This window comes from Pinus tabuliformis, chromosome 6, assembly GCF_031772625.1.
Source record: "Pinus tabuliformis cultivar Carrire ecotype Pingquan chromosome 6, CPIR1, whole genome shotgun sequence".
Lineage (NCBI taxonomy): Eukaryota > Viridiplantae > Streptophyta > Pinopsida > Pinales > Pinaceae > Pinus > Pinus tabuliformis.
Window position 1 is genome coordinate 664,362,702 of NC_142292.1, and position 72,089 is coordinate 664,434,790.

A 72,089-nucleotide genomic window follows, 5' to 3' on the forward strand; every position below is an offset into this window, starting at 1 on the left:
TTCTTTCAGACTGAAGTTCATTATGTGGGACATGTTGTTTCCAAGGAAGGTATAACAGTGGACTCAAAAAATATCACAGCTATGATGGAGTGGGAAACTCCTAGGAATATGGATGATGTTAGATCATTCATGGGACTAGCAAGTTATTACAAGAGGTTCAATAGGAACTTCTCACATATTTCCTAACATGTTAAATCTTTACAGAGGAAAGGAAAGAAGCTTGAATGGATTGAGGAGTGTACAACTAGTTTTGATCAGTTGAAGCATATGATTACAAATGCTCGAATCTTGAAGATTGTAGATCCTGATAAAGAGTTCGTGGTATGTACAGATGCTTTCAAGATAATACTTGGTGGAGTCTTAATGTAGGAAGGACAAGTGGTATGCTATGAGTCAAGGAAGTTGAATGGGCATGAGAAAAACTATGTGACTCGTGATCTTGAGTTAGCGTCTATCATTCGTGCTTTGAATATGTGGAGGCATTATTTTCGTGGCAAGAGGTTTATTCTTATGAGTGATCATAGTGGAATGAGGTACTTGTTTGACCACTCTAATATAAATGCCATGAAAGCTAGATGGTTGGCTACTCTCAATGAGTTTGACTTCAAGATTAGGTACATTAAGGGAAAGGAGAATGGGGTTGCAGATGCTCTTAGTAGAAGAGTGCAGGTGAATCACATTGCAATAGTGAGTTCTTATGGGACATATTTGCAGGAGCGGATCTTGCAGGCATGACACCATGATGATAGGTATCTGTAGTTGAGGCACAGGTTACAAGTAGGGTGAAGGTGATAGGAGTAAGGAGTATCATCTCATAGCGAATGTATTGGTTAGATTCAGGAACAAGATTTATGTACCAGATGATAGTGAGCTCAAGAAGATCATCTTAAGGGATTTTCATGTCAAGTTGTATTAAGGTCACCCATGATATCAAAAGACATTGATAGATGTTAAAAAGTTTTATCATTGGATAAACTTGAAGAAAGAGGTGGTTGAGGTTTTTGTTAGATCATTAGGGGAATTTTGAGGTCTAAAACGGGCCTCCTAAGGAAACTATAAAATGATAGTGGAAATAATAAAATAATATTAGATTACATCATCAAATTTTAGAGGGAAAAAAGAAAAAACTATTTTTTCAACTCGTATTTTCAGCTTATTTCCCAATGGGTTTACTCAAATTTTGAGCAACACTTGTTGGATGAAAAATTTGATTCCTTATCCAAGGACCACCCATGTTGCATACTTTCGATGAACCCTGCTACATGAAAAGTGAGAAACACATGAAAAATGTGATTGCAATCACGTTTTTTTCATGTATTTCTCATTTTTCGTGTAGTAATGTCCATTGAATGTATGCAACATGGGTACTCCTTGGATGAGGAATCAAATTTTGTATCCAACGAGTGCTCCCACTTGAAATTTGATTAAAACCTTAGAGAGAAATTTGGAAATACGAGGTGAAACAATTGTTTTATTGTTTTATTATTTTTTAAACTTTTTACTTTTTTTTACTCCAAAAATAGTGTAAGCATTTAGGTGGTTTATTACAACTCATTCTGATTCTAGAGTGGAAATGGGAGGTCATTTCCATGGACTTCCATTATAGGTTTGTCAAGGACATCAATGCAGCATGATTCCTTCATGGTTGTGGTTGATAGGTTGAGTAAGGTAGCTCACTTCATTGAAGTTAATTCTACTTATTCAGCAAGTGAGGTAGCTCTTATTTTCATCAAGGAGATAGTAAGGTTGCATGGTGTTCCTAAGAAGATCATCTCAGATAGAGATGCCAAGTTCACTTCTAGGTTTTGGAAATAGTTGTTTGCAGTTTTGGGGACATAGCTGGCTTTCAGTACAACTTATCATCCCAAACATTTGGACAGACAAAAAGGGTCAACAAGATTCTTGAGGACATGTTGAGGATGTATGTCATGCATCAATAGAGGAAGTGGAAGAGTATCTTCTACTGGTGGATTTTGCATATAATAATGGGTATCAAGAGTCCTTGAAGATGAGTCCATTCAAGGTTCTTTATGGGAAGAGTTGTAATACTCCCATAAGTTGGAGTGATCCAATGAACAAGGTATTGATTGTAATGGATATGTTGGCAGAGATGGAACATGAAATGAAGGTTATTAAGAGGAATTTGAAGGAATCATAGGACATGAAGAAGAGTTATGCAGATCAACACAAGGTATTTAAGGATTTTTAGGTTGGGGAGCATGTGTACTCATGCATCAAGCACAAGAGGAGATCCTTAAGGACTGGGTCATGTGCTAAGTTAACAACTCTATATTGCGGGCCTTTTGAAATACTTGAGAGGATTGGACCAGTGGCCTACCAACTTGCAATTCCTCTGATAGTGAACGTCCATGATGTTTTCCATGTTTCATTACTTAATAGATATGTGTAGGATGCTAATCATGTAATTGACTAATATGTATTGCTTGTGCAACCAAAGGGAAAATTCTAGACATAACCACAATGCATATTGTAGCAGAAACAACTCATGCTCTAGAACCGAGAAATATAACAAGTTATAGTGCTGTGAAAGCACTTTAGGCCTGATGAAGCTACATGGGAGATGGTTGATCAAATGTGGGCTTTATATCGTTCATTATTTGATGGTTCGAGCAAGTGAGTTTTTGGTATATGTATATGGATGTTGTTGTAAATAGCGAAATGAGTTGTGTTATAAGGCTCCAATAAGCAGTATGATTGTCATGTTTGTCATGTTGGTCATGTTTTGTAGCAATTGTTCATTGTAAATACTACATCGAGCTATGTTATAAAGATCCATAGGTAGTATGTTTTATTTTCAACGATTTGATGGTCATAGGTGTCACAGAACACCGAGGATGGTGTTCCCCTATGGGGGAGGGGTTTGTAACAACCTCACATTAAAGTTAATGTAATAAAGGTTAATAAATGCAAAATAAGACCAAGGCCATGGGATACATATTCCAAGTTGAATTTTTGGCAAAGCACTATAGTAGGCATCACTTTAAGTTTATTAATGGCTAAGTAAATTGGTAAAGGAAAAGAGGCATTAGTTGGCATTTATTTATGAGAAATAAAGGAAAATAGGAGAAAAGGAAGGTGAAGAGACACATATTTTCATGCTAACAAAAATAGAAGGAAAATTAAGGAAAATGATAAAAAATAGAGACATCAATAATAAAAAGGCTTCAGAGAACTAGTTCACAACTTTGGTTAGTTTTAGCCTGGGTCAAGTGAGAAAAGGAGAGAGAACCAAGAAGAGAAAGCAAGCAAGCAAGAAAAGGAAGGAAAAAGGATGAGCAAGGACAAGCAAGGAAAACAAAGGAAAGAAAGGATAAGGTTGGATCAACAACTTCAGTAGGAAGATTTTGCAGGTAACATGTTGCATGTGTGATTTCCTAGCTGAGGTGTGAATGCATGGTTCATTCATTTGTGTATTTGGCTCATTTTTTGTCATTAGCATGGGCTTTTTCTGTTTGACAGTGGTTTCAACCTTGCCTTTCCATTTCTTGGATAGCCATGGTGTGATGAAATTGATTTCTTAGTTAAGTTTTGGATTTTCGGAAGGTTTTGGAACCGGGTGAGGTGATATTGGGTAAATTCCCAAGGGTTGGAGGTGGAGATGGTTTTCTCTAGGAAGCCCTCAATAAGTGGGTGGAGACAAGAAAATTCCTCAAGGTGTAACATCCTTGGTGAAAATTTCATGTAATAAAAGTTAAAAACAATAACCATGGATGAATGGGATACTTATTCCAAGCTGAATTTTGGGCAAGCCATCCTAGGGGGTGTTCATTTGGTTGTTTATGGTTAAAGAAATTGGAAAAGGTAATGGTTAAGGCATTAAACGACATTTTTGGCACATTTATTTATGAAAATAATGGAAATTAGGAGAAAACTAAGGTGAAAGGTCACAAGCTTAATATGAGGAGGAAAATGAAGGAAAATATGGAAAATGAAGAAAATAGAGGCCTCATTCATAAAAAGGCTTCTAAGGATCAGTTGGTAACCTTTTGTCAGTTCAAAATTGGAGCTCTCTCATTATTATCTCTCTCTCTCTCTCATCCTCTTGGACACTTAGAGTTTTCTTGGAGCACTTTCGCATTAGAGAAAGAAAGGCAAAGAAGGCGAGAGGAAGCAAAGATCAAGTAGGGAAAGGTAGGATCAAGCAGGAAAAGGAAGGATCAAGCAACTACATTAGACTTCATTGCAGGTATCGAATTTCATGTCTATTTTCCTTGCTATATTTTGCATGCATGTGTTTATTTTCTACCATGGCATGGGTTTTTCCAGGTGTGACAATATTTTCAGCCTAGCCTTGCCATTTCTTGATAGCTTTGATTATATGAGTTCTCTCATGTACTTTATGTGGGATGGACAGAATGGATTCAAAGATGAGTGGGGTGGATCTCCGAATTAACAAACACATGGTGGCAGTGGTCCCTGAACTAGACTAAGGATGCATGAAGCCATTAGCCTAGTAACCCTTGAACCAGACTATGGGTCGCGGTAAAGACAGATTGTATGCCTCGGTGGGCCTAGGAATCCTTGCTGGTGAATGGTAGGATATACAATAAAACCAAGAGGTGGATTTTCTCTCTGTTCGGCCTAGCGATTCCAGGATGGAATGGATAGTAAATCCTGGAGAGTATGTCTCGGTGTAAGGCCTAGGGATCCCTATATCGGACTTTGGATGCACGGTAAAGTTCGAGAGGATAGGAGGCACTCAAATTCATCACGATGTAGGCAGAGAACTCCAGTGACATCCACATTGATTGGTGTTTTTTATGTGTTCTATGAGTCCCACATTCATGCATAGAATATGGAACGGGGGTGATTGGATGAAGAGAGACTTGGCCCAGCCAATCTATGGTTGGGTGGAATGTGGTAGTCCCATCATCGGTTGGTTCATTGCATTGATTAGTAAAAAATCATTCCATTGATGTTAATGTGTAAATGTACAGGTGTATATATGGATTTTGATGGTTGATATGTTTATTCTAATTATGTTCCTATTATGTTTGTTAAATGTTCATTTTATGGCAACAACAATGTTTGTCCCTCAACATGTTTTTAATTGTATTTGAATGGATATTGTATATATGACCTAATAAGTGATAAGGCAGAAAATGACATGAGGAAACGATGGTTCATGGAGATTCTCAGATAAGTAAGAGATCCCTACACTTAACTTCATGGTTTGCACATGTAGGTTACTTGTCGATGATATGTTTGATGAAATGCCTATCATGGCTAGTAGGGGTCTGGTTAAGGCCTTGATTAACTATTTACTTTTGCATCATTATTTCCATGTAATTTACTTAATTCCGAGCTTTCATTCCATTATGGGCAGTGGCTTGAGCTCTAGGCTTGAAAAAGTGGCTCAAATCCTGGAGTCGTTGGCATAAAACTAGCAATTTTAGACCACAATCGCTGGCAGGCATGCCTATGAGAGTGACTTTAGGTCTTTGGTCACTTCCTTGCCCATAGAATGAGAACGACTAAGCCTTAAATTTTCTAGAACAATAGTGGGACCCAAGGACAAGCTGTCTGAGTGGCTGACTTGTCTCCTAAGGGTTTTGTTGATGGTGTTGGATGGATGTATGTGATGTTCCGTCGATTCCACTTGCTTCAGGTCATCTAGGAGGTAAAATATGATCATAGTAGCCTCTCGTCTCATGTTTACCCTAGTTGGCATGGTAACTTGGGTGGATGTGGGAGGAGGGTGTTATAGGGAAACCCTCAACAAGTGAGTGGAGACAAGAAAATTACTCAACATATGGTGAAGAAATTCTGAGGCATCCAAGCTTGGTTTGGTTTTGTGATCTCAGGACTAGTTTAGGTGAGATCACAGTAGTATGAGGGTGGACGTGGTTTAGCATTTGGATTCCCTTAGTTTTTTATGTCTTGGCTTATCCCATGAGATCCCACACTCATGCTTGGAGTATGGAAGATGGATAATTTATTGAAATAAATATTTGGTTCAACCTAATCTATGGTCAGGTTGTATGTAGAAGTACCTAACTTGGTTGGCTTCTGCATATGTTAATAAGAGTTATTTTCCCATTGTAATCTATGAGCACTTGTACTTGTTACTATGATGATTTGACAGTTATTCTTCCATGGTTAATGTTATGGCTATATGCTAGTTATAAGCATGGTTCTATAATATGTTCTAGTTGTCGATCTTGTTCATGAATTGATATGCTAATGAATTGTTGATGAATGCATGAGCTATTGGGTGTTATTTTAGCTATTATGGGAGGGAAATATATCTTCTCAATGATTTTATTTTTAGCTAAAGTACAAAGATTTACATTTAGATATGCATTCATGACTTGTATCTTACGTGTTTACCATATGTTTGACAAAATGTCTAGAATGTTCTAGTGAGTCTAGGTCAAATTCTGGATTCAATTTTGAATGATTAGCACTGACGTTATGAGAAATATTATTATGGAAAGTTACAAGAAGTTTAAAGCAGTGTTCTGGAGGATAGCCTAAAAAATTGGCTCAGATATCAGTCCCGCAAGCACATAACTAAGGATCTTAGGTCATAATCGCATGGGAGAAGGCTTGTGAGTGCAATTGGAGGCTCACAACTGCACGCATGCAGTTTCAAGGGTGTGGTTATAGGTCTAGGTTAGAGAAAAGGGTTCCAGCTCAAGGATTTTTCACCTGGGGTGGTTGTCATGTGGTTGTTCAACCTATGAGTGATATGTGGTTCCTAAGGAAGGTGAGTAAGTGTCAGTTTTAGGCCCCACTTCCTTAACTCAAACTATGAGGTTGGGTCATGTCATAATAGTTGTAACACCCTCCTCCCACATTTACCCAAGTTAACCGGTCCATTGCGGTAAACATGTGATGATAGGCTACTACAATCTGATTCAACCTTCTAGGTCACCTTAAGGAAGTGGAACTGACAAAACACAAACAATCTGACCTTCTGCACATACAACAGAACCTACGGGAGCCAACCAACCCTTCCATGTGATCAACCCCTGCAACAAATTGACACTTCACTGCCCTAGAGCCTCATCTACTCCCATGTCATGGGAATGCATGTGACTGGGCCCCTCCAATCTCTCTCGCAACATGGACATGCAAGGGACTGGGGTATTTTTCAATTATTTCTAAGCCTACGACCCCAAATTTTGTGCCAATTTTTCAGACCTAGAAATCAGGTCAATTCCCAGAACTCCATGAACTTTCAGGAATAAAAAGTAACATCGAAACAATGATACAAATGAAAATAATTGAACAAAGACTTGAATGTCCCCTGCTAGCCATGGCAAGCATTTTTTCAAACATGTCACAAAGATGCATTCTATAAGTCATAACAACATATTTGAGCATACTGGTCTCATACTTATATGATAATCGCTAAAAAGCATTTATGTATTATCAAATTAGCTACATTATCATCTATTAGGTCATATATTCCTTGTACATTCATTTACAAATCAAAACATGATGAGAGCCATACATCATTTCTGTCATAAATCACGCTCATAACCAACATATAACCAACATAAATAACAAGGATACATCAGCCATAAATGCCTCATTTGAACCAGTACATTTGCTCATAAAATACCAAGGAGAAATAATTCTCATTAATGAATGCAAAATCCAATCCAGTATGGGACTACCATGTTCCAACCGACCGTAGATTGGTTGAGCCAAGTCTTTCTTCAACCAATCACCCCCATGCCATATTCCAAGCATGAATGTGGGACTTATAACCAAAATCAATCAGGGGTTCATGAGGCTACACCACCTCACCCTCAATAATAGAACCAAGCTTTACTACAATCCCAACTAGATCACTAGGCCATCAACAATAAACATACAATACTAATCTTTACCATAATCCTCACTGGATCACTGGGCAAAAGCAAGCATGGATTCCACTAGATATCTCCACCTGCACCATAAGGAATTTTTCTATCCCAACCTCTTAGCTTTACCGTGTATCCCAACATTACTGATCAAGGGATTCCTAGGCCTACAAGGTCTCCACCCACCGGGCTTTACTACGTATCCCATCCCGGGATTCCTAGGCCCAATCCAAGGTACTCACCACTGAGATTTATCGTGTATTCTGCCATTACTGGTAAAGGGATTCCTAGGCTCAATCAAGGTTTTCACATTCAAGCTTTACTGTGTATCCCATTATGAGATTCCTAGGCCTTGTGAATAATCATGGGACCACCCCACTCAACTTCGAGTCCATCCAACAATCCATTTCAACCACATACAAAATAACCCACCACACCATGGCTATCTGGAAATGACAAGGCACGGATGAAGAACAATGTCACATTTGGAAAAATCCATGTCCATGATAACAAGAGAACCAAGAATGCACATGCATAACCATGCATGCCAAAACTAGCAAGGAAATCATACATGCAAATCGATACCTACATATAATTCCCATTGTAGCTGCTTGATCCTTCTCTTCCTTGCTTTATCCTTGCTTTCATCTTGACTTATTTTATTTTCTTGATCCAATTATGAAGTGATCCAATCAAACTCTAAGTGTCCAAGAGTGCGAGAGAGAGAATAAAGAGAGAGCTCCAAAACTGAACTAACCAAAAGCCATGAACTGATCCTATGAATCTTTTTTATTAATGTGGCCTTTATTTTCTTCAATTTTCCATTATTTTCCTTCATTTTCCTCCTGACAAGCAACCTGTGACATTTCACCTTCTTTTTCTCCTAATTTCCTTTATTTTCATAAATAAGTGCCAATAAATGCCACTTTACCTTTCCAAAGCCTTTTCCATTTCCTTTGTCAATTTGCTTAGCCATAATAATGAAAATTAACACCCACAATAGGATGTTTTTCCCAACATTCAGCTTCGAATATGCGTCCCATAGTCGTGGGTATTATTTTGCCTATATTAACTTTTATTACATAGAATTTTCACCAAGGATGTTACAGAAACTCCCCCTTGGGGGAACAATGTCCTCGGTGTTTAATGACACCTACAACCAACAAGACTGCTAAAATCAAAACATACTTCCCATGGAAATTTTATAAATTAGCTCAACGCAGTATTTATAATGATCAACCTGCTAAGAAGAAAACCAACATGACAACATAACTACATGATAGCCATAATGACATGACACCCATACTACTTATTGGAGTTTTATAACACATCTCATGGTAGTATTTAGATCCATATATATATACATACACATACTAAAAACATCATACCAAACATATACAAAAAATATTCTCTCAAGCAATGAATAGGGAAGGATACATAGCCTGCATCTGATCCGCCATCTCCCATGTAGCTTCATCAGGCCCAATGTGCTTCCACTGCACTTTAACCTACTCGATTGTTCGGTTTTGGAGCATGAGCATATTTCTCTACAATATACACTGTGGTTCTAGCTGGAATTCTCCTTCTGGATCCACTTGCAATACAAACCAGCCAATCACATGATCAACATATTTAACATACTTCTTAAGCAATGACATATGGAAAACATCGTGGACTTTCACTGTCATAGGCAGACACATGATCTAATATACAAAGATCTTTTCTTTGGCTTGGGCACAAGTACACATGTTCCCCAACCTGAAACTCCTTAAACAACCTGTTCTGATATGCATAGATTTTCTATCTGTCCTGTGTTTCCTTTAGATTCTTCTTGATTAACTGCATTTCCTGTTCCATTTCTGCTGACATGGCCCGTCCAATCATTACCTTGTTCACTGGGTCACTCCAATTGATGGGAGTATTACAACTCTGCCCATAAAGTGCCTCAAATAGACTCATCCTCAAAGACTCTTGGTAACCATTATTATAAGTAAACTTGACCAATGGAATATACTCCTCCCATCTCTTCTACCGATGCATCACATACATCCTCAACATGTCCTCCAATATCTCGTTGACCCTCTCTGCATGTCCATATGTCTGTGGATGATAATTTGTGCTGAAGGCCAAATCTGTACCTAAACCTGCAAACAACTCTTTCCAAAATATAGAAGTGAACTTTGCATCCCTGTCTGACACAATCTTCTTCGAAACACCATGAAATTTGACCACATCTCTGATGAAAACATATGCCACATCACTGGCTAAATAGGTAGATTTCATTGGAATGAAATGTGCTACCTTTGTCAACCTATCCACCACAACCATGATAGAATCATGTTGTCTAGATGTCCTCGGAAAACCTGTGAAATGGCCTCCCATTTCCACTATAGAATCATAATCATCTATAGTAATCCACCTAGGCTCTTACACTCTACCTTCACCTACTGAAAGACCAAGCACCTAGCCATAGAAATGGCCTCCCATTTCCACTATAGAATCATAATCATCTATAGTAATCCACCTAGGCTCTTACACTATACCTTCACCTACTAAAAGCCCAAGCAACTAGTCACAAACTCTACCACATCCTTCTTCATATTTGGCCAATAATATAACTTCTTCACTTCGGTCAATGTCTTCTAATATCCTAGATGTCCTGAATACAGTTTTGCATGAAACTCCGTCAAGATAATCTTCTTGAGCTCACTACTTTCTGGCACACATATAATATCCCTTAATCTGATCAAGTCATCTGCTGAGAGATGATAGTCCACATCATATTCACCTGCACTTGTACTTGTATTATGTTGTAACCTGTGCATAAGCTATCTATACCTGTCATCCTACTGACCTACCTGTAAAATCCTATCCTGTAAGTCTGTCCCATAAGAGATCATAGTTGCTATATGATTCACCTGTACTCTACTGCTAAGAGAATTTGCAACCTTGTTCTTTTTACCCTTGATGTTCCTAATATCGAAGTCAAACTCGTTAATCATGGCCAATCATCTAACTTGTGTGGCATTTAGATTCGGTTGGTCAAACAAATATCTCAACCTGTGTTGATCACTCATCAATACAAAGCTCCTGCCCAGAAGATAGTGCCTCCAGATATTCAATGCATGAATGATAACTGCTAACTCAAGATCATGTGTCGGATAGTTCTGCTTGTGCTCATTTAGTTTCCACAACTCATAGTGTACTACCTGTCCTTCTGGCATAAGGACTCCACCAAGTCCTCCCTTGCAAGCATCTGTACACACTACAAACTCTTTGTCCAAGTCTGCAATATTTAACACTAGAGTGTTTGTCAATAACTTCTTTAACTGCTCAAAACTTGTTACACATTCCTATTTCCACTCAAATTTCTTACCTTGCCATTGCAATGACATAATAAGATATGCAATTCAGAAGAATTTCCTGATGAACCTCCTATAGTAACTTGTTAACCCCATAAATGATCTTACCTCTTCCACATTTCTAGGTGATGCCCACTCCATGATAACTCTTATCTTCTGTCTCAAAGAAACTGCATTTGATGAGATTAGCATACAACTGATGCTCTCTCAAAAATCTCAATACTGTTGCTAAATTCTCAGCATGTTCTTCCTCATTCTTAGAATATATCAAGATTTCATCAATGAATACAATAACAAACTTGTCCAGATAAGCATGCAACACACTATTCATCAAGCACATAAAGGTACCTGGAGCATTAGTCAAACCAAATGGAACTACAACAAACTCATAATGCTCATACCTGGTTTAGAAAGATGTCCTGTAGGTGTACTCTTCTTTAATGCATACCTAATGATATCTGAATCTTAGATCAATCTTTGAGAACATTGATGCTTCCTTTAACTAATCGAACAAGTCATCAATCCTCGAAAACATCTACCTGTTCTCGATGGTCACCTTATTCAACTTCCTGTAATCAATGCATAACATGAGAGTACCATCCTTCTTGTTCAGAAATAATACCGGTGCGCTCGAAGGAGATACACTTGGCCTAATGTATCCCTTTTCAAGATTTTCCTTCAACTGCAACTTCAGCTCTACTAACTTTGGAGTGCTCATCCTGTAAGGTGCCTTTGATGCTAGTGTTTCCCCTGGTACCAAATCAATAGAAAATTCCACTTCTCTGTGAGGCGAAAACTCTAAAATCTCTGTTGGAAACACATCCTGAAATTGATGTAGAACCGAGTACCTAGTCAATAACTCCACATCCTCATCCTCCTTACCTTTGTCACTAGAGATATGTACTGAAAATAATACACACCCTTTTCTGCGACTACACTTTTCTTGCATAGTTGTCACCATCCTAGCTAATGTTTCCTTCTTATTACCCTATAAGATTCTTTGCTCTCCATTGTCATCCAAGCACTCAATGGATTTGTCATAAAAATCCACCTTAGTCCTATGCAGATACAATTAGTGCATACCCAACAACATATTGTATGATCCCAATGGAAATACATTCAAATGTGTTGATGTAGTCATACCATTCAGTTCAAATGCACAAGATTTTACCCAATGATGAACTCTCTTCTTTCTACCTGTAGCCAACAGTACTAACCAAGATTTTTCATGCACTTATTTCTTCAAACCACACTTATCCACCAAGTCAGGGTTAACATAACTATAATTAGATCCAGGGTCAGTCAAAATAGAAACAAAGTGATCACAAAGCTTACCTTCCATCTCAATGATATATGTATGGTGATATGCCCGCATGTTATCTAGTGTTGCATAGATACGAGGAATGCTTTGCCCAACATCCCCAATAGTTTACGCCTCCTGTGCACTGGAAATCTGAGGCTTACCACCCTGACACTGCAGAAAATATTTCTTGAGATGCTCTTTACCACATATCCAACACTCCAACCATTTGGTAGCTTCATCTCTATTCTTCTGTTGTGACCCATGTCCCTGTCTAGCTACATTGAACTTCTTGTATGGTGCAACATTCTCTTTCTCTTATGCATTCTAAGGTCTTGTTCTTTTCGGCTGACATTTACCTTTATATTTGTCTTTTCCTTTCCAACCTTGTTGAGATTTTGTCTTACATTTTGACTATTCATACCAATGCTTTAGTTTCCCAGTAACTTCCTCCAATGACTGAGGCTCATCATACTCAATCTGATCTCTAAATGTTAATGGAAATACATTGACAAATATTTTAACTTTAGCCTTTTCATCTTTAAAATACGATACATACCTAAAAAACTCCAAGAACTTGGTTGTGTACACCTCATCTATCATTGATCCCATTTTTAGCTCATAGAATTCCTTTTTTTTGCTATCATAGTACCTCTACAACAAGTACTTCTTCCTGAAAAATCTTTTGAATTCATGCCAACTCAACTCTTTTATCCTGATGTCTTTGACCCGCTTCACATCTTCCCACCATATGTATGGTTTACCTTTCAGGTTGAAAATAGCTACTCTGGCCTTCATATTATCTATGTGATTATGAAACTCAATGAAATTCTTCATCCAAAGTAACCAAGCCTCTGCATCCTCCAACTTATTCAAATCTCCATCAAAGGTCAGAGACTTAGCTTTCTTAAACTCATCTGGAAAATATCCCCTGTCACTCCTCCTATAAGGGTGATAACAACGATGATCATAGTTCCCATCAGAATTAGAATTATAATAGTACCTGTGTCCATCACCTCTCTGATCCGGAGTATCCAAGAACCTTCCATCACTAAGCGTGTCATCCATAAATGACATGTTCCCACAATGAGATCTACTGCCATATGCCCCATTAGTCCTATTCTCCTATCCATGGTTGATTTGAAGTGGCCCCTATCTCTGCAAGTCTGACAAACTCTGAAGGATTACTGCATTGACTTTTGCTTGTTTCTCCTGTGCCTGCATGATTATTTCATTATCTACCTTGAAACTCCTTATTTCTTCCTTCAAGCTTCTCAATGTGTCTGCTAATTCAAAAGAGTACCCTACACCATGCTGCTAATTTGATCCATAGGGAGAGTCTCATGAACTAAAGTCTACCATCTAGTTAGTCATCTTGATCTCTTTCCTGCCAAACATACCATGTCAGCTAACCCAAAATATAAACATAATCAACATATCTCAGTGTAGCTCGGGGAGGATATCTTGTTTGCAAGATCCACTAGATTAGAAAAATACATGTATAAACATAATCATAACAACATATAGATATAATCCTAACCATATTTGAGTCATCAATGCATGACCATATCAACCACACATCATGACCTCATGCATGACAACTACAACCATGTCAATGTATGCATAATCAACATATGGATGACATGCATTCATACACGATACATACAAACACTAACATGCATAACCAAGGCATACTGACCTATACTAATGGCAAACACATCCAACAACACACCATCGACTCTTGCACGATGACATCACTACAACCATGACCAACACCATGCATATGCAACAAGTGCATAGACCAAAAGTATAAGTAACATATATGTGACTAACATGAATGCATGATGAACGCACACTACCCATTCAGTACAAGGCATGAACGATGCTCTAATACCACTCTGTAACACCCTCCTCCCACATTTACCCAAGTTAACTGGTCCGTTGGGGTAAACATGTGACGATAGGCTACTACAATATGATTCAAACTCCTAGGTCATGATAAGGAATTGGAACTAACAAAACACAACCAATATAACCTTCTGCACATACCACATAACCTACAAGAGCCAACCAACCCTTCCAAGTGATCAACCCCTGCAAAAACTTAACACTTCACTGCCCTAGTGCCTCATTCTTTCCCATGACATGGGTATGCATATGACTAGGGCCCTCCAATCACTCTCACAATAATGGGCATGCAAGCAATTGGGTTCTTTTTCAACTAGTTCTAAGCCTGCGACCCCAAATTTTGTGCCACTTTTTTAGGGATAGGACTCAGGCCACTGCCCAGAACTCCACGAAACTTTCAAGAATGAAATGTAACATCGAATAAATGATACAAATGCAAATACTTGAACAAATACTTGACTGGACCCCTACTAGCCATGACAGGCATTTTGTTAAACATGTCACAAAGATGCATTCTACATGTCATAATAGCAGATCTGAGCATAGGGGTCTCATACTTATTTGAGAATCACTAAGAAGAATTGATGCCTTCTCACATTAGCTACATTATCATATATTAGGTCATATATTCCTTGTACATTCATTTACAAATCAAAACATGATGAGAGCCATACATCATCATTGTCATAAATCAAGCTCATAACGAACGTATAAGCAACATAAATAACAAGAATACATCAGCCATAAATGCCTCATTTGAACCATTACCATCTCATAGAATATCAAGGAGAAATAGTTCTCATTAATGAATGCAAAATCCAATCCGGTATGGGACTACTATGTTCCACCCGACCGTAGATTAGTTGAGCCAAGTCCCTCTTCAACCAATCACCCCCATGTCATATTCCAAGCATGAATGTAGGACTTATAGCCAAAATCAACTAGGGATTCCCAAAGCTACACCACCTCACCCTCAACAATAGAACCAGGATTTACTGCAATCCTCACTCGATCACTAAGGCATAAACAATAAACATAATATATCAGGATTTACCATAATCCTCACTAGATCACTAGGCCAAAACAAACATGGATTCCATCGGATCTCTCCACATATATCATGAGGAATTTGTCTGTCCCAACCTCTCAAATTTACCGTGTATCCCACCATTACTGGTCAAGGGATTCCTAGGCCTATGAGCTCTCCACCCTCTGGGATTTACCGTGTATCCCATCTCAGGATTCCTAGGCCCAATCAAGTGTACTCACCACTAAGATTTACCGTGTATCCCTCCATTACCGGTCAAGGGATTCCTAAGCTCAATTGAGGTGTTCACATTCAGGCTTTACCATGTATCCCATCCGGGATCCCTAAGCCTTGTGAAAAATCCTAGGATCACTCCACTTAACTTCCAGTCCATCTGGAAATCCAACTCCACCACATACAAAATAACCCACCACACTATGGTTATCTAGAAATGGAAAGGCAAGGTTGAAGAACACTGTCACACCTAGAAAAACCCATGCCCATGACATTAAGAGAACCAAGAACACACATGCATAACCATGCATGCCAAAACGAGAAAGGAAATTATACATGCAAATTGATACCTACAAATAATCTCATTGTAGTTGTTTAATCCTTCTCTTCCTTGCTTGATCCTTGCTTTCCTCTTGCCTTCTTTTCTTTTCTTGATCCAATGCCGAAGTGCTCCAAGAAAACTCTAAGAGTCCATGAGTGAGAGAGAGAATAGAGAGAGAGCTCCAAAATTAAACTGACCAAAAGCCATGAATTGATCCTCAAAAGCCTTTTTATTAATGTGGCCTCTATGTTCTTCAATTTTCCATTATTTTCCTTCATTTTCCTCCTCACATGCAACCTGTGACATTTCACCTTATTTTCTCCTAATTTCCTTTATTTTCATAAATAAATGTCAATAAATGTCAGTTTGCCTTTCCAAAGCCTTTTCCAATTTCCTTAACCATAATAAACCAAATGAACACCCACACTAGGATGTTTTGCCCAACATTCAACTTGGAATACGTGTCCCTTAATTGTGGGTATTATTTTACCTTTATTAACTTTTATTACATGGAATTTTCACTAGGGATGTTACATAGCACCTAGGACAATAGCACTCAAGCGTTACAACAAATCAAAATTTTCTAGGTTTATAAGGTTTACTAGGTTTACTAGATTGATATATCACATTAATGAACATGTAACATTTACTAGGTTTATTGTGTTGACCATGTTTTACTAGATTTATTACATTTACTTACTTGACCTAGGTTTACTATATTGATATATCATGTTTACTAATGTTGATATGTCAGGTTTATTAGGCTTATTAAGGTTGAGATTAATGAACATGTAATGTTTACTAGGTTTAGTAGTTCTGCTTACTATGGTTTACTAGGTTGACCATGGTTGAACAAAAATCAAGATTACATTCTCACAAACAAAATCAACATCACACTTACTAAGTTTACCATGGTTTATTGGGCATACTAAGGTTGATATAGCAGGTTTACTTGGTTTGCTAAGGTTGGTATATCAAGTTGGTGAATGTTAGGCCCCTATACTACTAGTGTAACCCCTTATTGTTATTAGTAAAACCCACTTATTATATTGATGTACCCATGTAGTGCCCATATTGTTACTAATGTACCCCATAGAAGCCCACTATTGTTATTATTGTGCCCTTACATTATTATTGTTATGTCGGCTCTGATTATGTTATGACCCCTTAGACTCCTATATATAGAAAGGAGGTCTTTTCATTTGTATCATCCAAGAATTGTTCATTTATGTAATGTAAAGGAGGTTGCCCCCTCGAAGAGGCTGAATTCTAAGGCGTGGATCTCTCTTTTCTATCTTTTTGTGAGCTGGTTTCATAACATTTGGTATCAGAGCTTTGGATTCTAGGGTTTCGCTGCTCCAAGCAGGTCATCGTGGCATTTTCGCTATAACTTTTTTTCTGTGACATTTCAGAAGTCGCAAAAAAAACCCATTTGAGAAGAAATCGCGCTGAACCTTGGGTCCGAATTTCAGAGCTTTTCGCACGATATTTTCAGAGATATGATCTCAGGAAGTTGGTCTTTTTGCAGACTCCTGAATTACACTCAAAATAGGTGACCTGGGGAAAATCGTCATAACTTTCTTTCTGAGCATCAGATTGAAATTTCGTAAGAAGGTACAGAAAGAGGACAGACTGTAGTTTTCTTTTATATATTTTTCAGAGTCAAAGGTTGAAACAGTGACACGTGGCACTTCATACGAGTTCGCTCTACTGAACTAGTCTATAATCAGGTCACTGCGGGAGATTGGGCATAACTATTTCTTGGAGAATCCAATTTGGTTCAAACTAGTGGCATTGGAAAGAGGACATAGAGAGCTACTACAGGTAGTAATTTCAAAACTTAAATATCTGAAAGGATAGAGTTACAGTCATTTCAAGATCGAGGTCCTAAAATCAAGAAAAAGCAAGATGAGGAAGTTTGATGGCAAAGATCCGGTAAATTGGATACTTCAGATGGAGCAATATTTTGATCTACATGGTGTACCACTATTACAAAAGGTATCTATTGCATCTTCATATTTAGAACCAGATCAATTTTTATGGTATAAAGGGCTTTGTTCTCGTAAAAAACTTGTTACGTGGTCAATTCTCACGGAGGAAATGATAGCACATTATGAGGATACAAAGAGCAACACCTTCTTTAGAGCAACACCACAACAATTGGAAAGAGTAAAAGGGCTTTGTGACATATTGGAAAGTAAAATTATGGCAACAAGGAAGTCTACCCCTCACAACTATAAAGAGGGAAGTGTTGTTTCTCCTAGTCTTCCACAACCTACAAGGGTTACACCACAACAATTGGAAGAAAAAAGAGAAAAAGGGCTTTGTTACTATTGTGATAGCAAATGCACTAAAGGTCATAAGTGTGCTAAGAAGAAATTATTTTATATAGAGTATGAAGAAGAGGAAGAAAAGGATCAAGAAACATCAAAAGAAGAGGATATATGCCAGGACCCAACCCCAGAGAAAGAAGAAATGAATCAGACCATATCTTGTAAACTATTGGCAAGAATGACCACTCCACAAACTCTCAAGATAGAAGGACATATCAAGAAAAAAAAGGTGAAAGAAGTGAAAGATCACATCAAGAAAGAAGAAATGAATCCAACCATATCTTGTAATTCATTGGTCGGAATTACCACTCCTCAAACTATCAATATAGAAGGACATATCAAGAAGAAAAATGTTCAAGAAGTGAAAGATCACATCAAGCATCAAGAAATGAATCCGACCATATCTTGTAAAGGATTGGAAAAAATTACCACTCCTCAAACTCTAGAGATAGAAGGACATATCAAGAAGAAAAAGGTTCAAGAAGTGAAAAATCACATCAAGCATCAACAACAAGTTCTCCAACTTTTAAAGGATAAGGCCACTTCCGTGCAAAATCAAATGAAACAACAGGTAGATAAACATCGTAGTGAAAAATGTTTTGATGTAGGTGATTTGGTATTTTTACTGCTACATCTCAAGCAAGCTATTTATGAGAAAGAAATATTGGAAATACTACATGCACTTAAAAAATGGCGACCTTACCGAATGGGAAGACTCTTCAAGGATAAGGATGTGGAAGCATTGTTTTGTGCTATTTCTATTATCCAACCAGATTGGATAAACGAAGCAAGGGATCAATGGAAGGACAAAGAAGTATGGCCACTTATTTAAAAGTTGCAAAAGATCCCAATTCAAACAATATTTCCAGATATTGAAAAGGAAGGAAAAATCATATTGGAACCTGGAGCAGTCACAGAAACAAGAACCCGACAGCTACGAAATCAATCAATTTCAGAGTATCTCATCAAGTGGAAGAATCTACCCGCTGAAGATTCCACATGGGAGGACAAGAATTTTATACAGAAGCATCAAGAACTACTCAAGCGTTGAGGACAACGCTTTTTGAAGGAGAGGGGCATGTTAGGCCCCTATACTACTAGTGTAACCCCTTATTGTTATTAGTAAAACCCACTTATTATATTGATGTACCCATGTAGTGCCCATATTGTTACTAATGTACCCCATAGAAGCCCACTATTGTTATTATTGTGCCCTTACATTATTATTGTTATGTCGACTTTGATTATGTTATGACCCCTTAGACTCCTATATATAGAAAGGAGGTCTTTTCATTTGTATCATCCAAGAATTGTTCATTTATGTAATGTAAAGGAGGTTGCCCCCTCGAAGAGGCTGAATTCTAAGGCGTGGATCTCTCTTTTCTATCTTTTTGTGAGCTGGTTTCATAACAATGAACATGTAATGTTTACTATGTTAGCCATGGTTTACTAGGTTTGCAAGGTTGACCTAGGTTTTGTAGGTTTACTAGGTTGGCCGAAGCTTACAAGGTTAACTAGGTTTGCTAGGTTGACCTAAGCTGACAAAGTTGACTAGGTTAATTAGGTTTACAAGGATTACAAGGTATACTATGTTGATATTTCATGTTTATTAGGTTTACCAAGGTTGGTATATCAAGTTGATGAGCATATAACATTTACTATGTCTTCTAGGTTGACCATGATTTAATATGTTGAGCTATGTTTACTACATTTAGGTTTATCTAGGTTTACTAGGTTGATCTTAGTTTAACTAGGTTTACCTAAGTTTACATGGTTGAATATGGTTAACTATTTTTTACCACAGTTGACCATGGACAACATAGTCAACCATGATCAAACATGAACAACTATGGTGAACCATAGTCATCCATAACCTATCATAGTCAACTATAGGTAGATGTGGACAAACATGGTCATCCATAGTCTACTACCATAATAATCCCTCCTCAACCCTAACTTTAAATTATTTAGCCATATTTAGCTAAAAGTAACCATTGTCGACTAATCCTCCCCACACAACGGGATTGTATGTCAACCACCATATACACCACTTCATGTATATTGACCACAATTATTAATTTGACTAGGATTATTTGAAAGGTTTCTTAATAATTACTAACTTAATTATATTATTTAAAGCTTCATAACTTTATAATAATACATTAAGATATATATTAACACATAAATAATACATTAATTTACACATGATAAAGCATTAATAGTCTTTTAATTTACACATTAACATATTAATCTATATACGTTATAAAAGGTAGAAAATAACATATTAATGTGGTTGTGTTAATCTTTAAATAATTTGTATCCTAAGCTCCCATTTACAAATATAACAGGTATACTAATTGCTTTGAAAGATGTGCATCATATTTTTGGTATAATAATATGCACATTATATATATGCTAGCATATGAGATTCTATACAATGATGTTTAAGTATTTTATGTTTTCATTTTTTAAGTTAGAATAAGATGATATAATTTTTTATAAGATTGTGATTTTTAGTTATGTAGACTTATTTTTTAAATGTATAAATAGATTTAATACTCTAAAAGATCTATAAAACACTCTTATTATGCAAATTAGATAGCTTAAATTTATGACTAACAAATTCTATCATATTTTAAACAAAATTGAGTAAAAAATACAGTTTGAGTGGGCCTAATGGTTAAGAGCATGTGTTTCCTCCTAAGTGGTCACAGGTTCAAAACCAGAGGGGGGTAGAGTATGTATGCCTTCGTAGATTTAGCAGTCAAATTGCGTGGAGGTGGGTCCCTTGTCCCACAAACAAGGGGGTCTCATACACCAATTTGGTGTCCGGCTTGGCTGTGACCTTAAAAATAGATATTATTATTATTATTATTATAACAAAGAAAAACCAAAAAACACATAATATTTTTTTAATAAATATATTATTATAAAAAATTATTGGTTATAAATATAATTTTTTAACTATATTTAAAAAAATTCATTATAAAAAAATAAGAATACCATTCACTTTTTATCCTTAATATGATAGGACATAGTATGATAAGCCAAATACTTACACTAAAATTTGTTATAATTAAATAATAATAATTACTAATTTTTGTATAAAACTAATTTTTTTTTTGAGAAAAATACATACTTTTAACCATTAAACCCATTTAAACTATATAATATTATTCATCTTACATTTTTGAAATTATCAAAGTAAAACTCCTGGTTTTTTAATAAACCCTTATTATACAACCGGGATGCAAGATGACCTAAAGAGTGAATCAAGAAATCAAGCTCTTTTGCGAATAAGAACGGCAACAGCGACGTCGAGTTTTTCGAGAACGAACTCTTCATATTTAGCAGCGGCCCTCTTTGCAATCCTCATGAAAATTTCATCCACAAGATGCTCATCCGACCCCAAGTGAGTTCCCACAATATTCTCCCAAACCTCTCCTCTTCCCCTGCTCTAACCTCCAACAATGGATGCAAAGGAAAACCAGTGAGAAGCCTCATGTTATCTATTTCGAATGACTGCTCCGATTCCACGATGCTCTGCAGCTCTTCCACGCTTGGACAGTAGAAAGGAATGTTGAAGGAGTCTAGTTTCGGTTTATCAATCAAACTCTGCCAGTTAAAATGAAACGTCATTAAGTTTAGTTTGTGTTTGTGTGATTGTGCAAAATAGTTGTTATTCTCCCACCATTTTAAATTAACATATTAATACTTACTCTCTTAAGTAAATCTATACTAAGTAACTTCTATAAAAACATTTTTGCCATTAGCCAAAAAGAGCAGACCCAATGCCCAAATAAATTTTATGTTTAAATATCCAAATGTAATTCTGAGATATTATATCGATTTATCTATTCTACCTCTTTCACTAGCTCCTCAAATGCTGCTTCCAAGTGACGAGCGCAAGCTCCTAACCCGCTTTGTTGCTTTATGTCGTCAGAATTACGAGCCGGGAGCGCTATGAACATGCATCCTCCGGGAACAATTTCCTGTGCTCGGGCTTCTAAAAATGATGCCAAGTCTTGCCTGAATTGGTTGAGATACGAATCGGCCACTGTATCACTGGATATATAGACATGACCCTCGTTCCAAGCAATAGAATTTCTGTCCTCAACGTCAGCAGGAACCTGAATAAATTTGTTCACACTTAGTGGATTTTTTTTAAGGCATAATTTTATTATCCGAAAACGAAAATGAAACCACGTTATGCAGATACCGGCATCTCATAGATGACCAGGTCTACTGTTTCATCTATTAAAAAAAAAGTAGAATCACTTATAAAAGTGCTACTTTAAAAGTTAAATATATAGCAAACCAATCTAAATATCTAGTCCAATATTCCAAAATCATCTGATTGTAAAATATTCCAAAATCTGAGATTCAACAATTTTAACCCTTATCAATAAAATACTCATAAAATTGAATGTGTCCCTCACTCACTCGAGAGAGCCAGTGCAGGCTAGCGGAGGAGTGGCAGAAATGGAGGGTTTGCCTTGGGAAAAGGCGTCCGTAATGCGATCCCGACACCGCTGATGGGAAGTAACATCTAGTCGCTGGAGGCTTATCTTCATTGTGCTCTGCTGCTGTTATTCCATCTGCGCCGCCTTTCAGTGGAGGCAACGTTCGAAATAATGTATTGAAATCATTTGACGGGAGATCGGCGAAGTGCACCTGGAATTCCGGCACGTCCGTGGAATGCCGAATGAAAGTTAATTTCACAGCATTCACGATGGTGTCTACTGCGAGCAGAGTATTGATCCCCGTTGCGCACCCCAAATCTGCAATACGAAATACGTTATCTACCTCCCTCATTCCCATGACAGATGTCACGTTCTCGTAGATCGAATGCTCCAGAACGGGCTTCATGGCCATAGCCATATTTAACCGCACGACCATCATTGCAATGAGTGGATTAGTGGATTCTTTTGGGTGGATTAATGTTTTACTGGATAGAACATAAATGCTTTCCCAGACAGAATGAATTAGTCCATTAGAAATATTAATATTTCTAATTATAAGATTGCGAGCTCAGATTAATGGGATTACCTGGAGAGATGAATTGTTGACATAGCTCGAATCCCCGTTTCCACCCTTCATGCACAGCACATTCTGCAGGTTTTTCATGGTCTCCATTGGATAGACGACCCAAAAGGCTCGGCGATTATTTCGCGACACTGAAAGCTGAATGCAATACGTGAAACCAAGCAACTTCAACTACGAATACTTATAGCACCTCAGGACTATTGAGTTGGTAATATCAGCATTTGTGATCTTAGCCACAGGATTCGAACACGAAACGTCGTTAAAAAAAAGCGTGCAGTGCATAGGAGATGGATTAGTCCATTTCATTGACACTGGAAGCACAAGAAACATTCTTATTTTATTCATGTTGAATTTAAAGATGGATTAGTCCCTTTCATTGACAATTGAGCACGAGAAACATGTTGAATGTAATAAGATGGATTAGTCCATTTCATTGACAATTGAAGCACAACAAACATTCTTATTTTATTCAGGTTGAATTTAAAGATGGATTAGTCCCTTTCATTGACAATTAAGCACGAGAAACATGTTAAATTTAATTTGATGGTTGATAACGGAAAAATTAGAAATTAGAAATTGAATAGGTATATAAATGTTACGTTGTCTTATTTGTTTTCTTCTATCTCATTTCAAAATATTCTTCTTTGTCTTATTCTGTCCTATTTCAAAATATTCTCGTTTGTTTATTCTGTACTCTTTCAAAATATTCTTAAACTTAACCAATTAAAAATAAAATATTCTTATTTGTTTTATTCGGTCCTATTTCAAAATATTCTCGTTTGTTTTATTCTATAATATTTCAAAATATTTGTAAAATAAAAATAACTTTAAAAATGCTATTTATTTATAAATCATTTCAATTTATAAATAATTATTTAATAAAATTTATATAAGATGTTTAGATGTTGTTTAATACACACATAAATTTGTGTTGTGTTAAAGGCCGAATATGGCAGTAGGGAATGACAGTTGGGAATGGAAAAAGTTATGCGGTATCATGGTTTTGGTAAGGGAGAAAAAAGGTTGTCTCATTCAGTGAGGAAAAAAGGACTCAAATAAGCAATTTATTTGGTTTAAAATATCAGAAAATGGAAACCACATTAGAATTGCAGCATGCTATTTTGCGCCGCAAGTTTCAAAAATCTACAAAGGTAGAGGGCTTGACCACAAAGATCCATTTAAGGCCTTAAAATCGGATATTGCAACATATTCGCAACTAAGTGAAGTCCTTATAGTTGGTGATTTCAATGCTAGGACTGCAAGTGAGCAAGCTAACATTTTTTGCTGTAAAGATGATTGTGACCCTATTTGGCTGAGTAATTATCAGTGGGAAAGAATTTCAGAGGACAAGGGCTGCAATCTCTTTGGTGAAAAATTGCTTACTCTATGTGGGGCCTTTGATTTAGTCATTTGTAATGGCTTGACTAGATGGGCAAAGTCCGGTACTTTCACTTGCGATACTTACAATGGAGCAAGTGTAGTAGATTATGTAATTTGCTCGCATAGTTTGTGTGAGAAAATGGAGGAAGTTTTGATTGGAGATCAGTTGTGAGACTTAAAATCAGATCACAAGCCAATTTATTTGAGTTTCTCTTGAACAAAAAAAAAACAATTAGAGTAAAAAATTCAGCATGTCCAACAAAATCTCCCACAAGGAAAAATTATTTTGACCCCAAAAAATTGTAATACCTTTAAAATGACACTAGAGAGGCTCTTCGAGAAGGAAAAAATCACAATTCACAGCTTTCATAGTCATGAATTAACACATTTAATTCAATGTGTACTTGCAAAGTGCAAAAGAGCAAAAATTAAGAAGTCTAAAACAAATTGCTTTCCGGTTAATGCTTGGTTTGACGAGGAATGCAAAAAGGCAAGGATAATGTGGAAAGAGTCAAACAAGGATAACATAAAACTCAAAGCTTACAAGCAGTTATTAAGCAAGAAAAAGACCAATTTCATGGTTTCAAGGAGGGAAGAACTAATCTTCCTTGGGAAAAATAATCCCAAATTATTTTGGAAGGAGCTCCAACTGAAAAAGATACAAACTGGAAATAGTATTACAACTTCTAAATGGTTTGACTATGCAAGACAACTCTATGAGCAGGATCCCAAGGTTGACCCTCCCCCCTTGGTCAACACTAATACTGAACTCTTCAAGGTGTAAGAGGTAGAGATGGGTATCAAGAAGTTGGGTGTTGGAAAATAAAAGACTTAGTTGAACTCCAAGAAGAATATCGAAAGTGGGGCTCAAAGATTCTTGCACCTCACATCACAAAAAATTTCAACAACACCATACAATAGGGGCTCCCCATAGATTGGACAACTAGTCTGGCAATACCTTTTTTCAAGAGCGATGACGTCAATAATGCCTTCAATTATAGGACCATCATGATAAATCCTTTGTTTGCAAAGCTATTTGGAAGCATGCTAGAAAATAAAATTAGCAAGTGGGCAGAAGAAAGACATAAGCATGCTAAAGGGCAAGAAAGTTTTAGACCTAAACATTCCACAGTTGGTCATTGTATAACTTTAAGGCACATCATTGAAAAAGTTTGGGAGAAAAAGGAAGAAATCTTTTGTTGCTTTGTTGATTTCAGAAAAGCATTTGACTCGGTTCCTAGGGATAAGATTTGGCACAAAATGGAAGAACTTGGGGTTCCTATACATTTGAGAGCAGTTGTGCATAAGCTGTATGAAGAGGTGAAAGTCAAAATTAGAACTTCAGCAGACATTTCTGAAAGTTTTAGAAGAGATATCGCGGTCAAGTAAGGTTTCCCACTGTCTCCTACCCTTTTTGGTTTATATATCGACAAGCTTGAGGAGTGGTTAAATTCACAAGGGGGTGATGGTATCTATTTGGGCAAGTTTGTTATAAGGCTTCTTTTGTATGCAGATGACCTTATTCTGATTGCTAAATCGACTCTTGGTTTGCAAGAGCACTTACTATCCCTTGAGCATTTTTCTAGAAGTGTGGGGATGCAAGTCAATATCGGCAAAACAAAAGTAGTGGTTTTCTCTAAGAAAAGAAAACAGAACCAACATAAGTTCTACTTTGAAGGCAACATTATGCAAGAAGTTGTGGATTATAAACACCTCGGAATTGACTTCAACAAAAATCTAAGTTGTAATGGTTGTAGAAAGAAAATAACTTTGGGGAGTTGGAAAGCATTTTATGCTTTTCAAAATAGGTGTAGAGAGGCAGAGTTATGGGACTGGAAAACCACTCAAACTCTTTTTGGGCTTCTAGTGATTCCAATGATTCTCTATGGTTGTGAACTATGGGCCAGCAGTACATCCGACATGTAGTGGAGACAAATTGAGAAAATTCAGAAGCGTTTGATTACAAACAAATTTAAGATTAAAATTGCAGTTCCTTATGCTATCTTGTTAAGTAAAACAAGGACTACTCCTATTGAAGCAATTGCTATGGTGCAGGTCATAAGGTATTTAAAAAAATTTGAGTAAATCGAAGAGGGTAGATGGCCTAAGGTTGTCTTTAATGACAAATTGTGTAAGAGAAAAAAACTTGGATGCAACAAAATAACAAATGGTGTAGCAAATGGGGTATTTACTTGAACGCGTGCCCCATAAAAAACAACGAGATAAAAGCTTTTGTTATGAAAAAGTTCCACAAGTGTACTTGGGATAAGGAGCTAGGAAGAAAGAAAAAGTACTATATTGAAGTGTTTAATCCCACTTATAGTCATCAACCAAAAGCATACATAGAGGCCAATATCTCTTGGAGAGACAAAATTCTTATTGCTCAGTTAAGGACTAATTCTCATATACTCCGTTGTGAAACAGGGCACTGGAAAAGTGCAAAAGAAGTGTGGGAGGAAAGAGTATGCATTTTTTGTTCTTCCGGAAAAGTGGAAACAGAAAAACATTTCATTTTAGAATGTGAGGCCTTTAAAGACAACAGGGAAAGTTATGCAGATATGCTGGCAGCTATTTCTTGGGATAATCTATTTAGCAAGGAGTTTGCCGAGAAGCTGGGAACACTTATTTTGAAACTTCACAGGAAAGGCTGAATACATCAAGCAGATGAAGAAACAATCTATCCCATAGGCTATATTTAGCCTCGTGGATGTTAAAATAATTTCTTTCTTTCTTTCTTTCTATGTCCAGTGTAGTGAAATCTATGTGGGCAAGCTTTATTAAAAGTAGTCACAACCATGCAATATCCAGAAAATAAAATGCCCATCCCAATTGTTAAGTGTTTAAAAAAATTGGATTTTTTGTTTTTCCTAAAATTGATAACATAATTTTAAATATAAACTGTAAATATGATTTCTTGTTATTTAAAAAATATATAAATTTAATATTTAAAAAAATAAAATCTATAAATAAAATTTACTTAAATTTAAAAATAAAATAAAATCCAAAAGAACCTCTATTATCATAATTATAAGACGCTTCAGAAAATACATCTATACATAGTCTATAATAACCCGATCATATTCCTATAAAAAAAACATCAACATCATATATAAGAATTTTCCCATATAGACGTGGGATCGAATAATTAAAAGAAAACATAAACTTAGCAAGGTTCTCATCAAATCAAATTAAAACTATCAACAAAATATCGAGAAGTGCTCATGAATAAGAAATCTTGCTAAAGCTAAGTAAACTGCTACGACAGAGAGCATAGTTTGTCTCGCCCATATGATATGATAAACCTTTCTTCGGTTTGGGCATACACAATAGTGTTATGATCCTCGTATATGAGAAAAAGTGATCTCTTTGAAAACACCTAGAAGAGGATCTTCAAATGAAGACTTATAATTGAAATAATTAATAGCTATTTTGGAATCCTAGAACACAAACATAGTTTTAGAAAGCCAATGAACACAAAATAGAAATCTCCAAAGAGTCTTCATCTCTGCCTTGGAACTTGTCCTTGCACCACTATTCCAACTAAAAATATAGTATTGCCTTGAGGATAATACGATATATGCCCCAAAGCTACATACTTCTTTTTTTGTGCATATCCACATCAAAAAAAGCTAACATGATATTTTCCCCCAACAACTTATACGTTGAAAACTTCTGTTAATTCCCTTTTTAGCCATCAATTCATATTCCTTGAAGTATGATAAGATGTTGTTTCAATTTTGTCAATATTTAAGGAAATATTTTCAAAAAATGAAAGCATTCATGAATCTTTAGATTTCCCAAAATACAAAGAAGGGGAGTGATTCCAATCACCATCAATTCTTTTAAAACATTAATCCAAATGGACACAACAAATGGGAATTTGAGGACTAAGTGAAACATTCTTGAAATCACCATGACACATATGACATCTGCTAGGTTCGTGGAAAATCCTCTTGCCCATATTCTCCCAAGTAAGAATCTCGTTTTGCCACACCATCCATCTGAAGCATTTTATTTTCAGAGGCATATGCCAAGACCAAACTTTTTGATACCACATTTTCACTGAGGAAACCATATGAGAAAAAGACAAATGGTAATATATCTCCTCTGTAGAAATAATACCCTGTAGTGTGTTCCCATCCCACTTGAGAGCATTGACCTCATCTGGAAATGAGATGCCTGCCATGTATAAATTAACAATATATTGATCCCATACCTTCTCTAATGCACCAACTAAACCCAGCTCACGGGATCTAATCCATATAATATATAGACATCTTAGATTATTTTTAGACTGCATTTGGTTTAGGAAAAAAAAATCCCTTGCCATGTATGTGATGAATGATCTCCATGGGTAGAGAGTGATTGCCTTGAAATCCCTTGATCAAATCCATCTCAATCTCCACTTCGGCACTTGAACATATCCCCCATCGAAGATTGCCAAGTAACCAATGCTTTAATTTCATAAAGCTATTCCAAATGCATGAATTGTTTTTTGTTAACCCAACTCTAGTTTTGATCCATACTAGAAGAGATTGAGCTTTTAGATATTTTTCCTTAATGATCTATTGTCATTAGCAAGATCTGAATAGTGGGCACCAAAATCTCTTAATAATCTTTGCCCATCCAAATTTCTCCATGTATTTGATTCCCCATCCACCCTCTTCTTTCCTCTGGGATAGAACCTCCCGACATATTAGATGAATCTTTTATGCACCTTGAGCACCAGACCAAATAAAATTTGGGATAATGGAATTGATTTTTCTTATGACATGCTTAGGGATCAATTATAAGTGCATCCAATATAGAGAGATACTTTGTAAGACTAATTCAACAAGGGTCAATCTTTTGCTAAGACCTTGCCATGTATGTTCCCATGTCCTCAAACAAACATCATACATTTTAATCAACCACTGCTAATCGCCGATTTTATATCAATTTGGTTTTTAGATTAAAACCAAGGTATTTGAACCCGCCATCCAATTTAGAGACATCAACTAAAAATATTTATGCAATCTTTGAAGTCCGAGCTTGGTATTCTGAAGCATGAATTAGTATGCATTTTTTTTATTCATGTACAACCAAGAGGCTTCCTCGAATTTAGAAATGACATGAAATAGATGCATCCATTGAGCCATGGAAACCTAACCAAAAATAAGAACATAATCCACATAGTCGCATGCTTTATGCAAGTACAAATTTAAAATTAAATCCTGCTTCCTTCGAACTTTCATGGAAAGTATAGTTTCCTGTGCAATGGCCACAACATCTTGAATTTGGTGGTGCTTTAGAAAACCAAACTATTCATGGGAGATAAAGTGGGAGATTGTATCTTTTAAGTGAGTCTTAATAATCTTTGAAATAATTTTATAAAAGATGTTGCACAACAAAATAGTCCAGAAGTCCACGAAAGAGGTATCTTTTGAAGTTTTTGGTATCATAGCAATAAAGGATGAGTTTAAAGTGCCTAAAATTTTACGTCCAGTCCTCACCTCTTTAGTAAGCCTTAACAAATCAAGGCCCATGATATCCATAAAGTGAACAAATATTTACATTTTCCATCTTTTCAGCCGTGGCAATTTATCCTTGGCAAAATTTTTTAGAACAAAATTCATTTCTTCAATAGAGATGAGAGCACCAACATACCCATCATCCTCCACAAAGAACACCTATTTATGAATGAAGAAAATAAAGTCGATTATCAATATCCACCTCTACCCTTTCCTAATATAGATCCTCGAAATATCAAACAACTTTCTTACAAAGATCATGTATTTTAAAAAAACACATCTCCTCACCATCCAACATTTCCCAAATAGTGTTCATCTGCCTTCTCTAAGAAGCAAAATTGTGAAAACAAATTGTATTTTTGTGACCACCAACGATCTAGGTGGTGCGACTCTTTAATATCCATTCATCTTCTTGCAGTGTCAAAATGTGTTTGTTGCGACCGTCCAGATCCATGATCACTTTATGAGTTCCTTATTTAACAATCCTAGGACAATAGGGTCATATATCCTAGACATATTCTACTCAATTTCCTCCAGTTATTTTGTATGACCCCACTTTTTTTCTCTTTCCTAGCATCAAATCACCTTTCTTAATACTCCAATTTGTCACAAAAAACTCCATCCATGATGACCCCACAGAAAAAGTCAAGGTAGTCCATGTATGTCTTACCAATTGTACGAAATCAGGCTCACCTAGCCGTGAGCAATTGTATTTGAAAGGGATTCCTCGCTAGACACTTTCTCCTTTCCATTGCAAAATGATCATAGAGTGATCTAAAATAAGGTACAAGAAATCCAAGATTGCATATAGGGCCAAGACTTTCCAGCAAAATTTTGTGGACCAAAAAACAACCCAATCTCTTTGCAATAATCTTTGGGCCAAACTGTCCATTTCTCTATGTCGGAATGAGCAGGTTCGATAGAATGTCTAGAATGTAGTTTTTGTCAAAAATATCATGTTGGGTCTATTCTACAGTGAGACCCTAAAACTTTAGCCCCAGTGATAAGGGATTTGATCTTCAATAATCCACAAACATCCAACTTGTTCCAAAAGTCCTTTCTAGATTCATATGGCATGTACGTATTGAGGATGTGAAATATGTCTGAGGATCCCCTAATGAAAATTGTTAATAGAATCCCTGCAAAATGTTTGAAAGCCATGAATTCAGCCATCAGGGGATTCCACAAAGAAACCACGCCCCTTGAGAGTCTAGTAGCATCGGTTGAGACAAGCTTCCATCGAGGACACATTTTCAAGAAATATGTCTAGGCTTTATCGACCACCACCATTGTTTCTAAAATTAGAATAATCTTTAGACATACAGTTTTGATTAAATTTTAAGGGAATTTATTTTTGGGGCATTCCCTAGTCCCTACAAATTGAGGGAGAAAACATTCATGATGGAAGATTGAAAACAAACATATTTTCTCTAAGGGCCCACGCTACAAAGTCATTAATAAAGGAAACATCATGTATATCACCCAGCTTATCCAACAAATTGAGGGATTTATCAGGAGGATTCGAGCACCCTCGAGGAGTCAACATAATTCGACCCCTCTACTTCCTACTAATCGTAATGTTCATAGTGGAATTGGGGCTAATTTGTGGGAAAGATGGAGATCCAATGTTGGAGTGGATAGTGAGAGACACCATATCCAGGGCCTAGGTTTGCCATAAAAATTCAAGGTCACTCCCCATTGAATTAGTGGGGGAGAGGGAACCAAAAATGACCCAAAATGAATATTGGGGGATTTACCAGCTAGAGAAAAATTTTGTTTCGAGGGGATGTCCTCAATACCACCATCCTCCAATTGATCTGTGAGAGCCTCAAGAGTTGGAACAAATGTACAAGACTCCAAAAGAGGAATATATTTGTGGAGAGTTGAAATGCACACAGAACAGGTTCAAACCACCAGGATTTTATAAGATGAAGGGTGTTCCATAGGCATATTTGTAGAAAAATATTTTTGCACATCCACATGTATAATTTCCAAAAAAACATCACAAGAAGAAGAAGGAAGGGTGGGAGAGAAATATTTATCTGTAGTACCTAGAGATGTGAGACGAGATACCATGCAAAAATGTTCCTTTTCCACCTTATCTGAATAAGAGAAATCCCCATCCATAGACTGCATAAAATCCACCATACCAGGTCTAGAAGAGTATCCCCCAAGCCGACAAGGAAATTTTGTGAGAATGTGCCTCGAGTTAGGGGAATTTTGTGGTCTAAAATGGGTCTCCTAAGGAAAGTATAAAATAGTAGTGGAAATAATAAAATAAGATTAGATTACATTATCAAATTTTAGAGGGAAAAAAGAAAAACTATTTTTTCAACTCGTATTTTCAACTTATCTCCCTATGGGTTTACTCAAATTTTGAGAGAAAACACTCGTTGGATGCAAAATTTGATTCCTCATCCAAGGAGTACCCATGTTTCATACTTTTGATGGACCCTAATACATGGAAACTGAGAAATTCATGAAAAATGTGATTGCAATAATGCTTTTTCATGTATTTCACATTTTTCATGTAGCAAGGTCCATCGAAGGTATGCAACATGGCTACTCCTTGGATGAGGAATTAAAGTTTTCATCCAACAAGTACTCCCACTTGAAATTTGAGTAAAACCTTAGGGAGATAAGTTGAAAATACGAGTTGAAAAAGTAGTTTTATTATTTTTTAATCTTTTTACTTTCCTACTTCAAAAATGGTGAATCATCCCCCATGGTTGACATCATCATCTTGAATCCTATTCGTTCTTATAAAGTTTATTTTGGTTGTACATTTTTCTTAGGAGGCCCATTTTAGACCTCAAAATCCCCCTAATGTCTAGTGGTATGTAAGGCAGCAAACAGGATGCCCCAATAGTTTATTTGTTGTCAAAAAGTCAAAATACCCCATAACCTACCTAAGAAATCTAGTTCCACCTCCACCAATAACCTACCCGAGAAATCTAGTTCCACCTCCACTAATAACCTACCCAAGAAATCTAGTTCCACCAGGACCCAAGCGATTCACTTTTCCATACCACAAAGACTACCTTAGTCCATGTAAATAAACCTGCCAATCAAATTCCCAATTTATATCATGGCTTGTCGTGTCCACAGTTCTAGTGGGAGGCCTGAGAGTTTAACCCAAATAAAATGTTTGGAAAGGAACCTCAATAAGCAGGTTAAAGCCTGTTATGAACCAGCTCATCAAAAAGATAGAAAAGATAGATCAACGCCTTAGAATTTAGCCTCTTCGAGGGGGCAACCTCCTTTACATTACATAAATGAACAATTCTTGGATGATACAAATGACAAAACCTCCTTTCTATATATAGGAGTCTAAGGAGTCACAATATAACCCAGCCGACCTAACAATAATAATATAAAGCCACAAAAATAACAATAGCGGGATTCTATGGGGCACAGTAACAAAAGTATGGGGACAATAGGGGCACAACAATATTAATAAGGGATACAACTACAATAATAATGGGGTAATCACTAGTATTATAGGGACCTATCATGCCCCTCTCCTTCAAAAAAGTGTTGTCCTCAACGCTTGAGTAGTTCTGGATGTTTCTGTATAAAATTCTCATCCTCCCATGTGGAATCTTCAGTGGATAAGTTCTTCCACTTGATGAGATGCTCTGAAATTGATCGATTTCGTAGTTGTCGAGTTCTTGTTTCTGTGACTGTTTCCGGTTCCAATATAATTTTTCCTTCCTCGTCAAGTTCTGGTAATATTGTTTGAACTGGGAGCTTTTCGCCTATAACTTTCTTTAAACATGAAACATGGAAAACTGGCTGCACTCGAGATGCTGCAGGAAGCTCCAATTTGTATGCCATAGTACCAATCTTTTGCAACACCTTGTATGGACCATAATACTTTGGCGATAATTTATTATCCTTCGTAGCTTGCTTGAGGGACATCTGTTTATATGGTTGTAGCCGTAGGAATACCCAATTGCCTACATCAAAACTTCTTTCGTTGCGATGTTGATCTGCCTGTTGTTTCATTCTATTCTGTGCCAAGACGAGGTTATCCTTTAAGAGTTGGAGGACTTGTTGTTGATGTTCAATGTGATGTTCGACTGCTTGAACCTTAGAATTTTCTCTTAAATATGATGTGATGGATGGTGGCTGATATCCATAAAGTTCCATAAATGGGGTCATTTTTGTTGTTGTATGGAAGGAAGTGTTATACCACCATTCAACCAAAGGCAACCATTTGACCCATTGTGTCTGTTTATTAGATACAAAGCAACGAAGGTATCCTTCCAAACATTTGTTTACTATCTCAGTTTGCCCATCAGATTGAGGATGATAAGATGAGCTATGAGCTAACTGAGTACCAAGACAAGAAAATAATTATATCCAAAAATTTCCAGTGAAAATGGGATCTCTGTCACTTACAATAATCTTTGGGTTTCCATGTAGCTTTTGAATTTTTTCCATAAATGCAGTAGAAACTGTACTGGCTTTCAATGGATGTGATAATGCACAAAAGTGTGCATACTTGGTAAGTCTGTCAACTACCGCCATGATGACACTCTTTCCCTCAAACTTGGGTAAACCTTTGATAAAATCCATTGAAACCTCCTACCAACATTGGCTTGGAATGGATAAAGGTTGTAATAGACCCGGGGTCTTAATTGTTTCAACTTTATTTTGTTGGGAAACCAAACATTCCACCACAAACTTTTGAATATCCGATTTAAGGCCATCCCAAAAAAATTCCTTCTTAACCCTGTGGTAAGTTTTTAAAAATCCTGACTGCCCTCCGAAGGGAGAAGTGTGCAATTCCATAAGAATCTTTTGTTTGAGTTGCGAATTCTTACAGAGGTATAAGCGATCTTTGTATCATAACGAATCATTTTTCCAGCTAAATGTATCAGATGTACTGGAATCTTGTTGTAACTTTCGAATAAGTGCCCACACTTCTTCATCATTCTTCCACTCCTCCCTTGCTTCATTTATCCAATCTGGCTGGATAATAGAAATGGCACACAACAACGCTTCCACATCCTCATCCTTTCTTGAGAGTGCATCTGCCACCACATTTTGCTTCCCTTTTTGTAGATGATTTCAAAGTCATAACCCAACATCTTTGTGACCCACTTTTGTTGCTCTTCAAAGGATAATATTTGTTCTAAAAAGTATTTAAGGCTATCATGATCCATTTTTACCTTGAAGTTTCTTCCCATTAGGTAGGGTCGCCATTTCTTAAGTGCATGTAGTATTGCCAACATTTCCTTCTCATAAATAGCTTTGTGTAAAAAATTTCCCTTGATTGGACGACTTTCAAAAGCAATGGGTCTTTCATCTTGCATTAAAACAACACCAATTCCATTTCCTGAAGTATCACATTCCACAATAAAGGTTTTTGTGAAGTCCGGTGTAGCTAAGACTGGTGCTTGGCACATTGCCTCTTTAAGATGTTCGAAGGCCTTTGTTTCTTCTGGAGTCCATGAAAATGCATCTTTCTTCAATAATGTTGTTAGAGGTGCTGCTATTCTCCCATAATTCTTAACAAACTTGCAATAATACCCTGTCAACCTGAGAAATCCTCGCAGATGCTTTATGGATGTGGGGATTTTCCATTCCTTAATGGCTTTAATTTTGCTAGGGTCTACCTTAACTCCTTCATAAGATAAAATATGACCTAGATATTCCACCTCTTGTACTCCAAAGAAACATTTGGATCTTTTTGCATATAATTGTTTCTCCTCCAATAGTTGTAGCACCCTATCAACATGTTCAACATGATCCTTCCAAGACTTGCTGTAGATTAGTATATCATCAAAAAATACTAACACAAATTTTCTAAGGAAGGGTTTGAAAATGGAATTCATCAAACCTTGAAATGTAGAAGGTGCATTGGTAAGGCCAAAAGGCATGACCAAAAATTCATAATGACCCTCATGAGTCCTAAATGCTGTTTTTGGAATGTCTTCAGTCTTCATTCTAATTTGATGATATCTCGAACGAAGATCCAACTTGGTGAAGTAAATTGATCCATGAAACTCATCCAATAATTCATCAATGACAGGAATGGGAGACTTATCTTTAATAGTGAGCTTGTTGAGCTCCCTATAATCCGGACACATGTGCCATGATCCATCCTTCTTGTGCACTAATACTATTGGAGTAGAGAAATAACTTTGACTAGGTTGAATTATACCAGCCTATAGCATTTCTGCAACCATACGTTCAATTTCACTCTTTTGGGCATAGGGATATCTATACGGCCTGATGTTTGGAGGAACACTTCCTGGAATTAGATGAATAGCATGATCATGATCACGAATAGGTGGGAGACCTTTGGGAGTCTCAAATACCTTGGAATGATTGTCAAAGACCTTTTGGAGATCTGGAGAAATAGATGATTCTGATGTGGAAACATCTAGCGAACATAATTGTGCAATTACACCTCTTTGTTCCTTTTTTAGAAGCTTTGTCATACCGTTAGAGCTTATTATCTTTCCCAGTTTCCCTGCAATAGCCCTTAATTCAACTTCCTTTCCTTCCGCAGAAAATTTCATGAAAATTTCTTGAAAATTAAAAGCTATTGTACCCAAGGATTGTAGCCATTGGACTCCTAGTATAACATCAGCACCTCCCATTGGAATGGAAAGCATTGGGCTAGTCAATACATATTCTCCCATGGATAGCTTGATATTATGGCATTTTTCAGAGCAATTTATCGTTCCTCCATTTACAATCATCACTTGACACTCTAGTGTTGGATATAGGAAGCAATTCAATTCTTTTGCTACCTTACAATGAATAAAATTGTTGGTACTTCCTGAATCAATCAACACTATTACCTTTTTCTTCTTGATTTGTCCTTCTATCTTGATGGTTTGAGGAGTGGTAATTCCAGCCAATGCATTACAAAATATGGTCGGATTCATTTCTTCTTTATCTAGGCTTTGTTCTTGGAGTATATCCTCTTCCTTTGACCTTTCTTGCTCCTTTTCTTCTTCCTCTTCACAATCTATGTAGAATAATTTCTTATCAGCACACTTATGACCTTTAGTGTATTTTCTATCACAACTGTAACAAAGCCCTTTTACTCTTTTTTCTTCCAATTGTTGTGGTGTCAACCTTATAGGTTGTGGAAGGCTAGGGATAACAACACTTCCATCTTTATAGTTGTGACTGGTATGCTTCCTGGTTGCCATAATTTTGCTTTCCATTTTTCTTGCTAACCTGAATGCCTTCTCTAATGAATCAGGTTCCCAAAGGCGAACATCATGTTGGATATTATCCTTTAAAGTCCCTATGAACACATCAATCCTATGCTCCTCTGGAATATTTGTTACCCTTATGTTCAATTTTTGGAACTCCTCAATGTGCTCCATTATTGAACCCTTTTGTTTGAGACTTATCAATTGGCTAAAAAAAGTGTTGCTTTTTGTATCCTCATAATGTGCTGTCAATTCTTCCGTAAAAATTGCCCAAGTGATAATTTGTTTACGAGAGCAAAGCCATTGATACCATACAAGCTGATTTGGTTCCAAATAGAAATTTGCAATACGTACCTTTTGTGTGTTTTCACAATATTGAGATCAAAAAATTGCTCCATCTGTAATATCCATGTTGCGGGATCCTTGCCATCAAACTTCCTCATATCGATTTCTGGAATATGGTGGGTCTTCAATCCAAAATTAGAGTCTATAGAATCATGATTAACATTTCTTTTGTTCTCGTCATGAGTTTCCTTTACTACCCTTTCACCATTAGTGACCATTTCTTGCAGCAACTTATTCATATTTATCTTCAATTCTTCCATGTTTGTCTTCAAATCTATCTTCAAATCATCCATCTTAGCTTCCACGTCATTCATCTTAGCTTCTACACCTTTCTTTAAACAATCCATCTTGGCTTCTACACCTTTCTTTAAACCATCCATCTTAGCTTCTACATCTTTCTTTAAACCATCCATCTTAGATTATGTTCCTTTTTGTGAAAGAGACAGTTGTTGCACTTGGTCTTGTAATTTTGATATATCATGTTGCATTTCTTCCTCTTCTTCATGAGTCATGCTAGAGCTTTCAGGTTGCTTACTAGGTGTTTGCATTTTCTTTCCTCGGGGCATCAATTACCGATAATAATGCTTTACTATGCCCTTTGAATTCATTCAAACTAATTTTTCAAACCAAGCTTATGCAAAAATTTAAAAAATACTACACACCTTTTTTCACTTTGTAGGAGACTGATATTGAATCTGATGTATCTCTGTAATTTTGGATCATCCAGTTCTGAAATTGCGACCTGTAGTATCCCTCTACGTCCTCTTTCCAATGCCACCAATCTGATCCAAATTGGATTCTCCAAGAAAGAGTTATGCACAATCTCCCACAGTGACCTGATTATAGACTAGTTTAGTAGAGTGAACTTGTACGACATGCCACGAGTCACTGTTTCGACTTTTGGCTTTGAAAAATATACACAAGAAACTACAATCCATCCTATTTCTATACCTTCTTATGAAATTTCAATCCAATGCTTAGAAAGAAAGTTATGACGATTTTCCCAAGGTCACTTGTTTGGAATGTAATTCAGGAGTCTGCAAAAAGACCAACTTCCTCAGATCATTTCTCCGTAAATATAACGAAAAAAGCTCTGAAATTTGGATCCGAGATTCAGCGTGATTTCTTCTCAAATGGGTTTTTTTTTTAGCTTCTGAAACGTCGCAGAAAAAAAGTTATAGTGAAAATTCCACGATGACCTGTTTGGAGCAGTGAAACCCTAAAATCCAAAGCTTTGATACCAAATGTTATGAACCAGCTCAAGAAAAGGATAGAAAAGATAGATCAACGCCTTAGAATTCAGCCTCTTCGAGGGGGAAACCTCCTTTACATTACATAAGTGAACAATTCTTGGATGATACAAATGACAAAACCTCCTTTCCACATATAAGAGTCTAAGGAGTCACAATATAACCCAGCCAACCTAACAATTATAATATAAAGCCACAAAAATAACAATAGAGGGATTCTGTGGGGCACAGTAACAAAAATATGGGGACAATAGTGGCACAAAAATATTAATAAGGGATACGACTACAATAATAATGGGTTAATCACTAGTATTATAGGGACCTATCAAAGCCAATGTAATAGTAGTGGAGATTTAGAAAAATGCGACTTCATACTGATGGAGTCTTCATGATCTTCTTGGCATCTTCCTAATGAAGAAAGTGGAATCATGAACATTTATTCATTAGCACATTGACCTTGGGCTTATACTTCAATATTGGAAACCAAGAGTTTTCCACCCACTTCTTCATTCCATCCCCATCCTTATGTACAAATTCCCAGTGACGTATGAGAGCCCGCTTTTGGAGCCCCAAAATCCTATCCCAATATAAATCTCTTCCTGAAAACTTGTTGTTTTACCTCTATGGAAGCTTTTACATCCTTTGATTTACTACCTCGATGCGCCTTAGCCTTGTTCCTTCCAACATTGTTTTTCCCAGTAGAAAAAACATCTTTCATTATTAAATGAAAGAGGTTGTACATAATCTCAAGTCCTTGCTTCTATGTTACAACTAGATTCAAATGAAACACTTCATCAAGATGATAGTGGATGATCTACAACTGGATAATAATAGTGGAAGCCCTCCCTTCCAGGAAACAAGAACAAATAGATAAAGCCTTGAAAAACTCTCAATGAGTCGCTATGACTAAGGGCAATATGAGATAGAGAGATTGGCCTCAAGTAAACAAAGACAATGAGGAATAGCAGGCAAAAACCACCAAAAAGAAAACAAGGGAAAAATAGAGAGGCAAAAGGACCTTCATGAAAGAATGAATGTACCAGAACTAGTGACGATGCCTTGGACCAGGGATTCAAAATGAAATAGACTATCTGAAGAAGAAAAACCACGCTTAAAAAGCTAACCAAAGTAAAAATTCTGTTCTTGATAGATGTGACAAAAAGCTATAGAGGTGAAGTATGCCTTCAAGGAAGCAATTTTCTCAAGCTAATGGATTAAAGAAGGCTCATAGAGAGATGCCCCAATACCCAGTCAATGACCACCTTCGAATTCCCAACGATGAGGATCTCGTCTAACGCAAGCCAAGAAGCACACAGTAAGACTCCCCCATATGGCCAACACCTATGCTCTCATGTTAGTGCCTCTACCACTGGACCAATAAAAGTGGAAGGCCTAGGAAAAATTAAGGAAGATGATGGCACCACAACTGCACAAGCTACCCACTGAGGCACCATCGAAGAAACCAAAAGGTTGATTGTTTTCTAGGGGTTTGTGTGACCAACAATCGCTGATAGAGATGGGTTTCTGAGGGCCGATTTCCAAAAAATAAGCCACTATTTTGAGAGCAGTTGCTCTTAAATCTGGGACAAAGTTCTCAAATATGCAAGCATTCTGACAATGCCAGATGCCTTAGAAGATATATATGGGCATGGTTCTGAAATCCAACTATCCAGAAGACTAGTAGCGAAGACATGAAATGAAAGTTTTATCTGAATATAAAGGAATCTTACGGAAGAATGAAAACTCGTCCCAAATGGAAATAACAAAGGGACATAACAGAAACAAGTGTGCAAACTCCTCACTAGCCAATATACAAAGATGGAAAAAACTAAACTCGGTCCCTAGAAACCTCGCTGGAAAAGTTGTCCCAAATAAGAATATGATTGTGGACAACAAGCCAAATGAAACACTTGATCTTCGATGGAGAATTCCACTTCCACATGCTAAAATCCAAATGGTATTAGGGTTGGAGCATCCTTCCAACATACCCTTGTCTTTGACCACCATTAAGGCACTGAAAATTCTGTGGAAATTATTATTATTATCCAATTTTAAGGTCGCGGCCAAGATAGACACCAAATTGGTGTATGAGACCCTCGTGTTTGTGGGACAAGGGACCCACCTCCACGCAACAATTTGACTGCTAAGTCTACGAAGGCATACATACTCTAGCCCCTCTAGTTTTGAACTTGTGAACTCTTGGGAGGAAACACATGCTCTTAAACATTGGGCACACATAAGCTGTATATCAAATTGTTCCAGAAACAAATCACAATCCTTACTCTACAAATAATTGACACCCAGATCATACATGAATCAACCTTTAGTTTCCAAAGTAACATGAAACAATTCATCTAGATGTGGGTATTCGAGCCCATGCAAATCCATGCCACCTATGTACATCGAATATGCCATGAACACCATCTTTAAAGACCAGAAGAGATATAAATAAACAAGATATAATAAACAATGTTCGTCGATCCTAGTTGTCATGACCAGGGCTCAAAATAGACTAGAAAATGGAATTGTGGGAATACAAAGTTTTAATGCAAACCATTATCCTCACACGCTACGACTTTTTACATCTATAACTAAGTGCCACAACTAGTCAATAGATGCATGGTTGGAACCATCAAAATCGATTAAAATTTATCTAGGTGCGACACACCTGGACGAAGACCAAGAGATTTCCATACCTACATCGACTTCTAAGCACTTGGTGCTACTCTCCTTCGCTTAGCTCCACAAAATTTCTTTCAAGGATCATGATGGACTAAGATTTTTTCAATCTCAGACTTACGTCCATGTGATAACAAGAGTATTTGAGGGAAATTCCCCTATCAGTTGTCATTTCGCCTTGTATGGTCGTTGGTGACATGTCTAAATTGCTACAAAAGTGATGGGAAGGGCTGGCTCCTCATCATCATTATTACACTCTTGATAGTAGATAGAAAGAAATATTCATCATTTTTAAGTCATTTTTTATGGTTTACAAGTGCCATTTTCAGATAGGTTAATTGTTTTACTTTTACTTATTTTTGTTATAAATAAACTAGCAATTGCACCAGATGTTGCAAAGGAAACATCGTAAGGCAATAGGATATAGCACTAATTAATGCTTCTTTGAAAACTATGGAAAGATGAAAAAATATCAACACAAGGCAAGGACCATGCTACATTGAAATCTTACTTGCATTTTTGCAAAGATAAAATCCTTGTACTGAGGACATGTGATATGGAAATGTAGGTATGGAGATGTGTGATATCTGGTACAAATATGACAATTTTCTATAACAACCTGGGTACAATATGGGTAGGACACAACCAATTTATATAGAAACATGTGTGTTTGCAAGCAAAAAGGGGGGAAAATTTTCGAAATTCCATTCATGAATTTAGAAATAGAGCCAAAGATATAGTTGTTACATGTAAATGTTTCACCATTACACTTGATTAATTTATGGGTCTTTTTACCATCCGTGAAGATGACTGAACCAATTCCCTCAAAAGTCAAACAACCCAAAACATTTTGGAGTAGATGAGGAATTTGGGGAAAAAAATTGTCACACCTTGTTAAGTTCCACCTGCACCGATATTTCTAGAGTTTCCCATGCATTCGTTGGAATTAACTCTGAGAACAGCAAAAAGCTACGCTTTGTCTGCCACTATAAACCCGCGTAGGTGAATTCAAGAAAGTAAAAGTAAATAGTACATTCTAGAAACATAGTTGGTCAAATATTTCCCAACTAAGAGCTTCCAGGTGATGACTATTCGAACTATAACCCTCATATGATGCATCTTAATCCCTTTTCTCATGCTAACCTAATGCCTTAATTAAGGAGTTTCATCCTTCTCCTTTGGATCTGAAACTCTTCCTCTTCACCTATAAAATGACTATAGGGTACAGGGATTGAGGAGGTCAAAACTCAGAGAAGACAAACTTATATTGTTGGTTTGAGATTGGAAAGCTTGTCATCTAATGAGGAGATTGAAGGCATTTGGGAGGGACCTCACAACATCAAGGTGAAGGTTGTAAGGCTCCTCTTAATCTTTTATTAATAACAAATTAACACTTTCTCCCATTGATTTGCCTTATTGTAATAATGAATGGTTTACAATTGTTTATAATGTTTATTAAGGAAAATTCAATTCCTAATCTCCTTCATCATTAGGTTAAGTTGTTTGGATTATTATATCGCATGTTTTTTTGATCATTTTATGGTCGATGTTTGTAGGTCTTATCAAGCATTGAAGAGTTGCATCAAATCACAAGGGATCTTCATCGAGCATTTCATGAAATAGGTAAGAGGCTCATCCATTAGCTTTAATTATTATAATTAAAACTTACTTAGGGAAAGGGTCAGTTCAATTATCTTGCCTGTTTCCAGTTTCCATCTAGGATCTAGGGAGATCGCTCTTGTCTGCAAGAGGGATTTTTCCGATGTAACAAATTGACGACTCCACTAGGGAACATCTTCGTTCTCATCTTTTTCCTTAGTTTTGCTTTCTAATTCTTCTGATTTATCCAGACCCGAGTCTTTATATATTAATGATCTTTTAGATCTATGTGGTTGATTTTTTTAATTTTATTTTTTCTTAAGTGTTTTACCCCTGCGTTGTTTCTGTTTGCTAATAGAGTGCAATTCTATGCCAGTTTTTCCTTAGCAACATAGCACATGCACCCTGTTTTCCACTATTTACCTGCACAGGCCTTGAGAATTTTTGAAAATATAGATTTTGCTTCAACCCATACCTGAGTTTGTTTTTCTGGAAGTGTCATTATTTTTGTTTGGACCATGTTGTGTCTCTTCTGAACTCAATTGAGTGCTTTTTTAATTATTTTTTAGAATTAGGTCTTTTGGAAGAAATTACTTAGGGATTTTCTAATTGATCAAAACAAGATATATTATCCTTTTTCTTATGATATTCTTATTTTGTTTTCTCAAATACACCAGTTAAGCCTTAGTTGTTTCTTATTTGTAGTCAAACTCATTTGAATTGCAAATTAGGGTTTCTTGATACCTAGTTCTTTTGTGAAGGAATTGTGGTCATTCTTTCTTGATAAAGGAAATTGTTGCTTTCATCTTAGAAATTTCTCACAATTACACTTTTATTATCATTAAATCAAAGCATTCATAGGGAAAAAAGTGTTTTCTCCAACTCTCTTGATTGATTTATGTGTGTTTGAAAGTTTTGAGTGATTAGAGATAAAGAGTATTTGGCTTATTTGATGTTTAGGGGAATTTGGAATTTGGTTTGTTGACTGCATTTTCATTATATTATAGTGAAATTGGTTTCTTTAGAAACTCTTTCTTTTCTCTAAATAAGATTTCATCGAATTTGAAAGTTTCTATGCATTTTTGAGTGCATTAATATTTCGAGTCGTGTCATAACATCATAAGTTTCACCTTCATCACCTATTGAGTAAAGAACAACTTAACAATACAATGTTAACTAAAATTCATCTAGAATTTTACATTTTTTAGGGATATTGTCACCTACAATATCTTAAGTGTAGGGCTTTGGAATAGGGAAGTAAACTTTCCAAAGATACAAACGAACAATAAAATCTTGAGTTAGGGAGAGAAAATCCAATTGTTTCCATTTTTCTCTGTGAAGCTCTTCTTGTACATGAGTTAAGCACGAGATCATGTCGAATCTAGTGAAGTGATCATGCCCACTTCATCAGCCTAGATATAATGATTTGCATGTATTACAATCGTGCCGAAAGGTACTTGGGGTCACTTGAAAGTAAACCTCCAATTGATCATGTGGAAGAGCCTTGAAGGGGATTGAGCTTGTTACTCTTCCCTTGCATGTACGTATGATCTATGACTGCCCCCCAAGGTAAAATTGTCGTATTTGGTAAACTTAGTGACTATAATCCTAGGGCTCTACCTAAGGTGATGACAAAGGGAAGGTCATGTTGTATCTAGAACAAACATTGACTAGACTCACTTGGACTTTTTGGAGGGTAATCTTTGCTCGAGATGGTTTATAGCAGAGTTACTTGCACAAGATTGTTTCATTAAGAAGGTTTTTAGGGTAACTAGTTCCAAACACTCATTTCTATAAATATTTTCACCTTGATCACTGTGACGTTGGATTTCATCATCAACTAGTAATCATTGATCTCTGTGAAGAGTCAATTTGTATGGTTTGAACTCCTATATTTTTAGCGTGTGTTACTTTCTGCATTGTTTTTTTACTTTTTAGAGACTTTAGGTGTAATTTAGATATTGCGTAATTGATCAATTGAATTTTTTACATTTTGGCGGAATTACTAAGACAATTACGTAGAATACTAGGGGACCCCCCCTGAGTATACACTCAGTCAGTTAGAAAAGATAAAAGCCAAAAAATCTAAATCATCGGGATCCAAAACTGCAACAGAAGGACTCGTACTTCATGGTTATCAGTATCCATCTCAAAATCCTAACCACTAGTTGCCCTTCATTTGCAACTTTGGATTTTCCTAACCTCTCTTGATTAACTAATGATCCACTTCTCTATTTACCATTTTGGCCATCCATTCCTACTAAGTTTTCAAGTGATATTCCTAAGTTTGAAGGTAAGTCAGGCGAAGATCCATCCAACCATGTTATGACCTATCATCTTTGGTGCATGTCCAACTCATTAATCGATGATTCTATTAGATTTAGACTTTTTCAATGGACCTTAACCAGTTCAACAACCAAATAGTATGTAGAATTGTCGCGTGCTTCCTTCAACACATTTAATTCCCTTGCTACAACTTTTTTGACCCATTTTTAGTTACCTATTCGATATGATAATGGAACCAAACTTTTAACTTCTTTAAAGCAGTTGAAGTCAACCCACATCTCAGATCACGTTCATGAATGGAGACGAAGACATTGCCTGGTTAAAGTTTACATTCCAAACCATATTTTGGCCGAATGGTTCATAAAATCTCTTTAACGGTAATAACTGAAGATGTGGCCAAAGGAGGTGTTGTAACTAAAGAGAAAGTAATTTCTCGTGCTCAATAACTTAATCTTATTTATACTCAGTCTGGTACTTTGTATGAAAAGATCCCAGATTTACCCCGACCTAGTCAAACTAAGCCAACCCTTATAGGATCACATGCTGCAGATGGCATGATTGGTTATGTGAGCCAAAAGTCTAAGAACAAAAAGAAAAATTCTAAGAAAACTCAAATTTCGGCTCTATCGAAATCACCTGAAGAAGATCCTTCTCCTGAAATTACTTCCTAAATTAAGACTGTAGAATCATCTACTAGCAAGGGTAAGCAATCCAGAAATAAGAAAAAAGGAAAAGGCAAAGCTAAATAAGGCACTCATTTTAAGGAGAAATCAAACAAGAATGAACCATTTGATGAAAAGAAGAAACCTCAGTATCCTTGCCTAATTTGTGATGAAGATCATTACACCAAGGAGTGCCCACATCATGCCAAAGTTTCCAAATTTGTCAAAAGTTCACCCACTCCCACTGTTTTGAAGGATCTGTTTCCTCCCCAAGACAGTGAAATGGTTTCTCATGACCAATCCTCCTCATTCGCATCGACATATATCATGATGATGTCTTCCAAAGTTATGGTAGCAACGAGATCCAAAGATTACACGTCAAAGAGTCTTGTTGAAGATGGAGATGACCCTAGCCCAGTTGGTCAAACTTCCACATCCAATCCTCCTTCTTTTGAACAATTGCATATTGAAAAACCAAACCCTGATATGATAATTTGTCTGCCTCCTAAGGGTATGCTTTGAAAGTTAGCCTTTAATCCTCATGCTAGGGCTTCTTAGAACTATAACATTGTGAAAGATTTGGCTATGTCACCTTTGACAATGTCGTCTCTTGAAGTGTTGCAGAATTTTCTAGCACAAAGGAAGTTATTATTATCAGCCATAGGAGCAGTAGATCCTCATGACTCCAATTTTATTGTTTTCGATCTCGAAAATTATGTCCCGCGTCTCCCGCACCAACTGGATTTTCAGATACCAGTTCATGTCAAAACTTGATGAGTTTTTTGTACAATGTTAATGAAGGAGCATCGACATGATTATGTCCATTTCCTGTTGGAGATATTTGGGTTATCCAACAATAAATCAATATCCCACGACTTTGAAAGCCTTTGATGGAAGAGGTTTTCTTCTGTATGGAATTTTAAATTATTTTCCAATCAAATTAGAGGGTAAAACGATTGCAATAGAAATTGAAGTTGTTGATGCTTAACTTGACTATAACCTTTTGCTTGGTTGGAGATGGACTTATGCCATGGCGGCAATAGTCTTGTCATATTTTAGGATGATCATGTTTCTTCACAAAGGAATAATTGTGAAAGTAGACCAATTATCCTACTATACCTCAGACCCTAATTCCACTGGTGGTGTTCCTATTGTTGGAAAATCAATGACCTCACATGAAGAAGTTGGTTTTGGTCTTCTCAAAGACTCATATTTGATGGGAACTTTCGCATTCCCTCCACCCAATTTCCCTCATAATGATGCCCATATTAACATGATTACATCAAGTACTTTCGAATCGAGAGAACCATGGAAAGTACCTTCAGAATTAGAAATGATCTTATATGGCAATGAAATGCCTTGTAGCCCTTCTGAGTTAGCCTATCAGGCAATTCATTCCTTTTCCAAATCATCAACATCTGAAGACAATTAAATGAATACGATTATTAATGAATATTCTCATTTATTGTTCTTCGAACCAATATCTATGCCTAATCCTTTTAACACATATATTTTAACTGATGAAGGGATTATGGAATTTATGACCTTGGACGAAATGCCATGGAATGATACTCATCATCGTTCAACCTTCTTTCCATCCTTTGAAAAAAATGAGAATAATTTATCATCTATGTTTTTATCTGAGACCCTTAGTGATCCTAAATGTCCAATATCTACCCTTTCTTCCAGTTTTGAACAAAATTTAGGGAACATATCGACAACGATACCCATAGATATCTCGATGAAACCCAAGATAACTGAAAATATTAATATAGGAGCTTCTTGTTCTTTATAAGATATTGAAACTTACAAAGCCCTTTTTCAGGAATTTTGTGACATCTTTGCCTCGTCATACGAAGAAATGCCAGAAATTGACCCTAGCATAGTTTTACATGAAATAAAAAATTATCTGAATGCTAATCTCATTAGAAAATGATTATGTCTTCATGAAAAGTTGCCGCTATCAAGACTGAGGTTGAAAAAATGTTGAAAGCAAGATTCATCTACCCATTCCTTTGACTGAATGGGTATCAAATATTGTACCTATTAATAAAAAACAATGAACTAGTCGAGTATGTATTGATTACCGAGATATTAATAAAGCTTGTCCCAAGGACAATTATCCAACTTCGTATATCGACCAAATTTTTGATGACTATGCTGAGAATGAAATTTTTTCATTCATGGATGGATTTTTTGGCTACAATCAGATAAACATACTCCCTACTGATCAATACAAAATCACATTTATATGCCCATGGGAAACTTTTTCTTATCGCAAATTCCCATTTGGCCTGATAAATGCTAGTGCAAGTTTTCAGTGAGCAATGTCTTATGCATTCCATGATATCAAGCATATTATTCAGTGTTATGAAATCAACTCACAAAATGATAGAAAAGATTGATCAACGCCTTAGAATTCAGCCTCTTCGAGGGGGCAACCTCCTTTACATTACACAAATGAACAATTCTTGGATGATTCCAATGACAAAACCTCCTTTTTATATATAGGAGTCTAAGGGGTCACAATATAACCAAGCCGACCTAACAATAATAATATAAAAGCACAAAAATAACAATAGAGGAATTCTATGGGGCATAATAATACCAATATGGGGACAATAGGGGCACAACAATAACAATAAGGGATACAACGACAATAGTAATGGGGGAATCACTAGTATTATAGGGACCTAACATGCCCTTCTCCTTCAAAAAAGTGTTGTCCTTAATGCTTGAGTATTTCTGGATGCTTCTATATAAAATTCTCATCCTCCCATGTGGAATCTTCAACGGGTAAGTTCTTCCACTTGATGAGATACTCTGAAATTGATCGATTTCATAACTATCGAGTTCTTTTTTCTTTGATTGCTTCAGGTTCCAATATGATTTTTCCTTCCTCATGAAGTTCTGGCAATATTGTTTGAACTAGAAGCTTGTCACCTATAACCTTCTTTAAGCATGAAACATGGAAAACTAGGTGCACTCGGGAAGCTGCAGGAAGCTCCAATTGGTATGCCATAGTACCAATCTTTTGCAACACCTTGTACAGACCATAATACTTTGGTGATAATTTATTATCATTCTTAGCTTGCTTGAGGGACATTTTTTATATGGTTGTAGCCGTAGGAATACCCAATCACCTACGTCAAAACTTCTTTTGCTGTGATGTTGATCTGCCTGCTGTTTCATTCTATTCTGCGCCAAGCTGAGGTTATCCTTTAAGAGTTGGAGAACTTGTTGTTGATGCTCAATGTGATCTTCCATTGCTTGAACCCTAGAATTTTCTCTAAATATGATGTGATGGATGGTGGATGATATCCATAAAGTGCCATAAATGGGGTCATTTTTGTTGCAGTATGGAAGGAAGTGTTATACCACCATTCAGCCAGAGGTAACGATTTGACCCATTGTGTCTGTTTATCAAATACAAAGCAACAAATATATCCTTCCAAACATTTGTTTACTATCTCAGTTTTCCCATCAGATTGAGGACGATAAGATTAGCTATGAGCTTACTGCGTACCAAGACTAGACAATAATTATGTCCAAAAATTTCCAGTGAAAATGGGATCTCTATCACTTACAATAATATTTGGGTTTCCATGTAGCTTTTGAATTGTTTCCATAAATGCAGTAGAAACTGTACTGGATTTAAATGGATGCACAAAAGTCTGCATACTTGGTAAGTCTGTTAACTACCACCATGATAATACTCTTTCCTTCAGACTTGGGTAAACCTGTGATAAAATCCATTGAAACCTCCTCCCAACGTTGGCTTGGTATGGATAAAGGTTGTAATAGTCCTAGGGTATTAATTGTTTCAACTTTATTTTGTTGGCAAACGAAACATTCCGCCACAAACTTTTGAATATCCGATTTAAGGCCATCCCAAAAAATCCTTCTTAACCCTGTGGTAGGTTTTTAGAAATCCTGAGTGCCCTCCTAAGGGAGAGTAATGCAATTCCCTAAGAATCTTTTGTTTGAGTTGGGAGTTCTTACATAGGTATAACATATCCTTGTACCATAACGAATCATTTTTCCAGCTAAATTTATCATATGTATTGGTATCTTGTTGTATCTTTTGAATGAGTGCCCACACTTGCTCGTCATTCTTCCATTCATCCCTTGCTTCATTTATCCAATCTGGTTAGATAATAGAAATGGCACAAAGAAATGCTTCCACATCCTCATCCTTTCTTGAGAGTGCATATGCCACAACATTTTGCTTCCCTTTTTTGTAGATGATTTCAAAGTCATAACCCTACATCTTTGTGACCGATTTTTGCTGCTTTTCTAAAGATAATATTTGTTCTAAAAAGTATTTAATACTATTATGATAAGTTTTTACCTTGAAGTGTCTTCCCATTAGGTAGGGTCCCAATTTCTTAAGTGCATGTATTATTTCCAACATTTCCTTCTCATAAATAGCTTTGTTTAAATACTTTCCTTTGATTGGACGACTTTCGAAAGAAATGGGTCTTTCTTCTTGCATTAAAACAACACCAATTCCATTTCTTGAGGCATCACATTCCACAATAAAGGTTTTTGTGAAGTCTGGTGTAGCTAAGACTTGTGCTTGGCACATTGCCTCTTTAAGATGTTCAAAGGCCTTTGTTGCTTCTAGAGTCCATGAAAATGCATCTTTCTTCAATAATGTTGTTAGAGGTGTTGCTATTCTCCCATAATTCTTAACAAACTTGTGATAATACCCTGTCAACCCGAGAAATCCTCGTAGATGCTTTATGGATGTGGGGATTTTCCATTCCTTAATGATTTTAATTTTGCTAGGGTCTACCTTAACACCTTCATGAGATACAATATGACCCAGATATTCCACCTCTTATACTCCAAAGAAACATTTGGAGATTTTTGCATATAATTGTTTCTCCTCCAATAGTTTGAGCACCATGTCAACATGTTGGACATGATCCTTCCAAGACTTTTTGTAGATTAGTATATCATCAAAAAATACTAACACAAATTTTCTAAGGAAGGGTTTGAAAATGGAATTCGTCAAACCTTGAAATGTAGAAGGTGCATTAGTAAGGCCAAAAAGCATGACCAAAAATTCATAATGACCCTCATGAGTTCTAAATGTTGTTTTTGGAATGTCTTCAGTCTTCATTCTGATTTGATGATATCCTGAATGAAGATCCAACTTGGTGAAGTAAATTGATCCATGCAATTCATCCCATAATTCATCAATGACAGGAATGGAAAATTTATCTTTAATAGTGAGCTTGTTGAGCTCCCTATAATCTGGACACATGCACCATGATCCATCCTTCTTGTGAACCAATACTACTCAAGTAGAGAAAGAACTTTGACTAGGTTGAATTATACCAACCTCTAGCATTTCTGCAACCATATGTTCAATTTCACTCTTTTGGACATAGGGATATTTGTAAGACATGATGTTTGGAGGAACACTTCCTGGAATCAAATTAATAGCATGATCATGATCACGAATAGGTGGGAGGCCTTTGGGAGTCTCAAATACCTTGGAATGATTGTCCAAGACTTTTTGAAGATCTGGAGAAATGGATGATTTCGATGTGGGAACCTCTAGTGAACATAATTGTGCAATTATGCCTTGTTATTCTTTCTTTAGAAGCTTTTTCATTCCATTAGAGCTGATTATATTTCCTGGTTTCCCTGCGATACCCCTTAATTCAACTTCCTTTCCTTCTAAAGAGAATTTCATGAAATGTTCTTGAAAATTAAAAGCTATTGTACCCAAGGATTGTAGCCATTGGACTCCTACTACAACATCAGCACCACCCATTGGAATGGAAAGAATTGGGCTATTCAATACATATTCTCCCATGGATAGCTTGATATTATGGCACTTTCCAGAGAAATTTATGGTTCCTCCACTTGCAACCATCACTTGACACTTTGGTGCTGGATATAGGAAGCAATTCAATTCCTCGGCTATCTTGCAATGAATAAAATCATGGGTACTTCTCGAATCAATCAACACTATTACCTTTTTCTTCTTGATATGCCCTTCTATATTGATAGTTTGAATAGTGGTAATTCTAGCTAATGCATTACAAGATATGGTCGGATTCATTTCTTCTTTTTCTAGGGTTTGTTCTTGGTGTATATCCTCTTCTTTTGACGTTTCTTGTTCCTTTGCTTCCTCCTCTTCACAATCTATGTAAAACAATTTCTTCTCGACACACTTATGACCTTTAGTGTATTTTATATCACAACTGTAACAAAGCCCTTTTGCTCTTTTTTCTTCCAATTGTTGTGGTGTCAACATTGTAGGTTGTGGATGGCTAGGGGTAGCAAAACTTCCATATTTATGATTGTGAGTGGTAGGCTTCCTTGTTGTCATAATTTTGCTTTGCATTTTTCTTGCCAACCTGAATGCCTTCTCCAATGAATCTAGTTGCCAAAGGTGAACCTCATGTTGGATGTTATCTTTTAAAGTCCCTATGAACACATCAATCCTATGCTCCTCTAGAATATCTTTTACCCTTATATTCAACTTTTGGAAGTCCTCAATGTGCTCCATCATTGAACCCTTTTGTTTGAGATTTATAAATTGGCTAAAAAAAGTGTTTCTTTTTGTATCCCCATAATGTGCTATCATTTCATCTGTAAAAATAGCCCAAGTGACAATTTGTTTACGAGATCAAAGCCATTGATACCATACAGATTGATTTGGTTCCAAATATAAAGTTGCAATGCATACCTTTTGTGTGTTTTGCACATTATGGAGATAAAAAATTGCTCCATCTACAGTATCCATGTTCTGGAATCCTTGCCATCAAACTTCCCCATATTGATCTTTGGAACATGGTGGTTCTTCGATCCAATGTTAGAGTCTATGAAATCATGATTAACATTTATTTTGTTCTCATCATGAGTTTCCTTTACTACGCTTCTTGTAGAGACTTTGTCAAATCAGTCTTCAAATCTTCCATGCCTTTATTTAAATCATCCATCTTAGCTTCCATGCCATCCATATTAGCTTCCACACCATTCATCTTAGCTTCTACGCCTTTCTTTAAACTGTCCATCTTAGCTTCCATGCCATCCATCTTAGCTTCCACACCATCCATCTTAGCTTCCACATCATTCATCTTAGCTTCTACGCCTTTCTTTAAACTATCCATCTTAGCTTCCATGTCATTCATCTTAGCTTCTACGCCTTTCTTTAAACCATCCATCTTAGCTTCCATGCCTTTCTTTAAACCATCCATCTTAGCTTCCAGACCATCCATCTTAGCTTCCACGTCATTCATCTTAGCTTCTACACCTTTCTTTAAACTATCCATCTTAGCTTCCATGTCATTCATCTTAGCTTCTACGCCTTTCTTTAAACCATCCATCTTAGCTTCCATGCCTTTCTTTAAACCATCCATCTTAGCTTCTACGTCTTTCTTTAAACCATCCATCTTAGCTTCTATTCATTTTTGTGTAAGTGAAATTTGTTGCACTTGGTCTCATAATTTTGATATATCATGTTGCATTTCTTCCTCTTCTTCATGAGTCATGCTAGAGCTTTCAGATTGCTTACTAGGTGTTTCCATTATCTTTCTTCGGGGCATGAATTACCGATAATAATGCCTCACTATGCCCTTTGAATTCCTTCAAAATAATTTTTCAAATCAAGCTTATGCAAAAATTTTAAAAAAACTACACACCTTTTTTTCACTTTGTAGGAGCTCGATATTGAATCTAATGTATCTCTATAATTTTGGATCTCCTAGGTTTGAAATTTCTTCTTGCGGTAAACCTCTAAGTAATATTTCTAACCCCACAAGTCTTTTCAAGATTGGATTCTCCAATGAACAGTTATGCCAAATCTCCCACGATGACCAAAGTATAGACTAGTTCCATAGAGTGAACTTTTATGATGTGCCGTTGGTCACTATTTCAACCTTAGGTTCTGAAAATGATACCCACAAAACTATAGTCCATCCTCGTTCTGTAACTTCTTATGAAAATTCAATTTGATGCTCAGAGCGAAAGTTATGACGATTTTTTCAAGGTGACCTGTTTGGAATGTAATTAAGGGGTTTGCAACAACCCTAACTTCCTCAGATTATATCTCCGAAAATATAGCGAGACAAGATCTAAAATTTATAGCTGAGGTTTAGACCGATTTCTTCTCAAATGGTTTTTTTTAGCTTTTGAAACTTCATAGCAAAAGAGTTATAGCGAAAATTCCATGATGACCTTTTTTAGATGAAATTCTGGAGCTTGCAAAAACCCTAACTTCCTCAAATCATATCTCTAAAAATATGGCGAGATAATATCTAAAATTTGGACCCAAAGTTTAGCGCGATTTAGTCTCAAATCAGTTTTTTTTAGCTTTTGAAACGCCACAGAAAAAGTTATAGTGAAAATTCCACGATGACCTGTTTGGAGCAGTGAAACCATAGAATCCAAAGCTCTGATACGAAATGTTATGAAACCAACTCACAAAAAGATAGAAAAGATAGATCAACACCTTAGAATTCAGCCTCTTTAGGGGGCAAACCTCCTTTATATTACACAAATGAAAAATTCTTGGATGATTCCAATGAAAAAACCTCCTTTCTATATCTAGGAGTCTAAGGGGTCACAATATAACCAAGCCAACCTAACAATAATAATATAAAGGCACAAAAATAACAATAGAGGAATTCTATGGGGCATAATAATAACAATATGGGGACAATAGGGGTACAACAATAACAATAAGGGATACAATAACAAGAGTAATGGGGGAATCACTAGTATTATAGGGAACTAACATTCAGCCTTATTTAGATGACCTACTGGCTCATTCAATGAAAAGGCAGGATCACACATTGCACTTAAAATCACTTTTCATTAGGTGTAGGCACTACAGTATTCGCTTGAATCTGCACAAATGTGTTTTTTGTGTGCAATCTGGTCGACTTCTAAGTTTCATCATTTTGAAAGAAGTCATTCATCTTGACCACCTCAAGGTAGACGAAATTATGAATTTTCCTGCTCCTTCTATCCTTACTCAATTCCAAAGTTTACAGGGGAAAGAAAACTTTTTGTGTAGATTCATCAACAATTTGCCGAACTAACCCAGAGTTTTACTCGACTGTTGAAAAAGGGCATTCCTTCTCTTTGGGATGAGCTTGGTGATAAATATTTTGATGCATTAAAACATGCAATGACCAATGCGCCATTATTGCATCCACCCGATTATCGTCGAGATTATTTTCTGTACTTAGTTGCGTCTGATACCAACATTGGCAAGTTGTTAATCGAAGAGGATTATTCTATTTGTGAACATGTGATTTACAATTTGAGTAGAAGTCTCACTAAAATTGAGATTAAATATGCACATGTTGAGAAGCTAGACTTGGAAGTCGTATAAGCTATTCAACGATTCCGTCACTATATACTTCTTTGAAAAACAACTATCATTTCAGATTGCAACCCTATGATTTATATTCTCACTAAACAATTGCTAGGGGGGAAATATTCCAAGTGGATAGTTATCTTACAAGATTTTGATTTGGAATTTGAAAAATCCAAATCAAGAAATATTTGATTTTATCCAAACTATTGTGTGACTTTCCTCATATTGATATAGAAATTGTAGCAGAAGATTCTTTTTTTGACGAATATCTGTTTCTTATTAGTATGTCATATTTGTGGAATGGAGATATCATTATATATCTCCAAAAACAAAATTTTAGGATTGAGTTATCCAAAATTGATCGCCGTGGAATCTGATACCAACCCAAACAATACAATATTATTGGTGACACTCTTTATCGTCGCGGTATGGATTCTATATTCCGACGTTGTTTGACTCTCCAAGAGACTAAAACAACATTAAATGACTATGACTCTTGAGTGTGTGGTGGTCACATGTTTGGGTATGCTACTGGTCAAAAGATATTACGTGGTGGTTATTTTTGGCTATCAATGTTTAAAGATTCCATTACTACAGTCCACAAATTCCATAATTTCCAAATCTATGATCACAAAATGCGAGCACATCCAGCTCCTCTTCACCCTATCATAGTTGTCAGTCCTTTTACCAAATGGGGCATCGATTTCATCACCTATAACCCTCACTCGGCCAGAGGGCATGGGTATACTATCCTTGCAGTCGATTACTTTACGAAATGGGCCGAGGTGATGCCTACATATAAAGACGATAGCGAGACTACAACAATTTTCATTTTCAATTGTGTGATTGTTTGGTTTGGTGTCCCACAAGCTATTGTTGCATACCAAGGTAGTCATTTTTGTAACTTTATGACGGCTGAACTATACGCACAACTTAGCCTATGCCATGATAGCTCTACTCTGTACTATCCACAAGCTAATGTTTAGGTCGAAGCTATCAATAAAGTAAGCTATCAATAAAGTTTTAATCAATATGATTAAGCAAATAGTTGCTATTCATAAAGGAAACTACAATTATATTCTCTTTTCAACATTGTTGGCTTACCGTACTAATGCAAAAACATTTATCGGTTTTACTCCTTTCCAACTTTTTTAGGTTTTGGAAGCAGTATTACCCATTGAATATGAAATGCCATCCCTAAAACTAGCTATTGAATTATTACCTGCTACCTCTGCAGATGAAGAACACTTTGTACATTCAGCGCATTTAGATTAAAATAGCTATGATGCTGCACTGGCTAGCGAGGTTCACAAAAAAATGTGTCAAAGCTCATTTTGATCAAAACGTTAATCCTCATTCATATTCAGAAGGTGACCTAGTCTTGGTTTTTGATCAAGCTCATGACAAGTTAGGCACATGAAAGTTCGAACCCATGTGGCATGGACCTTACATCATAAAACACGTATTAGCTGAAGGAGCCTATGAGCTGGTTGATTATGATGGTATTCCTTTTGGAAAGCCTAGAAATGTTCTTTAGCTAAAGAAATATTATGCATAAAATTTTGTTGGAGATCTATATATTATTTACCATCTTTTAGGTATGTGTGATAGTTAATGTTTTTTACATTTTCTACTACTTCTACTACTTATGTCATTTTATACTTGATTTGTAGATGTCGATGTTCTCTTATACTTACATTGGCTTTGCTAATGGCGCTAGTCATAGTACTCAAAACTTATCTTCCACAACCTGGCTTATCTATTGACCCAGTGATGAGCTAGTCTCTATTCATGGAATATGTCTTGGTCAAACAACCAATAACATAGAAAAATATAGTGTAGTCATTGAGGTATTAGTTGATTCCTTCACATTTGGTATTCGGTGTTTGATCATTAGGTTAGTTTCGTAGCTCATGGTATTACATTTAAATGGTGTCTATACAGTAAGAATTCCAACAATGTTAAGAGTGTTTTTATATGTCTGTCTTTTGGAAAGACAATTTGATTATATCGAATATCAACACATTTCGATATATTTAAACACATTGAAAGATGCATTGGCGAATCATGTGTTAAATAGACATTTGCAACATTTCTAAATTAAAAACAATATTCACTCATACATTGATCAAGATAAACAATAGGAAAAACTAGTAGTTTTTCATTAAAATAGAGTTTGTATAAAGTTGTGTGTCTACAAAATATGTCATCTGAGAACATAATGATCCATGGCCTTTTATTTTCCAAATATGTTGACACCAAAAATCAAAATGTGGTCTTAGAAACTAGAACAACTAAGTAAGATGATGCGCATGATAGCAAACGATAGCACGAGCAACTCGATGCAACAAATGTCTGAGGGGCCCTGGAACCCCAACTACATGTCTCTAATAGGTGTGATGAATGTCATCTGTCCCAGTCTATGGGACGTTCGAAGTCAACCTCTCAAGGTTGTGTTCTAACTTTGTCAAGATATCCTCTACCTCTAGGTTAGCTTCCGCAGCTACTATAGGCTACTTGCCTCGTCTATCAATTCGTCTCAGCCATGCTAGTCGGGTTGGGATCACATATGCACATGAATTTTGGATAATTATCCTTTGAAGACAAAAATCTGAAATTCAAAAATATGTCAAAATGTGAAATTATCACCTAGATCACCCCACTGAGTTTCGGCTGGAAGTGGGATATCAGGATCACCTCTATAATCCATCCTGACATACGGAAAGTCCTCAATCAAAACAATCTACTGGACCAACCAGTCAAAAGACTCTAGAGTATACCTCACTACTGGTCCATCACCTCCATGGTGTGCCATCAATGTAACCCACTTCACCATGTGTGGATCCCTGCCCCCCTTCATCTGCTAAAATCTGTTTTGGTTGGAGAATAGGAATCCTCTCTAGGGAAAAAGCAACAAGAATGACATCATAACCAAAATTCTTTACTTTTCCATTCTTGCATCTAGTCAGCTGGCCCTTCATGTTCACCACCACTACTTCACATCAGTTGTACACCATGGATTCCCAACATTCCATGACCATTTGCATCTATGCCTGTGTGGTTAAATCAAGGGCAACATTACCACACAATTTGCAAATAGTAAAATTAAAAGTCCTCAAAGGAAAAAGCTCGATAGTCTGAATATCAATTCTCCCGTCCTTTGGTGGTGCACCCCTGCAAAAGTGTCATAGATACCCATCAGTTGTACCTCTTCTGCCCTCTGTTTGAATAATGAAATGTTGGCTCCCTGATGAGATAACCCAATCAAGAAATAGATGTCATCAACGTCAATGGTAACATGATGATCGGCGATCACAAAACATTGTTCTTAGACATTCCAGGTTCTTACCAGCCATGTGATTAGATCTACTTGAGCTTTCATCCCAAGAATGAGCCAATATTTCAGGAGGCCACAATTGTAAGAGCCTGCATGGTGGTTGGATCTACCAAAGCTACCAAATCATTGGCTTCATTCTCTCTTTGTTGAGATTGCAACAAGATGATGGAGCTTAGTGAAAAGAGTTGCCTTCACTAAGTGGGCCCGCAGGCAAATTATGGTGCAAGTTCTATTTTTGATCACAGTGTGAGTGATCACAATGTGGGTGACCAAAGTGTGGGTGACCACAGTGTGGGTGATCAAAGTCTATTTTTAGACTGGCTGTCAAAAATAGAAAAGTCAAATATTATTGTCTCATAATAATATTTGGACTATAAACTTGATCTTATTCTCTTGGAGCACTTCAGTTTGAGCTACAGAGGTGGCACATGCAGCTGTCAGAAGGAAATATGCTTTTCTTATGAGTCAGTTGAGTTGTTGCATGCATGACTTCAGTTAGAACTCAATCAGTTGAGTTTGGTGGAGTTGATTGTGGAGTTGATGGAGTTGTGTTCAGTTTGACTTAGTTAAACTAGTTGTAATTAGTCTAACTGCAAATAGACTAATGATGAGTTGTTAAACTAATTATTAACTCATGATGCAACTAATGAATACATCAGTTAACTCAGTTGCATGTCAGTGCATGTTCAGTTCAACAGGGACAGGTGGTAGAGAATCAGATTGCTATCAGTTGTGACTATAGTTGTGCACCAGATCTTGCACAATCAAGGGATTGAGTATGCCAATGAGTTTGCTCACGTATTTGCCCAGTATTGTAGCCTTTGCTCATGTCCAACAAAGAGTGAGTGATTATTTTGAGGTGAAATACGAGTTTGGTAAGCCATTCTCATCAGTTCTTGAGCAGGTATTGAGCAGTGGAGGCAGGCAAGCAGTGGAATAGATTTGGAGATCAGATCTGAGCTGTATTGTGTGTAACAGGTGGAGCTGGTACTAGATTGCTTGTGATAAGCATTGTACTTTGTAATGTTACATGGTCTCAATCATTAATATACAGATAGTTGGGGTTTTTAGCGAGATGCTTTCCCCGGGTTACATACTGTGTTAATGTGTGAATGCTCTTGATGTTTTATTGTTATTGATGCTACTATATTGATGATCAACGTAGAGGAGCTTATGTATTGTGTATGTATTCTGCAATAGTACATGATCAGGATAATCTCTGTTGAATATGTGTTAAATTATTCAAAATTTCTACATGGTATCGAAGCTGTTGATCATTAGATCTACTATTCAGAAAGTGTTTACATTCTATTTCTTCAGGCAGAGTCTGTAATCGGGCCAGGTAGCCTCTGGATTCATCCTTCCTTTGGAAGGTGAGATATCCGGTGAATGCCCATACAGTCAATCTCTGTATGAGAAATATTGTGTTCTCACGAATCTTAGATCTGAGGTGGTTGAGTTGGTTGCTGGTGGAATTCGAATTTGCAGCAGTATTTTTTCTTGGTGACAACGCAACAATGTCTTTCAACGGATTGCGATTGGATTATGCTCTTGAGGGCAGCTCAAACTATATTGCATGGAAGGACAGGATGGAGGTAGTATTGGATGATAACGGGCTGAAGGAGTTCATAGATACAGATATCCCAAAGCCTACTGATGCTACTCAAGCTGATGCTTGGCAAAAGAAGATCGCAAAATGTCGAAGGATTCTGTTGGAGGGCGTGAAGGATCACATTGTGTCCAGCCTCCATGGAAAGGCTACTCCATATTTGATGTGGAAATCATTAACAGAATTATTCCAAAGCAAGAGCGATTAGAGGAAGCTGGCGCTCAAAGATAAACTCAGAAACATCAAATGCGAGAAGGGTGATAGTATTCCCAAGTATCTCACGAAGTTCACTCAGTGTCGAGATGAGCTGGGAAGTGTGGGGGTTACTGTCGATGATGAGGACTTGGTGAGCTTGGATCTCCTTGGTCTTCCGAAGAGTTGGCATTCCTATCAGGACTCTGTCAATGGTCAGGAGAAATTGCCAGGATGGGAAAGACTATGGTCAGATCTTATGCAGGAGGAGATCAGGTGGAGTACCAGGGACGGATCTTCGTCAAAGGGATCTGATGAAGAGAATTGTGCTTTGGATGCCAAAGCAAAGAAAGGGAAGAGCAAGAAAGCTTCTCAGTCTGGTGCGAAAGGCAAGAAGCAGGATATGTCCAAGGTGAAGTGTTTTCACTGTCACCAGCACGGACACTATGCCACAAATTGTCCGCAGAAGAAGAAGAACAAGCAAGCTGCTGGATCTGCAGGGGGAGAGGCCTTAGCTTCTCAGTTTGAGCTTGATTTTTCATTGATCGCATGCTTGGTTTCAAGTATGATGGGATCCGTGTGGTTCTTGGACAGTTGTGCGTCGTTTCACATGACGGGAGATAAAGATTTGTTCTCTGATCTGGAGGACAAAGATCTTGAAGTGCACATCGAGATGGGCGATGATGGTAGATACAGTGAGACTGGTATCGGTACCATTTCCTTTGAGAGGGAGTCTGGTAAACCCTTCGTATTGAAGGAAGTCATGCATGTTCCAGGATTGAAGAAGAATCTTATCTCAGTGGCGATGTTAGAAGACAAGGGGTATGATGTTGTTTTCAACGAGGGAAAGGCCTTCCTGCGTAGCAAGACAACCGGTGAGACCCGGAAGATAGGGGTTCGAGTGAGGAACCTTTATCAGTTGCATGTAGATGGATGTGTAGCAATGGCAAGCAAGGCAGAAGGATTGGTGAGCTGGGATGATGGCGAGTTGTGGCACAGGAGATTGGGTCACCTTCACCATGGAGCCTTGAAGATACTGCAGCAGATCACTACAAGGCTTCCTAAAGGCACACTTGCGCAGTCAGATCAGTGCAAGGGGTGTACTTTAGGGAAGTTTGTGAAAGCCACCTTTCACGAGAAGGATAGTCGCGTCACGACGATCCTTGAGAGAATTCACACAGATGTGTGTGGACCTTTCTCAGTTGCTTCGACAGCAAAACACAGGTATTATGTGATTTTTGTTGATGATTTCTCTCGTAAGTGCTGGATCTTCTTCATGCGGAAGAAGAGCGAGACATATTCAAAGTTCTGTGAATTCAAAGCACTGGTCGAGAAGGAGTCGGGGAAGAAGGTGAAGGCTCTTAGGAGTGATAATGGTGGTGAATACATCTCGAACGAGTTCAAGGATTTCTGCAAGGCAAAAGGGATTCGTAGAGAGCTCATAGCTCCCCATAACCCACAGCAGAACTGGGTAGCTGAGCGGAAGAACAGAACGATCGTGGGTGCTGCACGGGCAATGTTGCATGATCAGGGTCTACCCCTTCACTTGTGGGCAGAAGCATGCAATACAACAGTTTATGTGCAGAATCGTTGTCCTCATAGGATACTTGGAATGAGTACACCCGAGGAGGCTTTTTTGGTAAGAAGCCTGATCTTTCTCATTTGAGGATTTTTGGTGTTAACGTTTACATGCATGTGACGAAGGATGCCAGGAAGAAGTTGGAGCCGACCGCAGAGGTTGGGATATTTGTGGGGTAAATTGATACGCCCCAAAACTATCGTGTGTATTTGCCAGACAGTGGTAAAACTGTTGTGCGACGGGATATAAAATTTCAGGAGGAGAAATCCATGAAGTGTTCGCTTGAGAGGGAGCTACACTTGCATGCAGATGAGGAGCTATTAGTTCCTAAGGATGAGCTTTAGGATGTGGATCAGCCACAGGATGAGGTTCATGGAGTGGACGAGTCCACTCATGCAGCGCCAACCATCAGAGGGCGAAAGCGCTTGACAGAAGCTGAGCGACTGGCTCAAGATGCAGAGAAAGTTGTAGGACAACCTACAGCCCAACGCAGGTAGAGACAGTCACCTGATCGGTACACTGGATACATGGCTCTGATGAGCAAGTGTGTTGTGACTGAGCCATCCTATTTCGAGGAAGCTGTGGAGGATCCCGCATGGGTAGACGCCATGGTGGAAGAGTATGATTCTATTGTCAGAAACAGTGCATGGGAGATTGTTCCTAGACCGTAAGGGAAATCAGTGGTGGGTTCGAGATGGATCTACAAAGTTAAGTAGGCAGCTGACGGGAGTGTGGAGAAGTACAAGGCAAGGTTTGTTGCCCGAGGCTTTTCACAGATTGAGGGGATCGATTATGAGGAGACCTTTGCACCTGTCGCAAGGTATTCTTCCATACGGATGATTCTTGCTCTCTCAGCGTAGATGGGATGGCACATTCATCAGATGGATGTGAAGACTGCGTTCCTCAACGGAGTCATTGAGGAGGAGGTGTACATTGAGCAGCCCGAAGGCTTTGAGGTCTTCAGCAGCGAGTCGCATGTGTGCAGGCTCAAGAGAGCGTTGTATGGGTTGAAGCAAGCACCACGTGCTTGGTACACACGGATAGACAGCTATTTCACAAGACTTGGATTCTCCAAGAGCGAGGTGGATCCTAACCTATACCAGATTGTGGTGGAGGGTAAGTTGCTTATCATTGTACTGTATGTTGATGATTTGATTCTAACGGGTGATGAGCTGTTGATACTGTCATGCAAGAAGGATCTTGCTACAGAGTTTGAGATGAAGGACTTGGGCCTCCTTCACTATTTCCTAGGATTGGAAATATGGCAGTGCAGTTGTGGACTGTTTGTTTCTCAGGGCAAGTATGCTCGGGAGATACTGGAGAAGTTCAACATGCATGGCTGCAAGCCTGTTGATACTCCTCTTCCTGGAGGTTGGAGGAAGGAGGATGCCACTTCGGGAGAAGAAGTGGATGCCACTGTTTATCGACAGTTGGTGGGGTCGCTGATGTATTTGGTCAATACACGACCTGATATATGCTATGCAGTTAACCAGCTTTCACAAGCTATGGTTAAGCCTACCAAGCTCTTCTGGAAGGCAGGCAAGCATGTATTCCGCTACTTGAGAGGCACACCGGGATATGGTTTGTGGTACAGATAGGACGATGAGGTGAAGATATGTGGCTTCACAGATGCAGATTGGGCAGGGAGCCCAACGGATAGAAAGAGCACATCAGGAGGGGTCTTCAGTATTGGATCGACGCAGTTTCTTGGTACAGCAGGAAGCAGAGATTCGTGGCACTCAGTTCAGCGGAGGCCGAGTATATGGCAGCAAGTTTGGCTGCATGCGAGGCTATATGGATGAGGAAGATCTTGGTTGGTTTGTTCGGTTCTCATTTGGATCCTACTGTGATTTACTGTGATAACCAGAGTTGCATTAAACTCTTGGCTAATCCTGTATTTCATGATAGATCTAAACATATTGACATCAGGTACCATCATATCAGAGATTGTGTGCAACGGAGGATCATGTTGCTTTCATACATTCCAACGGAGGATCAGGATGCTGATATTCTGACGAAGGCTCTCACCAGGAGAAAATTCGAGTACCACCGAGGCAGGATAGGGGTTGCTGATAATCCATATCTTGTCGAGAGGGAGTGTTGAGATTGCAACAAGATGATGGAGCTTAGTGAAAAGAGTCGCCTTCACTAAGTGGGCCCGCAGGCAAATTATGGCGCAAGTTCTATTTTTGATCACAGTGTGAGTGATCGCAGTGTGAGTGATCACAATGTGGGTGACCAAAGTGTGGGTGACCACAGTGTGGGTGATCAAAGTCTATTTTTAGACTGGTTGTCAAAAATAGAAAAGTCAAATATTATTGTCTCATAATAATATTTGGACTATAACTTGATCTTATTCTCTTGGAGCACTTCAGTTTGAGCTACAGAGGTGGCACATGCAGCTGTCAGAAGGAAATACGCTTTTCTTATGAGTCAGTTGAGTTGTTGCATGCATGACTTCAGTTAGAACTCAATCAGTTGAGTTTGGTGGAGTTGATTGTGGAGTTGATGGAGTTGTGTTCAGTTTGACTTAGTTAAACTAGTTGTAATTAGTCTAACTGCAAATAGACTAATGATGAGTTGTTAAACTAATTATTAACTCATGATGCAACTAATGAATATATCAGTTAACTCAGTTGCATGTCAGTGCATGCTCAGTTCAACAAAGACAGGTGGTATCAGTTGTGACTATAGTTGTGCACCAGATCTTGCACAATCAAGGGATTGAGTATGCCAATGAGTTTGCTCACGTATTTGCCCAGTATTGTAGCCTTTGCTCATGTCCAACAAAGAGTGAGTGATTATTTTGAGGTGAAATACGAGTTTGGTAAGCCATTCTCATCAGTTCTTGAGCAGGTATTGAGCAGTGGAGGCAGGCAAGCAGTGGAATAGATTTGGAGATCAGATCTGAGCTATATTGTGTGTAACAGGTGGAGCTGGTACTGGATTGCTTGTGATAAGCATTGTACTTTGTAATGTTACATGGTCTCAATCATTAATATACAGATAGTTGGGGTTTTTAGCGAGATGCTTTCCCCGGGTTACATACTATGTTAATGTGTGAATGCTCTTGATGTTTTATTGTTATTGATGCTACTATATTGATGATCAACGTAGAGGAGCTAATGTATTGTGTATGTATTCCGCAATAGTACATGATCAGGATAATCTCTGTTGAATATGTGTTAAATTATTCAAAATTTCTACACTCTTTCCCTCCACTCCATTTTGAGCAATCAAATGACTTGAATGGCCATTTTAAAAGGATTAGAATCATTTTAGAAACCCATCTCATGTTTTTATTTGGCCCAAAACTTGTTTAAAAATAAACTCTCGGCACCTACACGGCCGCCATTTTACGGATAGGGTGTAGCTATGCATATTTTTCTAGTAAAATTCCGCATAGGGCATGATTTTCTGTATGGAAACTTTTAGTAGCCTGTGCAGGCCTCACTGAAAAGAAACAACACAAGGCTGAGGGTGCATTTTTAAACATAGTTTTGCCCCAAAAAAATAAATGGAAGCTTAAAATGAAATTTTAAATAGATGAAAAGCTAAGTTAAGGAGAGATCTTCTACCTGGAAGAAGCAGAGTGTGATTTCGTCCACCGGTTAGCTCGTAATCAATCTTGGAAGTCTGGTGGTAAAAACTCCTCTCTCTGCTCTCAAATGGTAAAAATGCAAATGGTGAAAATAATTTACCATTCCCACTTTTATAAGTTTTTTTTGGAGCTAAAAAATATTAACTTTTATATTTAAAACCTTTTAAGAGGGAAAATGACATTTTTGAGCAGTTAAGACAAGTTATTGAGTTTAAATGTGCAGGATAGGTTACAGAGTGAGGATGAATCATTTTGACTATTTAACAGTCTTTTATCACTTTCCATGCTCTTAAAAAATTATGAAAGGAGAAAATTAGGGAGTCCTCTTTTAAGCCCTTTTCAGACTCTTTCAAAACAAAAAGATTGTTGAGTACTTTCTTGTTTGAACTTGTAAAAGTAAATGAACAATCGTCCACTCAGTATAAGTTTACCCCTTTTATGTACTGATTTAGGATCATTTAAGAAAAATGTATACGTTGGTTGAACATGGTCAATAGAGTTCTCTCCTGTATTATTTTATTATTTTTCAGACCTGAGAGACTAAAATTGACGAAAAATAACCTGATGGAGTTTACTTATGTTTTTATTTTGACTCTCTAAAATTGAAAATCGTCGAGCTTTACTTTCTTGGACTCATTAAAATTATACAGTAAAAGAACTGAATGAGTTTCCTCTTTGTGTCTTTTTCAAACTGTTAAAAGAAAATGACACTGAGTTACTCCTTTACTGGACTCATAAAAACTGAACAGTATAGGGCTCGTTAAGCATAACAGGACTGAACCATTCCTTCTTAGGGTTCATTAAAAACACTTCAATGGACTCATTCGAAGGATGAGCTTAAAGTCCAAGCATATGTTATCCTCCTTAAGCTTGTTAAAAAAATTAAAAGGTACTTTCTAGTAATGGTGGGGGGAAATTGGGAAAAGGTGTCCATTTTACATTTTCATTTTTTAAAATGTAGCAAGTCCCCCTTGAACATGACACTCCATCACACTCATGTCCAGGTTAGGAAATCCATTTGTCTTACAATTAATGGATCCTCATTTGAAATTCTTCATGGTTTTTGGTATTATTGTTAAGTCAAACAGTGCCAAGTCAATTGTCATGTTGTTATGTGTTCAAGAGAAGATCAACCTCATTTCAAAACCCCTTTGCAAATTCTAGCCTTCAATCGTGTCGGTCATCCATAAGTCATTTCTTGCAAAATATTTTCAAAACTTGACATTATGTTTCGTGTCGTAAGCTTTCCTACGATGGGTCGCTTCCTATTGACTTCAACTCATTGTCTAGGAAGTTGATCTAGAAACCTTTAGTACCTTGAAGTCTGCATGCCTTAATGGCAGGTTTCTCACTTTTGAAAATGGGTTCTCATCATAGGCCTTCGATCGAATGATTCTATGAGTGTTCGACTTCAGATCCCCTGTTCACACTTCATAGATTGTAGTGGAAGTACCTTGATAACCATTGTCATTATTGATGGTTTCTCTCGTGCTTGTTAACAGTTCACATCATTGACTGGTAATCAAGTGGTTTCTTCCATGTTCGACTTCAAAACATTCACTTGCGTGGTTAGATTTGTACTATGGATCGAGAGATGGAGATAAAGACATTGGATATAGTTTCATCAATCCAGGTTACGAGGAAATTTTATATTCACGATTATGTAGACAGATGGCTACATCCATGCTATTTCTACTGTCTATATGATTTTGGTTTTTCCATGCTTGTTCATTGAGTTCGCTTTACTCTGAGAATGGGAATGCCTACCTCAATGATGATTTTTGATACATATTTGCATTTAATCCTTGAATATTCCCTGCAGGTTTCTGACCATTTCCTCTGATCCGATTCTTGGAATGATAAAGCACTTCAATCTTTTAAACTTATTTTACAGACTTCTCACTTTAGGGGGAAATCTGTTACATGTCAATTTCTCGCCATGTCACTTTATCAGTTTATGGGTCTTTTTACCATCCATGAACATGTTTGAACCAAATCCCTAAGAAGTCAAGCAACCCAAAATATTTTGAAGTAGATGAGAAATTTGGGAAAAATAGTTGTCACACCTTGTTGAGTTCCACCTATGCCGATATTTCTAAAGTTTCCAGCGCATTCACTAGAATTAACTCTGAGAACAGCAAAAAACTGCGCTTTGTCTGCCACTATAAATACGCACAGGTGAATTCAAGAAAGTAAAATTTAAATAAAAAGTACATTATAAAAACATAGTTGGTCAAATATTTCCCAACTAAAAGCTTCCAGGCGATGACTATTCGAACTATAACCCTCAGATGATGCATCTTAATCCCTCTTCTCATGGTAACCTAATCCCTCAATTAAGGAGTCTCATCCTCCTCTTTTGGAACTGAAACTTCTTCTTCTTGGTCTATTAGACGACTAGAGGGTAGATGTATTGAGGAGGTCATAACTCAGAGAAGACAAACTTATGTTGTTGGTTTAAGATTGGAAATCTTGTCAGCTAAGGAGGATATTGAAGGCATTCTGGAGGACCTCATGGAATCAAGGTGAAGGTTGTAAGGCTCCTCTTAATCTTTGAATAATATCAAATGGACACTTTCTCCCATTGATTTGTCTTTTTGGAATTATGAATGGTTTACAATTGTTTATAATGTTTATGAAGGAAAATTCATTTCCTAATCTCCTTGATCATTAGTTTAAGTTGTTTGGATTATTATATCGCATGTGCTTTTGATCCTTTTATGGTCGATTTTGCATGTCTTATCAAGTATTGAAGAGCTACATAGAATCACAACAAGGGATCTTCATTGAGCATTTTGTGAAATAGGTAAGAGGCTCATCCATTAGTTTTAGTTCTTATAACTCAAACAAGTTCAACTTAGGGAAAGGGTTAGTTCAATTGTATTGCTTGTTTCTAGTTTCCATCAAGGATCTAAGGAGATCGATATTGTCCGCAAGAGGGATTTTTCTGATGTACCAATAGTTCTCATTAATATTAGAAAACTTGGTTTGTAAGTATTACATGCAAAATGAGTTTCTTGTCACTCTACTTATAACTCTGTAGAATATACACATTAGATTCAACACTAATAAGAAATTACATTTCATCAAAAATATCTTCATTTTACATTCCCTTGAGTCTCCAAGTGCTTACACTCTACAAAAATTAGGGGTGTGGTCAATGGCCTTTGTTTATTTCAAAATTTTACTTCAATTGTTGATTTAAAACGCAAGCAATGTCTTCATATGGGGAATTGGTCTCAAGCGCTTACTCATTCATAACAACACTTGACATGTGAGAAATGGGTTATTGTTAAACCTTCCTTGTTTAACTAGAAAGATTAGCACATAAGTGTGTTGTGAGGTTTCCCTAAGCATTCAGTTTGGAGGTTCTAGCATAGTAGTTTGTTTTCTCTTCCATATTAAGTCCACTTTTAGGCCGAGAAGTTCACAAGATATGAGGATTTACACATACTTGGCTCACCTCTCATTTGTTGTTCAATATTCATTCATCATGTCTGGTCAGCCTAAAAACAAAACAGTGGTATCTGTAAAATTGGAGAACTCCAGTGACCCAATAAGGATAATCCCAACGTTGTCACATGCCTTCCACGTGTGGAAAGAAGAGAAAAACCTATTCTTACCTACCCATTATTCCCTAGAATATAACTGCTATTGGCATAGCCATAAACTCAAAAGCAAGTGTTCAGTTACTTAGAATTCCAACTCTGAGGTTTAAAATACTATGGTGAATTACAAGAATTGAATAAAACATATGCTAAGCAACAATGTCCTGTGATTCAAAAATTTGTCTCTCAAATTGGGGTGATTGGGAAAAGAAGAAAGAGACAATTCAAGTGACATGGAACCAGAGGATTCCCTCCTCCTTGTCCTTGTAGATCCCCAAAAAACCAATGGAAAATAAATTGTTTTACTGTCTGCAATTACAAAGCACAATTTATAGATGGGTGGACCATCTGAGATCTATTTGTAGGACATATTATGAGAGAACAATTTCCAGATTCATGGAGACAAGATTGATGAAATGATTCAAACACTTCATGGATATGGATAGATCCTTAGACAAGGCCTCAATCAGAATAAGGCCACGTATCCATCTACAAATAATACAACAAAATATCACATCTAATGTGGGTGAAAAGCCAATAGGTAAAAATCAATACCATGTGTAAAATCTGATTTCATTCTTTATTTATTAACAAACCCATGCTTTCTCTGCCAATTTCAACTTCAAGCCCCAAATTCTGACTATATGAGATAAGGAAATCATCCCAACCTGGGCTCAGGAAAAAAAGAAAAGAAAAAATATGAAGTTGTGTGTCCCTCATCCTAGTTCCAAAAGAAATGAGGTTGAGAACTATTCCAAATCTATATCTTGTTGAGTTCATTTAAGCTAGGCTTATTTTCAACTTCCTTTTTATTGCCTCCTGCCATAGTGCAAAACCAACTAGAGAACTATTGGTTTTCTTTTTCATTTTAATTAAAAGGAAAAAATTAAAATCTTATTCCATTTTGTGTGATGTGATTACACTTGTACTTATTAATCAAATGTGAAACTTGTTCTTGTGACATGGAATGTTGATTGATTGTTAAGGCACATAATATTGCTCATGTGAGTTTTGTGTATTTTTCCTTTAATGGGTAGGCTTGGTTACATGTGATAAGGCCAAAAACTATTTGGCATAGTTGTCCAAATCTAACATGAGCATGTATGATTATTTAGAAAAAGAGTATGTGAAAGCCAATTATACTTCATAGTCATAGGTGGACTTCTTACATTTTTCAAAGATAGAATCCCTGTAAGATCTTTTACTGAGGATATTTTCTTTACTAGTTTCTCATATTTATTCAATTATCAATACCACGTAGACAACAACTTTAAAAGAACCAATCATGGATATCTCTACTGTTTTAACCTACCAATTGCACATTTATGCTAAAATTAGTGATGTGTTTGTATTGTACTATACGATTTCTTCTTTTCACATAACCCCTAAGGAATTAATATATTTTCAAATAAATATGAGTGACAATATTAACAACTAAAATCAAAACAATATAGCACCATTTGTCAATACAGGGCACAAAACAACAACACATGGAAATACAATAAATGCATATGTATTCCTTAATATGACGAATACCATGAAACTCTGACTACATTACAATCTAATTGCCTTCATAAAACCAAGAGAAGAAGAGGATACAAAGAGGAAAATGCCCAATATTAAAGAGAAAAGGAAAATAACAAAGAGAAGAGAGGAGATCTAAGGTGAACAACATGGAATAATGTTGCAGAATCCAGAAGATGACACCTGTGACTTAGAAACAACTAAAATTCCATATCTGTTGTGTACAAAATTACAGGGTCATCTTCCATACTCAGAGGCCAATTATATACAAAACAGGGTTGTCAATATACTTTATCCCTTTATTGATACATCGATGCAAGAAGAGGAATCTAAGTGTCATTGTCATCTTAAAGAAAAAATTGTTTAGATCTTGTCTTTTCCAGTCTATTAACCAAGTTTCATTTGCCAGGTTCCAAAGTGGTCAAGTGGCATCATTGATATTATTAACTTCCATGGTCACCACCACTAGCCTCATCGAAGAAGCTTCCATTACAGCTATTAGAGTGTTTGTCCATGGGGAGTGTAGAGCTACAACAAACATTGTCATATCAACTTAATCCATGGTGTTCCTTTATTTTTTCTAGTCCTTAGATTAGGTGCTAGACCTCCTGACCGATGATTTGAATGGAAAAGTTAGTGTTCGTTGTGATAAATTCCAATTCAGAATAGTAAACAAAGTGCTTGATGATTATGAGGTAAACTGAAAGTTTCACATGAGTTTTTATGTCTTTATATGTAATTCATGAGCTTAAAACATGAATTAAAAAATCACTGAACAATAAGATAACAATGATACACTCAACAATTGATAAAGGACTTCACCCCTCCTGCGATACGTCTCCTTGGTACAGCTTCCAATGGCTTGACCCAATCTCATTATGCTCAAAATACTTCAGTGATAAAGAGTACATAAAGGGTGCTAACCAAAAGAGTGGCTAGCTTCCCCTTCAAGGAAAAATTCCTGCAAAGAACTCTCACTCTAAAAACATGACAACCTATAGTCATTCATGAAAAAATCAAGAAGAAAAAGGGTT

The 72,089-nt window shown here is 37.0% G+C and overlaps 1 pseudogene across 1 annotated transcript; it reads right to left on the reverse strand.

Moving 5' to 3' along the window:
* Positions 1-21,481: 21,481 nt before the first annotated feature.
* LOC149260353 (indole-3-acetate O-methyltransferase 1-like) lies at positions 21,482-23,243 on the reverse strand (annotated as a pseudogene). The gene is made up of 3 exons (XR_016248267.1): positions 22,765-23,243; positions 22,185-22,451; positions 21,482-21,936 (listed from the first exon to the last, which is right to left on the reverse strand). The product of XR_016248267.1 is annotated as an indole-3-acetate O-methyltransferase 1-like (transcript).
* Positions 23,244-72,089: the final 48,846 nt, after the last annotated feature.